The following is a 57443-nucleotide window of genomic DNA, read 5'->3' as shown; positions in this document are numbered from 1 at the left end:
AATTTTGTCATTCTGTTTGCAACACATCGAAATATCCATTTCCGACCCTACAAAGTATATATATTCTTGATCCGCGTAAAAATCTAAAGCGATCTAGCCATGTCCGTCCGTCTGTCTGTTGAAATCACGCCACAGTCTTTAAAAATAGAGATATTGAGCTGAAAATTTGCACAAATTCTTTTTTGTCCAGGTTAAGTTCGAAGATGGACTACATCGAACTATATCTTGATATGGCCCCCATATAGACCGATCCGCCGATTTAGGATCGTAGGCCAATAAAGCCACATTTATTAAGTGAAAATTTGAAATTTGGGACAGTGAGTTGTGTTAGGTCCTTCGACATCCATCTTCAATTTGGCCCAGATCGGTTCCGATTTGGATATAGCTGCCATATAGACCGATCTCTCGATTTATGGTCTTGCGCCAATAAAATCCACATTTATTATCCGATTTTGCCGAAACTTGGGACAGTTAGTTGTGTTAAGCCCTTCGACATCTTTCTGAAATTTGGCCCAGATCGGTCCAGATTTGGATATAGCTGTCATATAGACCGATCTCTCGATTTAAGATTTTGGGCCCATAAAAGCGCATTTATTGTCCGATATCGCCAAAATTTGGGACAGTGAGTTGTGTTAGGCCCCTCGACATCTACATGCAATATGGCACAGATCGGTTCAGATTTGGAAATAGCTTCCATATAGACCGATCTCTCGGTTTAAGGTCTTGGGCCCATAAACGGCGCATTTATTGCTCGATTTCGCCGAAATTTGGGACAGTGAGTTGTGTTTGGCTTTTTGATAGCCCTCTTCAATTTGGCTCAGATCGGTTCAGATTTGGATATAGCTGCCATATAGATCGATATCTCGGTTTAAGGTCTTGGGCCCATTAAAGGCGCATTTATTGTCCGATTTTGCAGAAATTTGGGACAGTGAGTTGTGTTAGGCCCTTCGATAGCCCTCTTCAATTTGGCTCAGATCGGTTCAGATTTGGATATAGCTACCATATAGACCGATCCGCCGATTTAAAGTCTTGGCCCCATAAAAAGCACATTCATAATCCGATTTCGCTGAAATTTGTGTCTTACGACATCCGTGTCGTATATGATTCAGATCGGTCTATATTTGGATATGGCTACCAAAAAGACCAATATTTCGTTCTAAAAAATTGAAAAATGACTGGTACTTATTAGACCTCTCAATATCCGTGTCAAATTTTGTACAAGTCGAACGATATTTCAATAAAGCTGCTACAGGGGCATAAATTATGCATTTTTCACCGGATCATGACGAAAGGTGGTTAACATATATACCCGAGGTTGGTGGGTATCCAAATTTAGGCCCGGCCGAACTTAACGCTTTTTTCCTTGTTAACTTTGTATAACTTCCTATTGTCAACTGAATTTAAGCTTAATTGCCATCCATTTTTTGCCCTCCATTTTTCAGAGATTTTTTGAAATACACATAACATTTGGAGTTTTATGAGTATGGTTCTTATACCCTCCACCATAGGATGAGGGTATACTTATTTCGACCGTTAATAACACCTCGAAATATTCATCTAAGACCCTATGAAGTATATATATTCTTGATTGTCATAATATTTAAAGACGATCTAGCCATGTCCGTCCGTCCGTCTGTCGAAAGCACGCTAACTTTCGGAGCAGTAAAGCTAGACGCTAGAAATTTTGCAAAAATATGTCTTATAAGTGTAGGTCGGTTGGTATTGTAAATAGGCCAAATCGGTCCATGTTTTGATATAGCTGACTTATAAACAGAACTTGGTTCTTGATTTCTTGAGCGTCTATAGGGCGCACTTCTTATCCGATTTTGCATGAGATGTTTTTTTATGACATGCAACAACTGTGCTAAGTATGGTCTAAATCAGTTCATAACCTGATGTAGCTGCCATATAAACCGATCTTCCGATAAGACTTCTTGAGCTCCTAGAGACCGCAATTAGTAATGACTTCCAACAACTGTGGTAAGCATGTTCTAAATCAGTTCATAGCCTGACGTAGCCATATAAACCGATCTCCCGATTAGATTTCTTGAGCTTCTAGAAGGCGCAATTCTTATCTGATTTGGTTGAAGTTTTGCACATATCGTTTTGGTATGACTTCTAACAACTGTGTTAAGTATGGTTTAAATCAGTGGATATCCTGGTCAGTGTTGCCGTTTTTTTTAGGTTCCTACCAAAATTGGTAGGTTTTTATTCTCTTGGTGGGGTGGATGTCGAGGGGCCAAATACTTTTACGACGGACCTCACTGCTTCAATTTTCGGGAAAAAGGGCGTATTTTTGATATTGACTGTAACTGGTACGAATGTTAAGGGATCGCTTCCATATTTCGTTGGAATAGAAAATGTGGCTTTTGTGCGTTCAATGCCTTCAACCAGAAAACAGTCCATACTCAGATGTTGAGGTGTCCTGCTACTCACTGTAACGGCGAAAATGAGTAGTGAACGTGCATTTCTGAGTTCAAACTATTAAATCGCGAGATCGCTGTATTTCCATCCGGCCCATTTGTTTATGGAAATCAAGGCAATAATACAACAATGATAATACAATACAATGATCTTAAGTTTTCCAATCGGGAGATCGGTATAAGGGATGCTATATCAAGATATAGGCGAATCTGATCGGATCTAGATTGTCTTACAACGATGTATTGGGTTGGCCAAAAAGTAATTGCGGATTTTTTAAAAGAAAGAATGCATTTTTAATGAGGCTTAGAATGAACTTCATCAAATTATTATTCATTTTTATTAACCAAATATACTTTTTTACTCTTTTTTTCTAAAGCAAGCTAAAAGTAACAGCTGATAACTGACAGAAGAAAGAATGCAATTACAGAGTCACAAGCTGTGAAAAAATTTGTCAACGCCGACTATATGAAAAATCCGCAATTACTTCTTGGGCAACCCAATAGTATGTGTACTTTGTAGGGTTGAGAATGTATAATTTGATGTGTAGCAAATGCAATTGCAAAATGGCAAACTTTTGGTGGTGGGTAAAAAACCATATACCGCATTTTTAGCTTGCAGAACATTTGATAGGTTTGGGTCGGGTTTGGTAGGATTTTTTTTAAGTTTTGGTAGGAAATAATTTTCTTGAGTGGCAACGCTGATCCTGATATAGCTCCCTTATGAACCGATCCTGATTTAACTTCTTGAGCTCCTAGAGGGCGAAATTCTTATCCGATTTGGCTGAAATTTAGCATGAAGAGTTTTGTTATGACTTCCAACGACTGTGTATGGTCTAAATCAGTTCATAACCTGATATAGCTGCCATATAAACCGATCTCCCGATTAGACTTCTTGAGCTCCTAGAGAACGCAATTCTTATTCAATTTGCCTGACATTTTGGAGGTGATATTTTTCAATGACTTTTACGGCATGACAAGTACGGTCCATATCGGTCGATAACTTCATATAGCTCATATATATTTGAAAAAGTAATTCAAAGAACTTAACAAATGCGATCCATGGTGGAGGGTATATAAGATTCGGCCCGGCCGAACTTATCACGCTTTTATTTTTTCTTTGATTAAAACGCAGGGGATGTCCCCTATATATGCAACGCATTGCTTTGGCGAATGGCATGAAGAGGGAGTATTATTTATTGGCATTCGTCTTAAATATCTGGATGTTATAATTGGTAGATATCGATTCCACATACGAACAGTACGAGCGAAAAAAGAATTATCCCTACAGTGCATGGTCCGTTCAGCTAGCCAATCAATAACAAACAGGTGTGAATTCCTGAAAAGTCTTGTATTTCTGACAAACATCCTTACGTACAGATATAAGTATACGTATATCAGTGGAATACACACCATAAAAGTATCGAAGAACAGTGCCACGCATCCTACATTCCGACGATGCTCAAGTGGAACAATAGAGTTGTATACCACAGTGTTCCCTATGAATACCATCGCTCTTCTTTAGACATGGTCGAGTAGCTCCAAGGATGCCTTGGGATGTGAGTTATATTCCATTTTCGGGCTGATGCAAGCAATATAGATATTGAGAAGATCAGATGGAGTGAAGTATCTGATGCACCGCTTAAGAAAGCCCAAGCACTTAGACGCTTCTTTCGACATTTCGAATACATGTTTGGCCAACGAACATCACATTGTATTTTCATGCCAAGAACATCAAGAGAGCCTGATTGCTGAAAATTTTGTCAATATAAAATTTCTATGAAAAATTCTGTCTAAATTTGATTTTCATAGAAAATTTCGTTGACATATGATTTTGCATCAAAATTCAGTTTTCATAGAAATTTTCGTCGAAATTTGGTTTAAAAAAAATTATCAAAAATTTAATTTTCATAAGAAATTTTGTCGAAATTTTATGTCTTGCAGAATATTTTGTCGAAATTTGGTTAAAAAAATTATCAAAAAATTAATTTTCATAAGAAATTTTGTCGAAATTTTATGTCTTGCAGAATATTTTGTCAAAGTTAATCTTTTGCAAAAATCTTTGTAAAATTTCAAGGAAAATTTTCGAGACAAAATATCAATAAAATCTTCTCTAAGGATAAATTTTTCGTTTCATAGCATTTTCATTAAAGACAAAATTACAAAGAATTGTTTTGTAAACAAAAAAAATGGCTACAGCATTTTCTCTGAAGGTATTCTTTCAATGACATTTTCGCTTAATGGTTGGTACTATGTTCGATTTTCGCGAAATTTTTTCGTGATTACTTTTTTTAGGTAAAAGATGTTGAAACAAAAATACAGATTTCAATTGGTAGGACATACTTTCATAATTTATGACACAATTGTAATAAAAGTATTACGATATCTTTGAGATTTTTGTGGTGTTTCTGTGAAAAACGAACTTGGTACCAGACATAAGACAAAATTTCAAACAATATAAAATATGATTAAAATTCTCTCCTTTTTTCGTACTTTCTCGAACATAATCTGGATCAAGATCATACTCAATTTTTTTTATTCAATGAAAAGCATAGCAAAGAACTTATAAAAGTTGGGCATGTGTGTGCTGTTATTCAAAATACTTTGACTGGCATGGTGGATCGCGATTTCTGATACACTATGTGTCTTCATCAACATCGTTGTCACATTGATTAAGGTGCCCTACATACCCAACGACTATTGAGTAAGGTGTAAGTTAAGTAAAGAAAAACGAACCATTGAAACCAATAAAACAAGCAAAAATTATGCTGGCAATGGTTTCAAGTGTTGCCACTAGAATTTGTTCGCCATTTTCCTCACTAAAAGCGGAGTACTACTTTTCCGTCTATTTTTCGCCAATGATTTTTTTATATGGAGCTTTCCACTATTCCGACTATTCCGACATAAACTAATCATTAATGCTAAGAACAACAAACACATCAACATTGCCAAACTCTTTTTGTTGTTGATTTTAGAGATCAAAATTCACTCATCTCTATTTTTTGATTATTTTTTAACGATAAGGGATTAAAAGCAAAAATCATCAGGCGTTAAAAGGCCAACATTTTTATAAAAAAAAATTTGAAAGTGACGTTAAATCGTCATCGAAGGCCTGAAAATATATCCATTTGTGATAATATGTATGTATCTGGCGTTATGCCCCAAATATTTTCTCGAACTCGTGGAATTAAAAGGGTTCTTGAGAATCTAGACGTAAATAAATCCCCGGGCCGAACTTCTGTGTGAACGTTGGAGTCGCTTAATCCACCAGTTTGGTGAGAGTAAGGTTGTGGCTCTGAATATCTACTATCAAAGCCTGTCGCATTTGGTGTTGGTAATGGCTTCGTTCGATTTATTTTGAGCTTTCTCAGAGATCGCACTATTCGAGTCGTTATAGATGGGTTCTCATCCAATGAGCATAAATTGACCGCAGGTGTACCCCAGGGCTCTGTTCTTTCTCCTTCTCTTTTTCTTATTTTCATCAACGATTTGTTGTGTAAGACATCGAATTCGATGTACCCATTTGCGGATGACAGTATTCTCTGTCATTCGTACTCATTCGACCATAGGCCGAGTCTTCGAGAGATTGAGGACAAGAGGCGGGTTATGGACGATACACTCTGCCTGAATTTGTCGGCCATTTCTGAGTGGGGTCGAATGAATCGAGTAGATTTTAATGCACGGAAGACTCAGTGCTGTTTGTTGTCACACAAACGTCTCGCTGACCCATTACGATCATCTTTGTCTATCAACAGTGTTGATATTGAGCAATCAGAAGTTCTGTGCATGAAAATACAAAGTGATGTCCGTTCGGCTAAACATGTATTTGATGTGTCGAAAGAACCATTCAAGTGTTTAAACTTCCTTAAACGATGTACGAACTACTTCATTCCGTCTGATCTTCTAACACGTACACCATTTTCATAAGGCCGAAAATGGAGTACAACTCACATGTATGGGCTGGAGCTTCAAAATCATCCCTGGAGCTACTGGACCGTGTACAGAGGAGAGCGATGACGTTGATTGGGGACAGTGGGTTATCCAACTCTATTGCCTCCCTTCATCATCGTTACAATGTGGGTTATTTTGCGCTGTTCAATCGGTACTTTCATGGTATGTTCGTCTGATATTCGTCTTCTTATTCCTGATATAAGGATGTATGTCAGTGATACAAGACATTCCAGGAACTCACACCCAGCGGACCGCACAATGCATTATAGAGAGAATTTTTATTTCGCCCGAACCGTTTCATATGTGGAATCGACTTCCGGCTAATGTTTTCCCACACACTTTGACATCCAAAGATTTAAGACAAATGTCAATAAGCACTACATCCTTTTCTCCCCCTCCAATTCCTAATTTCCTCTCGCCAACGCAATGCACTGCATTAATGGGGGACATCCCCTGCGTGTTGGCTGACAGAAAAAAAAAAATCCAATGCTTGCAATAAAAACTTGGATCAACGATTTCAAATTGACAGAAATGTCATCATATCAACATCAATATCTAAATGATGCTGAATTTTCCCAAAAGTTTATGAGAATCATTTCCTGTTTTTTTTTTTTTTTTTTAATAAAAATCAAATTTTAATCTTGCAATGCTGCTGCAAAATTTTGAAATTTTATCTTCTAGATCTTCATAGCACCTTCCATTCATGAGCCCACATTAAAACCATTAATAAGACCATTTTGTAGCCGAATAATGTCATGCGAAAAATTACAGAAAATAAAAGAAATACGAAATATAAGGAAGTAATATTTGCAAAACTTTTGATGCGAATTTCGTTTATTAAGCACAACTTTCAATGAATGTAATTCGATTTTTGTTAATCTTTCTGTAAATGAGCACCACAAAAGAAAAGAAATTAAATGAAACTAACACCAACGACATCGTTATCATGACACGGGTGTGCATTTTTTTGTGACACATTGGGGGAGAATTGAAAACTATGAGTTGATACCCATTGGCAAAATATAAAAAATAGTGCAACAATTACTAAAATGTTTGTTTCACTCAATACCAATATATTGTAATTAATTTTAATTATAAGAATTTTATATTCTTGTTGTGCGGGTGTAAATAAATGAATTACAAATTAAAGAAAAGAGGTGCAGACTTAAAACCTACGCCACTTACTTTCTATTACAGAGTTTTAAGAACTATTTTAATAGTATGAAGATTTGAAAGCCTTACGAGGACAATTTTCCTTTTGTTTGGGTGGTATAAGTTATAGCATTAGAAATTTGTATAAATTGAAATTTCTTTTCCTCAATATTCATTTTCACACTGTTAGGACGCGAACGTCGGCCCAAGGGTGAATATAATGTGTCTACCAATGCTGCCACATTCATAACCTACACATGAGTACCAACTTGATCCCACGTATTTGGACGTGTTCACCTCCTTGGTTAGTAGCGGAGCACTACCTTAAACTCCTTCTGATCTATGGAAGGAGTTATGCCCTACCTGCGATTTAGGTCCAAACCACAGCCACCACGTTAGTCCCCACAGGTTCCAGGGGCTGCTGATAGACGTGGTACCATATTAAAGTCTCCGGTCGGACTTCGTAGCCTTAAAAGACTACTACCAGTTGAACCCCAAACAGTTCCAGACTGGTCACCTGAGAGAAAGAAATCGCCCTAAGCCGACTTATAGCCAGCATACAAAAGTATGCACCAAAACAACATACATCCGATATACACAAACAGGACACGGCAGCCCTCATTGGTTACGCCACATATATCAGCTCCAACATGGGACTCAACAATCAACACGGCCACCCCACGGATGATCGATCACAACCACAAAGGCAACGGGAAACAACGAAGAGCAAAAATCGCAGCATCAACATGGGCAAGGCTGGTGCCAGGCCATGTCATGCGCTGCAACAAATCACTGGGTCGCGCCAGTACAGCAACACCTCGTTATCGATAACTACCATGTATTCATATCTCCACTAAGTCTTGTTCGTTTCCTAATAAAAATTGTACTTCCCGGTGACCAGCCTTGCAACAGTCGTCTCGTCTTCAAGGGCCCTTCTGAAATCCCACACCGCCTCGCTTTCTAATGTCTGCATACTACGATCATTGCCGCCAGTCCTGAGGTCTGCCATAGTCGCACAGATCAGTCGCGAACAAGTTCCTTTGATGCAAAAATCCTCTAAAGGAGACATGACCTGTCAGTATGAAGTCCAGACTTGGGCCGAAGCCAAAGTGCGGGCGGTCTCGTACGAACGTCGCATTATGAATGAATTCGTACGTTTCCCGGCCATTGTTCGTTCATCTGGTCTTCCACCTATCATCAAGACTCTCCAAAAGAAGCGCCTTGAGCCGTCTTACTTTCCCATCTGCCAGTTCAGAATCAGTGAGCCAATCCTCAGAAGCAGTGAGCCAATCCTCACACTTTTCAGAACAACCATTTAACTCAGCAGTAAATCAAGTGGGGGCGAGCCAACCAATACTCTTATAGTGCATCTGTCGAAACAGTCTTACACACAGCTAAGCAAGCCAGCATTGCCACCCTCTGACATGAGAGCATCTTCTTTAGTCCAAAGACAGCCGCAGCAATTCCGTGCCACACAGGTGCTACATAAGTTGCGCAAGCATCAAGTAGACAACCACATATGGACCGAACAGTGCGACAATTAAGACCCACTTCTCAGAACACGCTTAACCATTCCGACTACTCCAGCCATCTTCTCCTCTATCCAATCCAAATGGACCAGGAAACCCATTCTCTCTCAAACAGTCACTCTCAGATATTTTACGAGTGCTAAGTTTCTGATGCTAGCTCCGCCAGATGGAATCGTAGGTGGACGATTCCGCGACAAGATGCCCCCGAGCCACATTGTCACGGTCAACACCAACACGATTGTTCCATTCGCGCACAATGCCCATGGCCAGCTCACCGCGAGTTTCCAGCGCAAGTCTAGAATCTCCTTCAACCAGGACGAGCAGGTCATACGGCGGGGGATCCATCATAAGGTTCCATATATATGGAGCACAGATGGATCCCTGTGGACAGCCACGCTGAATATCCTTCCAAACTGTGTCATTAGCACCATCCACGCAAGCTTTTCTATCACAGAAGTCACTACTCCAGAGACAAAGTTCCCGACAACATATTTCACCTAAAATCGACAAATATGCCAGGGACATATTTGGCGCTTGACTCTCCCATGCAGTTCTGCACATAGATCCAGCCATCCACAGTGCTTTTTTCCTCCCAAAAGACGAACTGGTACGGAGAAGTACCCTCCTCGTAGCCCTCCCTAAATCTTGTCACCATTCCAGATGTTTTTACACATTTGTCCAGTCATACCAATTATACCAGGTGACCTCCCGCTTCTAAGCCGGCAGACACTGTTCACTATGTCGACCCTTTCCAAACTTGGAGGAGTCATGATCATCTCCACACTGGGAGCCTGTTCGTGTTCATCCGCATCAGGAAAGAACGTTCCCATTAACACCCTAGCACACTCGTTCCAAGAAGTCAACACATTGTTCCCCATTCTAAAACCGCCCAAGTCTGGGTCATCTCTGTGTTCAGTACAAATCTCTTAAAGTGATCTTCCTAGCTCCTAATAAACAGTCGCCTGTTCGTCTTCAACTGCTAAGGTAGTCGATTCGGCGTGAGACAAGAACCTCATCATTGGAACTTCTGGCTCTTTGGAATCGTCTTCCAAAGATTCTCGTCCCACGACTTCAATACAGTATGCACCTGTGGCGAAAATTTCATTTCCATAAGAAATGCATTGACATACCCTAAGTGACATTTTCGGTTTCGACACCGTTATCGAAAATTTCGCTTACAGGTACGCATCTCAAATGAAAATTTCTTTAGACAACAGGGAGTCATAATAGTTATTTGAGATTTTTTTCTGGCAACAATGACTGAAAATTTATATTTCGAAAGCTCCATGCAACACAAAATAAAGTAATTTCAGAATAATAACAATTTTTGTCGTTATCTCGTAGTCTAGAAAACCTTTTTCCAGTGTAGACAAAAATGTCTAGGCTGAAACTGAAAATTTCGTTTGAGGTGCGTACTGCGCTTTATTCGGAAACTGCAAACGCGGAATCATCGTGGGACCTATTCTGCATAAGGTGCGGCATGTAAGGGATATGTGGGGAAGATGATGATATTGTCGACAAGGTTCTACGTGATACTTTTGTCTACTCTTGATGTGAAGAACGCTTTTAAGAGTCTTAGGTGGAAACACGTGATAGACGCCCTACAAAGAAAGTTTAAAATACCAGGGAACATTTTAAGAATAATCAAGAGCTACACGAATGCAGACTAGAGTTGGCCATACACAAGATTGAACTAAATAGTTCTGCTATACAACTTAATGGAAGCCATTTATACGGGTTCGAAATCTGGACACAGAGAACAACAGCTATGTCAGGCACAGATCACAACAGCTGAATAGTGTTCAGTGAAACGGCTGATGCGGTGAAGATAACAGCAGAAATGGGCCCGCCAGACCTGCAACCCAAGGAACACTCTGCGTCGGTTTCTAGCGGGGTAGCAGATCTAAAGTAAGGTGTAAACTTAGAATGGATTCCAAAGAACCAACAGGTCGTAACATGTTGTCTGCTACTCAAACTTGGACTAGTTGTGTGGCTGCACCAATCTTGACTAGTTAACAGGCCACTGGCATGCAGAGGCTTTTGGTATGAGACTTGAGGACTTCCTATGGCAAAAACATGAGCACCTCGAAGTGGTGGAAGAACAAAAGGTGCCTTGCTCTGAAGTTTATGGAGAGGTTCAGCTCGATGGATTTCCGATGGAGCAGCAATTTATTTGGGGAAGAAGGAAGAGATTCCTTATCAAACAATGGCAACGCATCGATACCAAATAATCCTTCATATCCCGAATCTCTTCTTGGAAGACTTAGGTAATGCAATACCAATATTTAAATCACTGACTGAAATATTGTTGGACTGGATAAGGCTAATGAATTTAAACGGTGGCGATGGTTTAGTTTTTGCAAATAAATTTTCATCATTGTAACCGATTTGGTGGGTTTAAAGAATTATGGGTCAATGGAGGCTTCATTCATGGAGTAAGAATTCCTGAACTCAAACTTATTAATTATTTATGTATGTAAGTAGTAGCCAGATAACCAGCGGCGAAGAGGATGCCGAAGAACCAATCCATGACAATGGTATAGAATTTTTACCTCCTAGTCGAAGTAGCATTGACTCGACTAGTCCAATTAGCAGTGACTCGAATGAAGAACAACACGGCTGGATCCCATGGGTTACCCGCTGAGTAAACCTAGCCAAGACTACGGAACTGGAATAAGAAACAAAAAAAACAGATACCAATGAGTGCGGTCCGATTTAAGTTTAAGCTCAATAATATGGGACCTACTTTTTATAGCCGAGTCCGAACGGAGTTCCGCAGCGCGACACCTCTTTGGGGAAAAGTTTTTACATGGCATAGTACCTCACAAATATTGACAGGATTAGGAAGCAATAACCACCGCTGAAAATGCTTTTTCTGGTCTTCTCGCCAGGATTCGAACCCAGGCGCTCAGCGTTATGGAACGCGTATATATTAGGAAATATTTGGCCAAAATGGGGAAGTGCAGCACTCCGTTTTGACTCAACGAAGATGAAGAACACCTGGTTGACGCTGAACATACTTTCTTCCACTGCACACGATGTGAGAAACCTCGTGCGTCCCTTGGCTTCCAGATAGGGTCAATAACTGCAGAAAATGTTGTAGACAAAAACACATAAGTGACGAAGTATGTGCATGCAGCGAAACACATAAACATTGAAATGTTGTTATGTATACAAATGAGATAGGGGATGTTTATGGCAGCTACTAAGATTGTGGAATGGGCATATGAACTAATATGGAAGTAATCTTTGATATTCAGTGTTTGTTTTAAGTGATCCTCATTGTCTTTAAGAGTGCATGTGTTTCGTCTAATGCAGGTACCTAGTTGGTGGTGTTAAAACACCCTGCGTATGGAAATGGGCTAAATGCTGGGTGTTTTTCAGGGACGCTCCAATAGTAGACAGATAGGGACAGCAAACGACGCCATATTTTTGTTTGCCGCTCTTTTGACATTTCTCTTCAGTAAGGTTTGCCATGTTGGGATGATACACGAGCCAACAACGAGTCGAAATTATTAAAATTTACTACCGAAATTCAGAGTCAGTGGTCTCAACGGTTAGAGCGCTACGATGGGGCTCATTTCTTGCTGAATGGCTTCGTCAAAAAGAAAAATATGCGTTATTGGTTAGACTGCAATCCACACGTACTTCATGATTCATCATTGCATCCCGAAAAAAATAAGGTTGGTGCGGTTTATGGGCCGGCGTTGCCATTGGGGCGTACTTCTTCCGTGATGATCAAAACTGGCACGTTACTGTGAATGGGAATCGCTACCGTTCAATGATAATACAGTATTTTTGGCGTCAATTGGATGATATGGACTTGGAGGACATATGGTTCCAACAGGACGGCACCACAAACCACACAGCGAATATCACAATCAATTTATTGGAAACTATAATATATCGTGCGATTTGATGCCGTTAGACTATTTCCTGTGGAGCTACTTTAAGTTGTACGTACTTCACTTCAGTTTTAAGAAATAATAAATGAGTTCATTCTCAACCATTAACTGAGATGCGTTCTTCGAAACATCAAGGATAGATATTTTATCGATGTTTCCTCGAAATTCGATAGAAATTAACTGTGTAGTACTCCTATAGCACGAGTACTACACAGTTAATTTCTATCGAATTTCGAGGAAACATCGAAAAAATATCTATCCTTGATGTTTCGAGGAACGCATCTCAGTTAATGGTTGAGAATGAACTCATTTATTATTTCTTAAAATCCATTGATCAGTCCAATCGAAATTAAGGCATTATTCACTTCTTACAACTTGTGTTAGAAAATTTTTAACAATTTATTTAAATCGATGGCAATAGAAAATTGTACAAAAAATCGTTGCTTAATTTCTAGTTATATTCGTTAACAAAACATCAAGAAATCATCCTAGATCGCTAGTACTTATGTTTGTCACAACTACCATAAGTACCATGTTTCAGTTTTTTCCAGGTTGCTATACGTCCTGGTCGATAGCCACAATCTACGGTAACCTTTCCACGCATTACCGGATGTTCGGGCTCATAATCACCGACGTAGGAAGAACTGACTTCCTGGAACATTGGATTCTTGTATTGCTCAGCCACATAGCCCAATTGTTTGTAGGTCAAACGTGGTGGCTCCTCATCATCGTCTTCGGCTTTTTCATGATCCTCTTCCTCTTCGACATCGGGATATTCCTCCTCTGTTGGTTTGGTGAGGGGCACCTTCTTCTTGAGTGTTATCACTTCGCTTTTCAAAGCATACAGCTTTTCCTCATTCACCGAAGACATAAAAACCTTGGGCAGGCCATTGATGGGTTTTTGCATAAAGCCATAGGCCAATTTAGCCTCAGGGACTTCAATGGCTTTGCCAGCTTGTATGGCCAAGCTGACACTTATGGGATCAGCGGGAGGGGAATTATCTTTGGGTGCAGTGCCTACATAGCTGGTTCTGAAAGTTGAAGGGATTTAAAAAAAAGAGATTGAATAACGGTAGGTTTGTAGGAAAAAAATGCAAAACCTACTGTGGCACATATGAGCCGGAACTTCCAGAGCTGAATATGGCCTCATACGAGGGACTAGATTGGCAGCCACAAGGTTTCTTCTGAAAAATGGAGAAATTTTAAAGAAGGTTAATGGTTATAACTTGAAATTCTTAGGTTAAAATGCAATTTAGTAGAGAACCAAGTGTTTTTTCTTTTTTCTTCTGTCAGCCAAAACGCAGGGGATGTCCCCATGAATGCAGTGCATTGCGTTGGTGAGAGGAAATTAAGAATTGGAGGGTGGAAAAGGGTGTAGTGCTTTTTGACATTTGTTTTAAATCTTTGGATGTCAAAGTGGGTGGGAAAAAACATTAGCCGGAAATCGATTCCACATATGAAACGGTTCGGGCGAAATAAGAATTCTCTCTATAATGCATTGTGCGGCCCGCTGGCCAATCAATTACAAACGGGTGTGAGTTCCTGGAATGTCTAGTATCCCTGACATACATCCTTACATCAGGAATAAGAACACGAATATCAGACGAACACACACCATGAAAGTACCGATAGAACGGAGCCAAACAACCCACATTGCGACGATGATGAAGGGGGCAATTGAGTTGTATACCCCACTGTTCCCAATCAACGCCATCGTTCTCCTCTGTACACGGCCCAGTAGCTCCAGGGATGATTTTAAAGCTCCAGCCCATACATGTGAGTTTAATTCTACGAGTACTCCTTTGAGCTTTGACACAGATTGAACATGCCAAATTGGACTATATTTAGATGTTCCTTCCGAATATTGTATTCCGATCCAAGATCGTGAGCCTTAAGAAGGCTTATTTACTTATACATGATTTTACTGAATTTTGGAGCACTGAGTTGTATTTATCTGCCCATGAACATTCCACTAAGTGCAATGCAGTTTAAACTCAATGATATGGGGCCTCCTTTTTATAGGTGAGTCCGAACGCCATGCCGCAGTGTGACACCTCTTTGGAGAGAAGTTTTACATGGCATAGTACCTCACAAATGTTGCCAGCATTAAGAGGGGAAAACCACCGCTGAAAATTTGTTTTCTGATGGTTTCGCCAGGATTCGAACCCACGCATTTAGCGTCATAGGCGGACATGCTAACCTCTGCGCTACGGTGGCCTCCACGCAACTGTTATAGATTGGCAAATATTTCGCGGAGGTCACCGTAGCGCAGAAATTTCAAGGTTCAAGAGAGTCCGGGAACCTCCAAGTTTACTATCTTGGCCCTACGAATATTCAAGATCCGGTCGCCCACTTGTGGCCCGATTTGTAAACTGTTTTTTCCTTCTACCATACTCAAATATTGATATGTGACCCTGAAAAGTATATATTCCTAATTGTCTTTACATGCTGAGTCGATCTAGCCTTGTCCTACCCTCTGTCCGTTAGTGGAAATTGCGATTGCAGTCGATCGGGTGAAGCTTCATTAAATTTAGTCACGTACTTTTTATTGATGTAGGTCGTTGGGGATTGCAAATGGGTCACATCGGTTCAGATTTGGATATAGCCCCCATATAAACCGCTCCATCTATAAGACTGCTTTAGCCCCTAAAGGGCACAATTCTTACCCGATTTGGCATTTTGCACAATAACTTCTACAATGACCGCCAAGGGTCAGAATCGATCCAAAAGCTGCCAATAATATCACGAATATATAAAATATGGCCCTTTTTGAACTATATCAACATGAAATTAGGACGGATTTATACGACTCACTGTCAAAAAATTTGATCGGTTTATGCAAAAATGGCAAAATTATTCTAAGAAACATTGATAGATTCTGGTTTTTCAATGAGTGTCAGATTCAAGTTTTAGCTTGTGAATAGATGGATAGATTGGAGAGGCGAACGGATGCATGGATATCCAAGGTCGGATGAATGAATAGTAGGGCCAATAAATAGACAGCAGGGCGGATGGATGGACAGACTGGAGAGCATGGCTAGACGTGCGAATTAACAGATGGATGAATTGTAAGACGGACGTATAGATAGGTTTAACAGACGGTTGAAAAGACGTACGTATAGAAACAGGGACGTTTGGACAGACGGAGGGACGAATAGACAAATATATAGTCAGATGTGTGAGCGGAAAAACAGGTGGATTGACAGATGGACGAAAAAGGAACAAAGAGAGGGTGGACAGACGGATGGATAGACAGACATTATAATGAAAGTATGGTCAGACATGTGGATTGAAGGGAGAACAAAGGGAGGGTGGACAGACGTATGTATGAAGAAAAGTGTGGTATCATGGACGGTTGGAGAGAGATGGATGAACAGACGGGTGGATGGTCAGACAGATTAAGGGACAGTCGGATCAATAGACAGACATATGGGCGGATTGACAGACGGGTGAATTGTTAAACGGACATATAGATAGATGGTTGGGCAGACAGATGGACGTATGGTCAGGCAGACGAAAAAAGAAAATATGGACAGATGGAAAAATGAAGAGACGAAGGAACAGATTGTCGAGAAGATGGCCAGAAAGGTGAATGGACAGACAGGTGGTTGGGCAGACGGGTGAAAAAAAGGGACAAAGGGAGAGTTCACAGACGGATGGATAGACATAAGTTATAATGTAAAGATGGACAGACGGGTTGATGGACAGACGTGGGGATGAAGAAAAGTGTGGATTAATAGACATGTAGATGGATGGACCGAAAGAAAGAAAAACGAATGGTATCATGGACGGTTGGACAGACAGATGGATGAACAGACGAGTGGATGGTCAGACAGATAATGGGACAGTCTGATCTATAGACAGACAGACAAATGGGCGATGAAAAATATTTCCAAATTATAGGGTCAGAAATGTATACCTCTTTGTGTTGCACATGAAATGCCGATGTGACGGTGAAGGGTATAAAAAAGGCCTTAAATTACCATTTAGGAGACCATTTAGGGTCTCTAGCCTATAATAGGCGCATTTATTGCCCGATTTCACTTAATTTGGGCACAGTGAGTTGTATTGAGACATCTAACTCGAATATGGCCCTGATCGAAGCATATTGGGCCGATATAGAACGATCTGCCGATTTAGGGTTTTAAGCCCAAAAAAGGCACATATTACCGGATTTCCCTGAAATTTTAAATAGGCAGTGTCTCCAGACCTCCTGATATCCAAACTATGAATGGCTAATATCAGACCAAATTTAGATGCAGCTACCGTTTTAACTGAGTTTGTATTTGAATTAAATATTTTGGTCTCAAGAAGTCATATCGGGGTATCGGTACTTGGACAAGGCATGCCAAAACTTGTCACTGATGTTTTAAGTCATAATATGGGCTTTTGGGCCAAATTTTAGCCAAATCAGGTGAAAATGTTGACTTCTTAAGAAGTCAAATCCGGGGGTCGGTTTATATGGGGGCTATATATCTTTAGAGACTGATTCGTATCATGCTTGGCATGGATGTTGGAAGTCATAACTCAAGTCCTTGTTCCAAATTTCAGCCAAATTTGATGAAAATTTTGCCTTTTAAGGGCTCAAGCAGTCAAATCCGGGGGATCGCTTTATATGGGCGCTATATCTGTTTATAGATTGATTGGGATGGATGTTGGAAGTCATAACTCTAGTCCTTGTTCCGAATTTCAACCAAATCTGATGAAAATTGAGGCTCAAGAAGTCGAAACCGGAGATCGGTCTATATGGGAGCTGTATCTGTTTATAGACCGATCCGGATCATACTTGGCATGGATATTGAAAGTCATAACTCAAGTCTTTGTTCCAAATTTCAGCCAAATCGGTCGAAAATTGCGGCTTCCAAAGGCTCAAGAAGTCAAATCGGGGGATCGGTTTTTATGGGCGCCATATCTGTTTATGAACCGATTTAGGTCATACTTGGCTCAGCCAAATCGGATGAAATTTGAGGCTTCTGGGGGCTCAAGAAGTCATATCGGGGGATCGGTTTATATGGGGGCTATATCCAAATCTGAACCGAAATGGCACATTTGCAATCTTCAACGACCTACCTCAATAAGAAGTATCTGTACAAAATTTCAAGCTGCTAACTCTACGCGTTCGACTACTATTGTGATTTCGATACATAGACTCAGAATATCAAGGTGATCCAAAATATATATACTCTATGGGGTCGCAGGTCAATATTTCGAGGTATTACAAATCGGAATGGAGGGCCACCGTAGCGCAGAGATTAGCATGTTCGTCATAGGCGGATATTGATCCCCTCCTAATGCTGGCGACATTTGTGAGCTATTATGTCATGTAAAAACTTCTCGTCAAAGGAGGTGTCGCACTGCGGCCCGCCGTTTTGACTTGGCTATAGAAAGGAGGCCCCTTATTATTGAGTTTAAACTTGAACCGGACTGCACTCATTGATATGTGAGAAGTTTGCACCTGTTGCTTAATGAAATGTTTATGAGTAAATTTGCATTTTTACATTACGGCATGACTAGACTAGTATACCCCATCCTATGCTAGTGGGTATAACAAGTAAAAGCGGTCTCTGTCTGGCCGGGCCGAATCTTATATACCCTCTACCATGAAATCGCATTTGTCGAGTTCTTTGCGCAGTATCTCTTTTTAGGCAAACAAAGAATAATGAATAAGGACTGCTATGCTTTTGGAGCTATATCAAGTTATAGTCCGATTCGGACCATTAATGAATTTAGTGCTGAACATTGTAGAAGTCAAGGATTAGATAAGATAAGAATTACGCCTTGTCGAGGCTCAAGAAGCAAAATCGGGAGATCAGTTTATATGGGAGCTGTATCAAGCTATAGATCGATTCAGACCATATTGGACACATATGTTGAAGGTCATGGAAGAAGCCGTTGTACAAAATTTGTGACAAATCAGAGGAAAATTGAGCTCTCAAGAGGCTCAAGAAGTCAAGATCTCAGATCGGTTTTTATGGCAGCTATATCAGGTTATGTACCGATTTGCACCATACTTATCACAGTTGTTGGAAGTCGTAGCTAAACACCTCATGTAAAATTTCAGCCAAAAATGGATAAGAATTGCGCCCTCTCGCGGCTCAAGATCCAAGATCGCAGCTATACCAGGTTATGAACCGATTTGGACCATACACAGCACAAATGTTGAAAGTCATAACAAAATACTTCTTGCAAAATTTCAGCCGATAAAAATTGCGCCCTCTAAAGGCTGGAGAAGTTAAGATCCCAGATCGGTTTACATGGCAGCTATATCAGGTTATGAACCGATTTGAATCATATTTAGCACAGTTGTTGTAAGTGATACCAAAACACCACGTGCAAAACAACAGCCAAATCGGATTAGAATTGCGCCCTTTAAAAGCTCAAAAACTCAAAACCCAAGATCGCTTTATATGGCAGCTATATTAAAATATGGACCGATTCGGCCCATTTATAATCCCAATCTACCAACACTTATAACAAGTATTTGAGCAAAACTTCAAGCGGCTTTCTTTACTTCTTCAAAAGTGATTGTGCTTTCGACAGACAGACGGAAGGACCGACGGACGGGCTGACAGGGCTATATCGACTTAAAATGTCATAAAGATCAAGAATATATATACTTTATGGGATCTTAGACGCAATTTCGTTATGACGAAATTAGTATACCCCCATCCTATAGTGGAGAGTATAATAAATATATATCTAGGGGGATTTGGATATCCAAAGTAAGGCACGGCCAAACTTAATACTTTTTTTACTTGTTTTCTATAAAAGACAAACTAAAAGGGCAAGTTTTGAATCCCAGAGTCAAAACAAAATTTATGCTAAACCAAAGCACAAACAAACATTTCGGCTAGTTTGCTCCCATACAACCTATATCTGAAGAACGTGACATCATTCTGTTATTTCGGTACCATTTGAACTGCATTGGAGTGGGGAAAACACGAAATTAATGCCGGCCTCAAGCTATACGCAATATGTATGTACGCAAAATGTTTCATTATGGTTATAATGGTTATGCGTCTTTAATGCAAAAAGTGTAATAAAAGTTACTAAGAGCGTAATTAGCTTTACATTCCAGAAAGGTCTGATATACGGAATTGGTCTTTGGTTTCGTAAATTACTCATATAACCCATATTATATAGATTACCAAACCTTTAAATGACCAATTTCGGGCATTTCTGCATGTATGTGGGTGCCGCATTATTAAGGGTAAAGGTTAGGTAGTAGTGACAGTCCGCTACATAATCACTTGCCAAATTAGAAGCAAATCAAAGCCTATGACGGGAATTGAACCCACGACCCATGTACTCGCAATCCATGTTCGCTACCAATTAAGCTACCGGGTCACTCTTCAATAGCAAGGGGGAGGGTTAGATGAAAAAGGGTTCCATATATCAGCAGTCTTTTCTCAAAACAGACTTACTTTGACTATTTTAGTTTATTTTGATACCACAGTAGCGATACCACCACCCTTTTGATACTACAAATCAGGTCTCTGGTGGGAATCGAATCCACTACCCATACACCGGTAATCCCAGCAAGCTACCAACTCGGCTGAATTTTTCTTTTGTCTTCCAGCATGTTTTCGAACCGTGCAGAGTTTGTCTACAGAAAATGTTTGTATGTTGCTAAGGGTCCTTAACATTTTGGGTTGATGCAAGATTTATGTGTATTTACCCGGTAAATTGGGTAAATACATGTATATTTACCCATTCATACCCAAAAACGGGGTATTAAAATTTTGCAGATACCTTGGGTATAAAAACATTTTTCAAAAAAATTTTTGATGATTTCGTATTCTTTGTATATAAACCTGACCTTCTGATCTCATAAAATCGGATTTTAGTTTTATATAGCCGATCTCCAGACTTAAAATCTTGAGGCAATAAATTCGTTATTTTTCATCCGATATCGTTGAAATTTGGCTCAGAGAGTTCTGTAGTAGACCCCTATTCATTTCTGTGCAGTGCGGTTCTGATCGGACTATATTTGGATATAGCTGCCTTTAGACCGGCCATCCGATCTCCCGATATAGGGTATTGAGGCCATAAAGATATATTTATTATCCGAATTCGATGAAATTTGTCACAGTGTGTTCTGGTAGATCCCTACCCATTTCTGTCAAATGTGGTACAGATCGGACCATAATTGGATATAGCTGCCATAGATACCGATATCCCCATATTGTGTAAAGAACCTATAAAAAGACTATTTTTCATTCTATTTCGAAGAAATTTGGCACAGCGAGTTCCGGTACCCCTCTAAACCTTTTTGTTTAGAGGGGTATAATCCAGATCGGACATTATTTGGATATTTACACGGTAGAAATCCATCTCTAAACATTCAATATCCGCCACACAATCCACTCCATTGAATGTTGCCAACATAATTGTAGAACATTTGGAATTTGTTTTGTTCATATTTCAGATCTACTGCCAAAAAGTCCTTCCATTATTCTATCAAAACCTTAAAAATATCTTCAATAGACTTCTCGAACCATATTCGTTTCTGGACCCATGCGCTGCCCCACCTTCCAAACCCTTTGATTCACTGTTTTAAGTTTAACCTTTGTCTACTCACTTTTAAAACCTTGGGCAATACAGCAGGTTGAATCAATTTCTTGGTGCAATAACATTTATCTCCAATGGGTTCAACATCAAGCGCTGGCTTATCTTCGGTATATCTGTGTTTAGGTCTTACAATCTTTCGTTCCTTGCAAGTTGCACAGTAGTCCACACCCTTTTCAGCGCAGACACATCCCGCATCTATCTAAATGGATTAAAGGGAATGGACAGCATGTTAAGTAACGCTCGTTGTCTTGTCCACTCTTACCTCCACAAATGTACCTTAGATGGCATCAAGGTGACTAATATCCATATGAGAAGGGTTCCATATATCAGCCATTTATGGGCCACCATTGCAATTGTTTAGTGTTATAATTCTCTCTATGGGCGAAAGTGTTGAAATAAATTGTCCAAGTATCACTGGTCTAGGTCTCTGGGTGTTTTCTTTGAGGTTGGTTTAATATCCGCTTTTGTTTCACACTTACCAAAGTTCGTAGGGTTTCTGCCAAATAAAACAAAACTCCATGCTTGGCCATGGCCTTCTATATAAAACATTTGCCATTTGTTGGTTGGTTGTGGTTGTTTCAGCCATTTATCATCCAGAGAGTTCGTGCACTTGGTCATACAATGCACGATTGCACCATTAGATAGTGCTTTCCGGTGTCTTGCCAGCAGTTCTTTCAGTTTTTCTTCACGAGCAGCAGTGTTCGCCATAGTCGTCGTCTAGTGCTCCGTGTTTCTGGAGAACTTTTGAAAATAATTTCAAGAATTTCGTAGAAACCTAAGATGATTAGTTTGGAGGCTAGCCAGCCAACGAGCGAGTGAATGAGCAACAGAGCAACGGTAAAGTTCTTGGATGAAAAGCTCATAACATCCCCGAACTTTTAGTCACCATATTTTGGGAACCTTGTTGGTCGGGCAATAGTAGCTGTGTAGTGACAGCTGGCCTAAGAGACATTTGACACAATTGATAGAAGGCTTTTTTAGGGTGTTTACTAGTATTTTACGCTAAAAAGTTGTACTATAGAGCAGATTAGGGTGGCTTAAAATTGAATGTGTGACATAAACCATAAGAGGTTTGAGTCAACCGGATGTTCTCAATTGAAACCATTTCAATCAGATGGAAAGCATTGCTCCACACTACTATTGTGGTATAGGGTATTAAATGTTAATGCATTTGTTTGTAACACCCGTTTGTAGACCCATTGATAAGTATACAGATCGATTGCAATAGCATGGTAATTTTTTAACCGATTTTCTCGATATTTTGCACTAAGGACTATCTTTTGACTCTTAAGATAGTTGTTGGATTTCATTGGAGTTGGTCCAAATACCTCAAGTATAGCTTTCGTTAATATGTTTCCCGACTTTCACTTCTAGAGCATTTACAGCCCGATTTATCAACGAATCTTCTCAAAAGTTTGCACAATGTCCTCTTCTATGACTTCCACTTTGTGAATGGAGTTTGGTCATATCGGTGCAGATTTACATATAGCTCCCATATAATATGGTCCTTCGACGTGACATCATAAGACCTCAGAAGCCCAGTTTGTACCCGATTGAGCTGAAATTTTGGTTCGAATCGGTGTATTAATCGATATAGCTTCCATATAAACCGATCTCCCGATTTGATCCCATGAGTCCATGGAAATTGCAATTTTTATATGATTTGGCGGAAATTTTGGACGTAGTATTCTGGTAAGATATTTAACGATCGCGCCAAGCATTGCACATATCTGTGTATAACTTGATATAGCTCCCATATAAACGATCTCCAAAATGTTGACGTCTTGAGCTCCTACAAAGCGCGGTTGTTATCCGATTGGAGTGAGAGTTTGCACCTAGAAGCCGCAACTTTTATCCGATTTGGCTGAAATTTTATAGGTAGTGTAAGGCTACGAATTCCAATATCCACGTTAAGCGGATCTTCCGATTGGCCTTATACGGCCCCTAGAAGCTTTAATTTTTGCAGAAATCCGGTACGAAAAGTTGTTAAAAAGTTTAAAAAAAAAATTCCAATATAAATGCTTCTAAAAATAGAAGTATGAAATTCCATCAAAATCGGACAAGGGAAGACTTACGGCCGGACGGGCAAGGCTAGATAGTCTTAGATGATTAGATTAGATCTTAAACGATGGTTATTAAAATATGTACCTACCTGAACCCGGCCCGCTCAGCTGTACCTTCTTTTACAGTATGAAGAACAAAAGTTGGCGCACTAAGCTTTGTCTCCGAAAGCGGATATTACATTCGTACTTTACTCCTAAATACCTTTCCATATTGCTATGGTGGGTAAGTATGTCCAGTTTTGTGGGTATATTGTGGGAGGGGTGCGTCCCCCTCCTCAGATCCTTAGTACTGAAAGTGGATATCAGATTTGAACTCTTCTCTCAAATACCTTTCACTTGAATCCCATATTGCGGTGATCCGTCTTTGTATCTGCTTGGGTGGGCTTTGGGGTGGTGAGGACCTCCCAGATATCCCACCCTAAATTTACATGACAAATTCGTGTTTTCAGTTTACAATAAGAATTCACCCATAAATTCGTTTAAATCGCCCCACCCATCGCCGAGAACTGACTATACTCTTTGGCATACTCTTTCCAACATTTCGGCCGGTATCTCAGGAATAAATGCTTCAATGTTGTCTATCAATGCGTCAATTGAAGCGGGCTTCTCTGTATAGACATGAGCTTTAACATAGCCCCACAAACAATAGTCTAAAGGCGTTAAATCGCATGATCTTGGCAGCCAATTTACCAGTCCCGAACGTGATATAAAATGCTCACCGAACTCGCCTCTCAATAAGGCCATTGTTACACGTGATGTGTGGCATATGTCACAGTCTTGTTGAAACCACATGTCAGGCATTTTGGGCAAAAAAAAAATGGATATCATTTCAAGGTAGCGCTCACCATTCACCGTGAAAATGATACGCATCATGTATAAAGAAGTACGGTCCAATGATGCCACCAGCCCATAAACTTGCAATGCTTCTGGCTGATCTTCATTCCAAAATCGACAATTCTGCTAATATGCGTACCCATTGAGCCAAAAATTAGCTTTGTCGATGGAATGGAAGAAGCGCGAACAGACCACGCATTTTGATAATAAAATTCAATAATTTGCAAGCGTTGTTCGTTTGTAGGACGATTCATGGTTAAATTAAAGACCAATCTGAAGATGTTTGACAGTGAAACAAAACACGAAACGTGCGTGAGCTATTTAAACCAGTGTTGCCAGAAAGAATATAGCTAAAAAATCACTCTTTATAAATATTTGTTGAGTTTAACATAAAAAGGCAAATAAATATTAAGATCAGTTTTTCAAATTGGGCAACAAGATAAAAAAAAGTATTGTCGTTGCATTTTGGTTCATTGTCTTTGAAATAAACAACAATTATTAGCAAATATGTCTCTCACTTTAATTTTCTAATGTAACAATTCGCAAACAACGCAATTTACCAATATAATGCTAGTGGCAAAACATATGATGGAAGGGTTGCCTATATGTATTTTTAATACAAAAACCGCTTTTTCGAGGATTGCTACAATATTTTGTGAAGATTTTCCACAGTGAACCATCTTAATACCTACCTTTAAGTAAGAAAGGGTATAGTTTGTGTAACTTAAATTGGATCTTCGGGATGTTCTTAAGGACCTTTAGGCTTAATAAACTTTAGTAATTAGTTTGGTAACCCTATAAAACAAGTACTTGTCTCGCACTAGGGGAGAGGTTTGCAACTATAGGATAACCTTATAGAGGCTCAAGAAGTAAAATAGGGAGAACGGTTTGTATGGGTTATGGACCGATTCAGACTATATGTGGAACGTAGATTAAAAGTCATAGGAGCTGTCGTTGTGCAAAATTTCATCCAAACCAGGCGAGAAGCGCGCATTCTAGGCTCAAGAAGTGCAATCGAGAAGTCAGCTATATCGTTTTGATATTCTTCATTTTTAAGGAATCTGTTTTTCCGAATACATATATGCTAATTGCTTATTAGTGACTTATGATTCTAATAACAATCAGGTGTTTTTTGTTTACCAATTGCTACATAATTTAAGGTGTGTTCGCGTACTTATCCATTAAAATTTGCCAATAAAAATTTGCGGGAGAATAAGAAATGTTGCCATATCTTCTAAATTACCTTTAAAGTGTACAAAAAAAAAATTATTAACAGGAGGTTTATCCCTTCGATAAATTAATATTCCGGTTAGTTAACACGAACTTTATTATTTCTACGAGAAACGCGACCTTAGAATGTTCAAATGACCATAAATATATTTGTAGTAGCCGAACCGGGCACGCTCCGCTGCGCCTTCTCCTCCACGTGATATCTAAAAATTATATAGCCTATGTTTCCTTCCAGACAAACGTACACAATCTATGAAAATTTTAAGAAAATCGGGTCAGCCAAGTGTCATACAGTCATAATGGGGCGGACCCTCCCCCTTACTCCAAAAACGCCACCCATTTCCGAAAGTAGTCCGATGAGCACAATAAGGGTATCAAATAAAAGGTACTGGAGACCAGAAAACGAATTTGGCATTGAAATTTGGGTCCAAGTACCCAGCGGCCCCCCTAAACCCAAAACTTCTCTAAACAGATATATTCCAAGTTCATGTCAATATGGGACTCAAATGAAAAATATTAGGCAGTCGATTACAAATATGACATAAAACATTAGGTCCAAGTAATGGGAGGTCGCCTACCCGCAAATACCCCCAAATGATTGATTCGAAATCTAATCCCGAATACCTTTCATTGAGCCCCATATTGAAATGAACGTCCAATATGTCTGTTGGGGGGAGTTTAGGGGTTAGGACTCAAATTTTAATACCATATTCGTATTCTACTCTTTAAAACCATTCATTAGATACCTATATTGTCCCGATGGGTCCACTTTTGATTTTGGGTTGTGTTTTTGGGTTAAGGGGGAGGGTCCGTCTCATTTCCTATGTTTCCTTCCAGACCAACCTACACAATATGCGAAAATTTCGAGAACATCGTTTCTGCCGTTTTTCAGTTTATACGGAACAAACAAACCGAGTCCCATACATCCGTGATTGTCTAATGTGCCTATTTTGGGCGTTTTTGTGGGGGTAGGGTGACCCTCTATACTACGACATGAATTTGTATGCCAAATTCGTTATCTACTCCCGCATACTTTTCATTTGATACCCATATTGTCCTTATCGGTCCAATTTTGATTTTGGGTGGTGTTTTTGGGGTAACGGTGGAGGGTCCGCCCCCTTGCGTTATCAATAAATTATGAAGCCTATTCCTACTTCCTGACCATATTCGTAATCTACTCCCGAATTCCTTTCATTTGAATCCCATATTGTCATGATCGTCAAATAAACCTATATTAAGGGGTTTTGGGGCTGGGACCCCCAGGTACTTGGACCCAACTTTTATTGTGAAATTCGTACTCTACTCTTGAATACCTTTCATTTGAGTCCCATATTGTCCCGATCGGTCCACTTTTATTTTTGGGTAGTACTTTTGGGGTAAGGGGGAGGGTCCGCCCCCTTCCGATATCAAAAAATTATTATATGACCTATGTTTCCTTCCAGACCAATCTACACAATCTGTGAAAATTTCAAGGTAATCGGTTCAGCCGTTTTTGAGTCTATGAGTCTTAAACAATAACTCCTCCAAATATGATACAGGAGAATTCGGTTGTATAAAAGTCATCAACCTAATATATACCTTGTAGGATCGGAATGGATATTTCAATGTGTTGTAAACGGAATGACTAAATGAATGTATCCATATTTTATAGTGGTGGGTATAAGACCACCAAACCAACAGAATTTTAGTTTTATTCTTTTTGATAAACACAAGGTAAAGAATATTTTTAAATATTTTTGAGGGAACATTTTTCCACGAAACGCGGTGTATCTTTACTTACCTCTGTGGGTTATACCAATTAATCCAAAAGTGGTATTTACACCTTTATATATCCAATTGATGTTTAACTGCGATATTCAATAACAACAAAGTTAGTTTTTTTCGATTCATATTAAGTTTCAATGAACTATTTTTAAAACCCCGAAAAAAACACCATACCTATCATTGTTGGTATGACCGAATTTTTCACATTACAATGCACTTTCCCAAGAACTTTACGCCAGACGACTCATAGTTGACGGACTTTAGAAAGTAACAGCGAATTCAGCAACATGTTTAGTATTATTTTTTTTTTTTGCAATTAATGTTCATTGACTTCATAATAGTATTTTTTTTTGTTTATGTCACACATTTTTCTTTTATTTTACGAGAATTCCCAAATTGGGTCATATATGATTTTTTGTTTGTAATCCCGTTGTCTTATTTTTTTCAATCCACATAATCGGAAATAGCCATTAAGAAAAAACTCTTTTAGCTGGAGATGTCAGCAAACGCTAATAAATCTCGCCCAGCTCAGCTAAAGCGTGTTAATAAACTGCCGCGATTGCTTTTAAATTAATTTGAAGAGTGCTGTCTCTTGCAAAAAAAGAACAAAAAATTATTTGCCCGTATTTATCTCAGTTTTTAATCACTTCAGAATTTTTAGTTATTCACACAGTGGCGGTCACTACCCAGACGACATATTTACCCATATATTTCTTGCATATAATTCTTTCAAGCCATTTTGCTAAGAGAGGCATGAAATTGGCTGAATTAGGTCAAGAACAAAAACAAGATCAATGGAAATATTTTGATTCAGCAAAAGTTTGTTTTTTAGGTGAAAGAAAGGTTATAAAATGAAATAGAGACAACATCATTATTTAGGGTGGTATATGGTTATTTCTATACCCTCCACCATACGATGGGGGTATATTAATTTTGTCATTCTGTTTGTAACACCTCGAAATATGCGTCTAAGACTCCATAAAGTATATATATTCTTGATCGTCATGACATTTTAAGTCGAACTAGCCATACCCGTCCGTCTGTCCATCAGTCCGTCCGTCCGTCTGTCTGTCGAAAGCACGCTAACTTTTGAAGGAGTAAAGCTAGCCTCTTGAAATTTTGCACACATACTTCTTATTAGTGTAGGTCGGTTGGGATTGTAAATGGGCCAAATCGGTCTTGGGTCTTGACTTCTTGAGCTTCTAGAGGGCGCAATTCTCGTCCGATTTGACTGAAATTTTACACGTAGTGTTTTGATATCACTTCCAACAACTGTGCTAAGCATGGTTCAAATCGGTTCATAACCTGATATAGCTGCCATATAAGCCGATCTTGGGTCTTGACTTCTTGAACTTTTAGAAGGGGCAATTCCTATCCGATCTGGCTGTAATATTGCACGTGGTGTTTTGGTATCACTTCCAACCTTTGTGCGAAGTATGGTCCAAATCGGTCTATAACCTGGTATAGGTGCCATATAAACCAATCTTGGATCTTGACAACTTCAGCCGCTAGAGGGCGCATGTGACTTCCAAAAACGGTGATGAGTTTGGCGCAAAACGGTACATAACCTGATATAGCTGCCATATAAACCGATCTGGGTCCTTGACTTCTTGAGCCTCTAGAGAGAGCAATTCTCATCCGATATAGCACATATTTTGTAAAACGGCCTCTCCCATGACCCTCAACATACGTGTGCAATGACAAATTTATTTATAAATTTTTTCCAATTTTTTTTTTTTTATAAAAATTAAATTGTGACAAAATTTTCTATAAAAATTCAATTTTGACTAAATTTTCTACAAAAATCATATTTAAATGAAATTTTGTTTAAAAATGTATTATAATAAAATCATATGTTGATGGAATTTTTTATAAAAAATCTAATTTTGTCTATTTGCGCTTTCTTTTTTCGGTCTTAAAATCTTATTGAGAATCGATTGCAGCATAATTATCCGGCTCTAGACCATTTTGTTTAATCCCATTCTATTCAAAGAATAGCATTGCAAAAAACATTTAAAAGTATACAAAAGTTTGGTGTTGTATACTTTGCCATCCGGATTTCTGGTTCGCCATGAACCTGCACTGGCAGCATCAACGATTAGTTGAACTCAGTGCGAAGAGCAGATGAGTTTTGCAGAAGATTTTTGTGTTTGTTGCTAACAGCATTGATGTATAAGTTGAATTTGAACAAGATAAGTACGTTTTTACTTTCCTTTGCAGCAAGTACTCTCTGTTCAAATGTAAATGTGTGCTTTACAACCTACACTATTTTATTTAGTATAAAGAGCATCATTAATCCATTTGACAAAATCCGGTGAAGAAGGTTAATGGCGAACCAGAAATCGAAATTTTTAATTGTGACTTTTAAAAGTTTTTTGCTATGCTACTTTGAATAGAAAGGATCCTGCATTGGAATCTATAAAATCTAACTTTGACGAAATTTTATATAAAAATCACATTTCGATGGCATTTTCTATTAAGATCAAATTTAGACGAAATTTGTTTATGAAAATCAAACTTCGAGGAAATTCTTAATAAGAAAAAACTTTCATTTGTCTTTGCGCTTCATTTTTCATCCGATTTTGCTGAAATTTGAAACAGTGAGCATTTTAAGGCTCCCCGACAACTGACCTAAATATGGTTCAGATAGGACTATATTTAGATAAAGCTACCATATAGACCGATCTCCCGACAAAGGGTCTGAAGATCATAATCGCTTTATTTATTACCCGATTTCGCTGAAGTTTGCAACAGTGGGTTATTTTAAGTCTCCCGACATCTGACCTAAATATGGATTAGTTCGGACTATATTTAGATATAACTGCCATATATAGTAGATCGATCTCCGATAAAGGGTCTGCAGGCCATATAAGCTTTAATTATTACCCGATTTCGCTCAAATTTAAAACAATGGGTTATTTTAAACCTCCCAACATCGGACCCAAATATGGTACAGATGCGACTATATTTAGATATAGCTGTCATATAGACCGATTTGCCGATAAGGAGTCTGAAGCCAATTAAAGCTTTATTTATTACCCGATTTCGCAGAAATTTGAAACAGTGAGTATGTTAAGACCTCTCAACATCCGACCTAAATATGGTTCTGATCGGACTTTATTTTGATATAGCTGCCATATAGACCGATCTACCGATAAGGGGACTGAAGCCCATAAAAGCTTTATTTATTACCCGATTTCGATGAAATTTGAAACAGTGAGTTTTTCTGAGCCTCACGATATCCGACCTTAATATGGTTCAGATTGGTTTATAATTGGATATATCTGCCAGAAAGTCCAATATTTTGTTCCACAAAATTGAATAGTAACATAAATATTCGACTACTCAATGTCCGTGCCGAATTTGGGTGCATAAGTTATCCAATTCTCACCGGATTGTGACAAAAGGGGGTTAACATATATACCCGAGGTGGTGGGTATCCAAAGTTCGGACCGGCCGAACTTAATGCCTTTTTACTTGTTTTTTTTTTTTTTATTTTGGTCACAAAATTATTTCAATTGTTGTTGGATTTAATTTAAGCTAAGAGCAATGGGTTTTTTGATTTGTTTCGAATACAAAAACAAGTAAAAGCATGTGGAGTTTGGCCGGGCCGAATCTTGGGAACCCACCACCATGGTTTTTGCTAAAAATTTATACAAAATAAATTTAGTTGAAGGGCATACTTTTATTCTATTCTTTTATATCAAAAAAACAAAAATTAAAGCTTTTGGGAATCGAACAAAGATAATCGAGAGAACGGTTTAGATTGTGGCTTCCAGTGGCTCAAGAAGTCAAATCGGGAGATCGGTTTATATGGGATCTATATCATGTAATAGACCGATTTGGACCGTACTCGACGCAGTTGTTAGGAATCATAACAGAACACTATATGCAAAATTTCAGCCAAATTGGACAAACATTGCGGCTTCTAGGGGTTTAAGAAGTCAAATCGGAAGATCGGTTTATATGGGAGCGATATCATGTAATAGACCGATTTGGACCGTACTCGGCGCAGTTGTAAGAAATCATAACAGAACACTATATGCAAAATTTCAGCCAAATTGGAGAAACATTGCGGCTTTTAGGGGTTTAAGAAGTCAAATCGGGAGATCGGTTTATATGGGAGCTATATCCATATCTGAACCGATATGGGCCATTTGCAATCTTCAATAACCTACATCAATTAGAAGTATCTGTGGAAAATTTCAAGCAGCTAGCGTTACGCGTTCGACCGCTATTGTGATTTCGACAGACGGACGGTCGGACATGGCTAGATCGAATCAGAATGTCGAGACGATCCAGAATATGTATACTGGGGTCTCAGATCAATATTTAGGAATGACTAGATTTAAACTATTGGTTTTAAGATAGCGGGGTGGTTTGATATTAAAATGCACCAATTTTGCATTAAAAACTTTTCTTAATTCCTACCCTTTATGAAAATACAAAGAAATGATTATATCTTGATGGAAAAGGTTTAAGAAAATGTGTAGGAAATAGAACTATCATATTTAGAAAATTTGTAAAATTTTTTACAAAAAGTCGAAACGTCTACTTTTTGCAATAGTCGACTTTTTGATAAAGTAGAAAAGTCGACCTTTTCGAAAAGTTTAAAAGTCGACTTTTCGTCCCGCCAGCATTAGGAGGGAGTAACCACCGCTGAATATGTTTTCTGACGTTCTAGCCAGGATTTGAACCCAGACGTTCAGTGTCATGCAAAACTCGTGGCCTCAACGAAATTTTCTTTACAAATAAAATTTCGATGAAATATCTTTAAAAATAAAATTTCGATGAAATGTTCTTTAAAAATAAAATTTCGATGAAATTTTCTTTAAAAATAAAATTTCGAAATAAAATTTCGAAATAAAATTTCGATAAAATTTTCTTTAAAAATAAAATTTCGATGAAATTTTCTTTAAAAATAAAATTTCGATGAAATTTTCTTTAAAAATAAAATTTCGATGAAATGTTCTTTAAAAATAAAATTTTGATGAAATTTTCTTTAAAAATAAAATTTCGATGAAATTTTCTTTAAAAATAAAATTTCGATGAAATTTTCTTTAAAAATAAAATTTCGATGAAATTTTCTTTAAAAATAAAATTTCGATAAAATTTTCTTTAAAAACAAAATTTCGATAAAGTTTCTTTTAAAAATAAAATTTCGATGAAATTTTCTTTAAAAATAAAATTTCGATGAAATTTTCTTTAAAAATAAAATTTGGATAAAATTTTCTTTAAAAATAAAATTCCGATGAAATTTTCTTTAAAAATAAAATTCCGATGACATTTTTTTTAAATAAAAATTCGAAAATAAATAAAAATAAAATTTTGAAGAAATTTTCATGAAAAATTAAATTTCGATGACATTTTTTTTTAAATAAAATTTCGGAGAAATTTTCCTTGTAAATAATATTTCGATGAAATTTTCTTTAAAAATAAAATTTTGATGAATTTCGACAAAATTTTCTACATTTATAAAACTGATCAAATTTTCGTTGAAATTTGTCTATTACCGAAACTTCGAACTGTCCATTACCAAATTCACTACTCACCAACACCTTACATTAAAAAAAGAACCACTCTCTGTTTTCGTTTTCTTGATTATCATTCTGCTCCTCGCAGAATAGTTTGAGCAAAATCCATAGATTAAGTAGTTTATTAATTCTAAATTCATCATCAATAACAAAGTCAGCACCGTTCAAATCATTATCTCGTTGTAGGCCCAATAACACAATTCCAAAGTCGAGTTTAAATGAAAGCTGCAGTGTATAAATATTATCAGTCGCCTTTGAGGGCTTTGCATACTGATAATATTTATACAGTACTCCTCATAAAACATAGGTGTCGTAGTAGTCCACATCGTGACCCGATATAAAGGAGATTTCCTCCAAGATATTGATGAGCTTGAGGGTGGCCTGTTTGGGTCCCACGCGCGGCAGCTTCAACAGCTTGTCAGCATCCTCATCATCAGCCACCACGTCGGCCACATCTATGACATTGTTGTTGGCATCGTATTGAGGCTCATGGGTTTTCAAGATGCCAGGGGCATAGCTCATGACCGTCACATCATTAAGACTTTCCTCAGCAGCCAAAGAACGGAAATACATATCGCGCCCTTTTTTGCAAGAACAGCTTAGCGAGTTGTAGACCAAAGGTAGGACCAAGAGATTTGAGTTGATGTTCACCACCAGTTTTTCGATGCCCTTCAAGGCCTTGCAATGGATGAATTCTTGATTGAGATCCACTGGAGCATTTAGGGTTTGAGTGACAAAATCTTGCCATTTCTCCAAATCCTGGGGCTCCATTAGCATGTGGGTGGCAGCGGTGCCCTCATTATGGACTATCAATGCCAATTCAAACTGCTTAGCGCCTCCTTGCTCGATGTTGTGGAGGCCGAGTACAGTGGCAAGCAAATTGTGGAATAAAGTGGAGTGGGCATTCTGCCACTCCATTAAATTACAGCAAACAACGTGGATCTTCTTATCCAAGGCCTCGATTTCTTTGCGTATCTCCTGCAGATCTTCTTCCATGGTATCGATTAGCAAAACTTGGGATTCGGGTTGAAAACGAGCGCACATTTCCAGGGCCAGATGCTTGCCCAAAGGATTAGACACTCCACTCAAGACAAAGAAACACTTTTTACTCAAATCCATTCTTTTAGTAGCCATGATGGGAGTGACTTATATATTTTTAAAAAAATTCCACCAAGTTGGTTGTTTAAAGGAGACCTTTTCTACGAAGCGTTATTCCACTTTCAACTGTGTAACTGTACTGATTTAAATGCCATAGCATTGATTACCAAGAAAACTATTTTCCCCCATAACAATGATTGTGGAAAAATTTGCCTCCTTTGTTTTGTGACTTAATCAGACAATCTAGCCTCGATTATGCATTAAGCTTCTATAGAATTCCCTCCCAGATGTGTCATAGTATGGAAATAACCTGTCTGTGTCTATCTCAGGAATAAAATACTCAAATCGTAATGAGATAAGCCAAGCAGAGGTTAGTTTTGAAACACTTTCGAGATAATTATGGCATCGGTCATTTCCAGCACAGTGTTTTGAGTCGTTAAGGGTGGCATTATGAAAATATGTTCCAAAGATTCGTTCGTTTGTAGCATAAATGAAGTAACAGCTATCAAAAGGATCATCTTGGCAAAAAACTTGACCAGATTGCAAACTTTAAAGGCCAAAACAGAATGAGCAAGTAGAGGAGCGTTGTATTAAAAAATGCAACTCTGCAAACAAATCCCATAAAAGCAACGCGCAAAAGTTGCTCACAGCCCCCTCTTTGTGATCATCTATCATTCATTGTCTCTCGGGCTTGGTCCTGGAATCTTAGCTTACATGTCGCTAGAGACATACCTACAAATTACAGTTTCCCTGGAATGTGTAAAGTAGTTCCTAGTCTCGCAAGCACGTCCGTTTTACAGTTCCCTGGAATATCTCTGTGGCCCGGCAACCAGAACAGGTGACTTTTGAATGGTGACAATGGTCGTTATGACATTATATCTTAGCCATTCCACCAATTCCTTATTTGGAAGGATCTTCGTTTGATACACACTGCAGGTGTCGGGTAACCTTTTCGATATGACCTGTTCTAGATCTTTAGAGTACACCCCAAAGCCCACCAGGTCTTCTGGTTTGGAACCATCCGTATAGAAATCTATGTAACGTCTATTACCAGGAATATCGTAATTCCAATCGGTAATATCATTTCAAAACTATGTGGCATAATCTAGACTTGAAGAGGCTAGAACAAACTTCTCAGTCATTTTGTCCGTCATGACTGGTCACTGTCTAATCAGAAAACAGGCTGATAGACTGAAGCTTGCCAGCAACGACTTTTGCAGAAGCTGTGAGGACATCATAGAAGAAGGGACAATAGAACACCTTATGTGTGTGTGTGTGTGTGTGTCCCGCACTAGCAGCCAGAAGGAGTTCCACTTTAGTTTCTCATTTCTTTGAGAACCTGTCTGGTTTAGCGGATGTAAACATTCGCAAGTTGTTGGGCTTTTTAAAGCGATCTGTATGGTTCAACAGTAGGAACTAGAAGGCATCTTCCTTCTTCTGTTCCTGTGGTATTATAATGGACGAAAACGTCTAAGTGAGTCTGATGGTAGATTGCCACATCAACCTTACCTAACGACCAAAAATTAAAGAATTTTCAACTTTGACGAGCGAAATCGAGCGCCATTCTGTGTTGCCATACGTGAAGTAGTGTTTTTAGGCATCTATGTTAAAATTTGTTTAACTTTTGCGCTATGCTTTTTTGACATTTGTTTGTAGAGTTGCATTTTTCAACGCAACGCTCCTCAAGATGCTCATTCTGCTTTGACCTTTAAGTTTTACTTTTTCCTTTTTCAAGTTTTTTGCCTGTTTGGGCTAAGATCATTAAATTTTACAAATTTTGTTTGTTTCTCTTTCGAGACGACCTCAATGAGCGGAGATTGCAAATGAAAAAGGAGAGCCCAAGTTAGCAACACCAATCACTATGGGACGCATTTTGTCTTTGGTTACAAGACTTTTCAACCATATTAGGTGTGATGGCTTCAAGGGCCGTGCGTTGGTATGTTGTATTTGAATCGTATTAATTGCGAAAACGCATCTATGATACAATTACAAGATTAGCCACGCTCGACAACCCTTCTTTATTAGCTGTACTTTTCCCAATGCATGTATTTTTGGGTAATGGCGCAATTATTATAGGATTTGGCTGAAATTTTGCATGAACTGTTTTGGTTGGACTATCAACAACTGTACTTAGTATGGTCTAAATCGGTTCATAGCCTGATCTGGTTCGGACCTTGACTTCATGAGCGTCTAGAGGGTGCAATAATTAACCGATTTGGCTGAAATTTTCCATGAAGTGATTTGTTTTGACTTCCAACAACTATGCCAAGTATGGTTTAAATCGGTTCACAACCATAAAAACCGATCTCACGAATATACTAGAGGCGGCAATTCTGAAATTTTGCACAATGAATTCCACTTTGGTCTCCAACAGCCAATCGGTTTATAACTTGGTATAGCTCAAATAGCATAGCAATTCTTATCCATTATCCTTTGTTTGCCTATAAAGCGATCAGATTTGGCCCGTTCGAACTTAGCATGCTTTTACTCGTTATGTTTTAATCTGGTCTGTTTACTCCTTGTTTCTGCCGCGGCATAGTCTATTAGTCTAAATCGATTATCGTACATTATTTTATTGAGGCTAAATTTTCGGACTGTTGGACCAAAGATATTTTTTCTCCCTATCTTTGCATTAAAATCTCCCAGAACGATTTTAATATCAAGGGCGGGGCATCAGTCGTAGTCTCTTTTTAGGTGCTCGTAGAATATACCTTTGATTTGCTCGTCCTTGTTTCCGTCGGAGCACGAGCACTAATAAGGCATGCCTTTGGTGTCGCCTCTCCCGACTCATCGCATTTTCTGTAAGGCGGTAATATCTGCCTTGTACTCTTACAATACATCCGCCAATGCATATACAGCACCTTCTCTATAAAGAGTCCGGACATTCCAGGTGCAGATGCACAGATAATGTCCTTATTTCGTTTTGTATAGTTTTACGTTTGCGGGTTACTGGTCCAGCGTTATGTGGAATCGCACATGATATATGTAGGTCCCATTAAAACAATTTCTCCAACTTGACTTCTGGAGCCACTAGAAGCTGAAATTTGGAATCAACACCAAATATAGCTTCAAAAGTTGCAATAGCACGCATAAAAACAGATACTCCGTTTTTACTTCCTTAACCCCTAAAGCTATTGAATTTAAGTTGTATTTCTCTTAAGACTATCTTTCCGTCCATCTCATTTCTTAGGCTCATAAGCCCCCATTACTGTAGATATTTAAACTTTGATAGATCTTTTTTATAAATAATTTCAGATGCTTTTTCGAAATACTGTAATTCGAGCACTGATTAGTAATTACGCTTTTAATCGTCTTTGTTTCTGTTTCATAAGTTAAAGATTTGGCGTGACAATCATTTTCTGTTACTATGGCCGCCATTCCACAAATGCTCAGACTTTATGATGTGACATACGTCCTAAAAGTTTTATTTGAAGTCGGCAACCACGTGGTTACGAAAGGTTCATTGTCACGAAATATATGATTTGTTTTAATATCTTGTAATTAAAAATAAATCATAAATTGAATATTAATAAATTTATAAACCCACTACCATAGAATGGGGTTATACTAATCTACACTGAAAGAATTTTTGTGAAGATTAGCAACCTTAATTAAAAGACGATAAATTTTCCAACTTTTTAAGAAAATAATCTCTTTGGTGAAAAATATATTCCTTCATAATTTTTGTTTGTTTCTCTTTCGAGACGAGCTCAATGATCGGAGATTTTCTTTGCAAAATAGAAAAGGAAAGCCAGAGATCGCAACACACACCAACCACTATGGGACGGTCTTCGTCTTTGGTTAGAAGACTTTTCAACCATATTAAGTGTGACAGCGTTTACTTATTGCGAAAACGCTTTATTATATACGACATTAACTACGCTCGACAAGCCTGTCTATTAGCTGTACTTTTCCCAATACATGTGTTTTCGTGTAATGACAAATTTTTTGTCTGCAACAATTACACTACTCCCATGGTACGCACATGATTCTGGGAATCTGTTGGAAGTTGTATTGATGGTTTCGAATTCTAGACAACGGAAACAGCTCTCGCTGTTGCTCCGTGAGCCAATTGCCGGGCATTGCCGATTTTTTATTTTATTTTCTGAATTTTGTAATTTTAAAGTCCTATAAGAGCCCATTCAATAAAATTACAATAATTTTTTTTTATTTTAAATGGTAATTTAATAAATCCTTAACTTTGCGTCTAGCTATTAAAGACAAAAATATAAAATGAAGATCAAAATACTGTACAAGGTTGGGAAATTGACCTTAAAACAAGACAACAGTGAACAAATTTTCCAAAAAATAACGTTGTGTTCAGTTACGACTTTTAACTAAGCTTCTCGTGACAGATATGAACACCACACAGATCGGACCTCAAAGTTCCAGCCTGTGTGGTGTTCACAACTATCCCATGCCGGCATTGATGTAGGTCGTTGGAGAATGCAAATGGGCCATTTCAGTTCAGATTTGTATATAGCTTCCATATAAAGTGGTCCTTCGATTTGACTTCTTGAGTATGATATAGTATGATCCAAATCGGTTTATAAGCTGATATATGTAGCTCCCTTATAAACCGAGCTCCCTACTTGCACTTTTCGCCGGTCTACAGTTCATAGCTTGTTCATTAGTGAAATACGTTCATACCTACGTACCAAGATATATACAAGACCGAGCTTCTCCTGACATATTCGTGCGGCTTCTCCTTTTTTCGGAGTACATTATATAAGCCAACCCTGTGTCGTGATTTGACCAGTTTGCTCGTGGCGGATATGTCATTCCCGGTGATATTCGCCCGCCTTTTCAATACTGATAAATTCTATGTATCAACCAGCGCTATATTATGAGATTGGAGTCATTAGGGAAATTTAAACGTTCCCTCTCCCACTTTGATCTCATTGCTAAAGAATTCACGACCACCGTACTGTCTACATAAATCCTGAGTTTCAAGGCTGGTAGACCCCTTTCAGTATTTCAATTGAGGCCACCTTAAAGACGCAGATGTTTGCCTAAAATCCCACCAAATTTCTTTCTCGTCTCCATTGTGGAGTCATCCTTGAATATGTATATTATATCTTTTATTTACAACTACATGGTCCTACATTTGGATATCAAATTCGTATTCTACTCCCAAATACCTTTATTTCAGTAAAAAACTGCTGTTTGTGGGTATTTTAGGAAAGGGGTAAACCCCCAGAAAATGGGTCCCGAAAGTGGATATCAATTGTTGTTTTACCTTTCATTTAAACTCCACATTGACATGATCGGTAAATATGCCCGATTTAGGGAATGCGAAGTTTAAATGAGATTAGAAAACGAATTTGATATCCAATTTTGAGGGCAATGGCATTATGAGGTTCAAATAACTGATATATAGATATATGAGAATAGAGCACTTTGCATATATATTTTCCGGGCTTAGTGTTTGGGGACCACCCCAACCCCAAAACACACCTAAATCAGACATATTTACCCGCCATGGCAAAATGGGACTCAAATGAAAGGCATTTACGAACTCAAATGAAAGGCATTTACGAATTTGATATCCAAATGTGGGACCAAGTTTCTGGGGGTCCACCCCTTCCCCAAAACACCCCCCAAACATGACTTTTTTTTACTGACCATGGCATTATGGGGCTCAAATAAAAGCTATTTGAGTGTATAATACGAATCTGATATCCAAGTGTTTGGGGAGTCGCCCCTCCTCAAAAACATACCCCAAAGAGGACATATTTTAGGACCATGTCAATATGGGGCTCAAATCAAAAATCTTTGGGAGTTAAGCACGAATATGATATCAATATTCCACCCAAATAGAAAGTATTTGCTGACCATTGCAATATGGGTCTCAAATAAGAGGTATTTTAGAGTAGGACACGAATCTGGCCGCATCATCCCCAAACCGTTCATGTTTGCCGACTATGGAAATATGGGGCTCAAATGAAAGGTATTTGGGAGTAGATCACGAATCTCATATCAACATTCTGGACCAACTGTCTAGGGGACATCCCAACACTATCAAAACCCCCAAATAGGACGTAATTGCTCACCAAGAGAATTTGGGTGTTCAAGACAGTGGAGCTCGATATTGATAGTTTTTGGGGCCCAAACCGGACATTTTTGCTGACTTTTGCAATAAGTGGCTTAAATAAAAGATATTTGAGATTAGAAAACGAATTTGATATCTAATTTCGAGGCCAATGCCAACTAAATGATATATAGATACATAAGAATAGAGCACGTTGCTGATATTTTTCAGGGCTTAGTGTTTGGGGGACCACCCCACTCCCCAAAACACCCCTAAATCGGGCATAATTACCGACCATGTCAATGGGGGCCCCATATTACCATCGCAATATCGCTAAAATAAAGGTATTTGGGAGTTGAATACGAATATCCAACTGTGGGACCATGTATTTGGGGCACCGCTCTTTCACCAAAAACCCCCCAAAGGTAAAAATTTGCCGACCATGCCAATATGTGGCTCAAATGAAAGGTATTTGAGATTGGAAAACTAATTTGATAACCAATTTTGGGGCTAAGTGTTTGGGGGACGCCTCATCCTACAAACTCTACTTAAACCAATGGCAATTTGGGGTTTAAATAATTGGTATTTGAGATAAGAGCACGATACTGATATTTTTTTCAGGGCCAAGTGTCAAGGGGACCACCTCACCCCCGTAACCACTCCTAAATCGTATATCATAAGAATATCGGGCGGAAATAAAGTTTTTTAGAAAGGCATTAAACCCTCCGAGCGAATTCGTGGTCCAATAAAGATCAAATGAAATTCAGATAAATGCACTTAATTGTTAGTCAAGCAATATGCATATACTTCTTTCGTAGCATGGCATTTCACTAAAAGCCCTTTTTTTGTTGAAAATAAATATTCAAAGGATAATTTTGTTCCATATAAAGTAAAAGAAAGCGCAGCCCAGCGGGCCCAGTTCAGCTAGTATTACAATAAAATATGCCCAGTGTGAACATAGGGCATCAACAAGCTATCTCCAACGAACTCAATCGCTGGCCAAAGCCTTGGCTTGATTCCACGATATATAGGTTTATTCCAACTCTCTTTTCGCACAGCGAATCCATGCGTTTTTCGGGCGTCCCCTCCATTTGTGTCCTTGCGGGTTCCACTCTAGGACATGACTCAACCAAGTCCATTTTCTCTTCCGTATTTCTACATCGACAAGGGAAGTGTTTGTTCTTGTTTCGGCTCACAGGGGGAATAGGAGGGTCGGAGCTTGCGTTCTCGATTGCTGGTCCTTCGGAACCGAAGAGACCGCGCATCATTCTAATGGCTGTTCAGTGTTGTTAATTTCGCTCCGTCCTCATCTTTTATCATTGCCGTTGGCCTTATATTGTTGCCGCCCTTTTGTTTCATTGACTCGTAAACACCACTCATGTTTCCAATATTAGCTGGATTTTCGGCTTGCTCTGCCAGCATATTAAAATATTTTCGCTTATCTCTGTGAACTAGGACCTGACCAGCAAGGCGGAGGCGCGATATTCAAACCTGGTCGCGATTTTAGTTACACTTGATTTTGCCCGTAGCAGAGCTTTGAGTAGACGTTTCCGGTATTTTATTTCCTCTATAGTTTCGTTGCTTATCCATGGGATCATTATGTAGACCCATGTATGGGTGTTATTTTGCAGCTTCTTCGTTAATTTTGCCTTGTATTCTCGCGCTGTTTCGGAATATTTGAGGTTTAAGAGGTTGAACTTTGTACTTTTTGTTTGCGTCCTATTCACTACGGCTAGGGGTAGATGTTGGGTGGCCACTAAGAGCATGTAGTCACTATCGATGTCGGCTTCTCGTCTAGTTTTCACATCCATTAGGGAACCCGGTCGATTTGATTACGGGTGTTTCTATCTGGTGATTTTCAAGTATATTTGTATATATTTTTATGCTTCCAATAAAGAGCCGGTTTCTTGCGCAGAAATCAACCAATCCGTCGCCATTGTCATTCGTGGTATCGCCAAGTCTTTGCATTCCCATGATTGATTGTAGATTATTGTTGTTGTTGCCCACCTTGGCATTAAAATCTCCCATAACAAGTTGAATGTCTCCTTTAAGTAGAGAGCGTGTCATTGAGTCGAATAGGGGAATAGAATTGATCCTTTGTTTCGGCGTCAACGGGTTCGGTTGGCGCGTAGCATTGCACAATAGATATTGTGCGGAATTTTCAATTTAATTTTGCCGTCATGATGCGTTCAGATATAACATTGTATGATAGAAGAGCTCGCTCTGCTTTCGGCGACAGTAAAAAACCGACACCATTTATTCGGTAGATTTCATTGCCTGCAAAAAATGAAATAGTTGCCACCTTGAAAATCCCCAGTTCCGGATTTCGGCCATCGTACTTCATTTAAACCGGGGATGTCTAGGTTGTAGTTTGACATCTCGTTCTGGACTTGGTAAAGTCTTGATGCTTCTGAGAGAGCTTTGACATTCCATGTTCCAATCATAAAACGTGTTCTGAATCCATAGGTCGTCATCGGGGGGTTGTCAGTTCCATTATTTCTTGTTGAAGTTTCTGTAATCATTATTTTTTTAGATAGATGGCGGATTGGACCATCGCACCGGTACCTAGTGCTGGGGCTACCAGCGACCCTTTCGGCCGGGTTTCCTTGATGGTAAATTTTCTGAAAATCTGCGAGCGCCAACGTTGGGCTTTTCTTTTAGCTCTCCACTGCCGACACTATTGCACGGACCCATCGTATTCGTATCCGTTCAAGTGAGATACCCCCTGCTTGTGCTAGCTTTTTGGTTCGCCCCGCATATTTAATATCTGGGGTACCCGTTACCGTAGTGCAAAAGTTAGCATGTCCGCCAATGACGCTGAACGCCTGGGTTCGAATCCTGGCGAGACCATCAGAAAAAAATTTTCAGCTGTAGTTTTCGGCTCCTAATGCTGGCAACATTTGTGAGGTACTATGCCATGTAAAACTACTCTCCAAAGAGGTGTCCCACTGCGGCACGCCGTTCGGATTCGGCTATAAAAAGGAGGCCCCTTATCATTGAGTTTAAACTTGAATCGGACTGCACTCATTGATATGTGAGAAGTTTGCCCCTGTTCCTTAGTGGAATGTTCATGGGCAAAATTTTCAATTGGCATCATATCTGATGAGCTGTTCCCAATCCATCAACTGGGTAGGCGTCCAATGGGAGAAGTATAATGGAAACTCCCACGGACTAACCAAACTTTACTTAATTCTATTAAAAGATGAAAGCCACTGTGGAAAATTAGCAATTTAATACTGGGAAAATATATTCATCATGCCTTTTCCGGTTTTCGAAAACGAAAAATTTTTTTTGCCTTACTTCTTGCAAACCAAACCTAAAGTTAAACTACAATCAAAGTTCTATTCATTCAAAGAACCTCAAATGATTTCAAACCTTAAAAGTAGATGGTTTCGAAAATATGCCAAAATCAATTTTTTGGATTTTGCGAATTCGAAAACTAGAACAGCCCTGAATAAAAATAACTTAAAATGCTTATAAAAGCTTAACTATGCAACAGAACTAAATAGCTCAAGCCAGAAATTATATGGGGTTTTTCTGGTTTTAAATAAAGCACTTATTAGTTATATTGTGTTGCCCAAAAAGTAATTGCGTATTTTTCATATAGTCGGCGTTGATAAATTTTTTCAAAGCTTGTGACACTGTAATTGCATTCTTTCTTCTGTCAGTTATCAGCTGTAACTTTTAGCTTGCTTTAGAAAAAAAGTGTAAACAAAGTATATTTGATCAAAGTTCATTCTAGGTTTTATAAAAAATGCATTTACTTTTTTTAAAAAATCCGCAATTACTTTTTGGGCAAGCCAATATACGAGGTTTCTCATTTTAATTTTAGGGCAAGCAATAAAATATCATTCGAATTAACCAAACAATTTCTAATGTGAAGGTGATCCAGGTATAGAACGTAAAAAGTTTCTTTTGAATTTTCTATAACCGTTATTAATTAAGAGATTAATGTTATCGATAACACTTGTTGCTTACATATCCTGCCACTTTGTTTCATTGACCTAATTCAATGTTTTTACATAAAATCTTGACGATGTGGCAACCCGGGCAAAGCGATGAAACTGATAAAAACCATTTCGCTGTCTAGCCAGACAGTTGTTTAAGCATTGTGTTTGAATTGAGTGAGAAAAGTTACAGAAAAATTGTTTTCGCAATTCATTATGGATCTGAATAAGAAAACCTATTTTCTCATAACTGGCGCCTCGCGAGGCATAGGCAAATCCATGGCTTTAGAGATAGCATCGAAACTCAAAGCTGGCTCGGTAATCTTACTAATGGCTCGCAATTTGGAGGCTTTACAAAAGACCAAATCTGAGATTGAATCGAAACGTAGTGACGTCACAGTGCAAGTGATCTCCATTGATTTGTCAACAGCAAAAGCAGTACAATTTCAGAAAATAATAAGCGGCTCACTGGTTCAAAGTCAACAGGAGGTAAGCAGTTTTGATCGGGCCTTCATTATACACAATGCCGGTACTTTGGGAGATGTTACCAGAAAGGCCCAGGAAATGGGCGAAACCGAATTATGGACTCAATACTACCATACAAATGTCTTTGCCACCATAGCATTGAATGTGGAATTCTTTAAGGTTTTCCCAACGGTTCCCAAATTGGTGGTCAACATATCATCGTTGTGTAGCATTGAACCTTTTATCTCCATGAGCTTGTATTGCTCGGGCAAGGCAGCACGGGAAATGTATTTCAAAGTTTTGGCTGTAGAAGAAAAGGATAATGACACCTTAGTGCTGAATTATGCTCCTGGCGCCATAGATACAGACATGACCATGATCATACAGGAGGATAGTTTCAACCTGGATCTACAGGATGCCTTTAAAACGCAAAGAGATAATCGAACCATGCTGACCACACAACAGACTGCGGAGAAGTTTATTAAGGTTTTGGAGGAGGTTTCATTTGAGACCGGAGCCCACATTGATTACTACGATTACGATTGTTTTGATATTGTGCCCTGATGCGTTGATACATTCAACAGCGGGGATTGACAAAATATTTATTGAATAAAACCGGTTAAAATTTACAATTGTGTGTTACAGTCATGCATTATATTGGCATAGTAATAAGTACAGGTTAATTAAAACACGAATATTTAAATGTGATTATTTTGTGCTGATATGTCTTTTTTTTTATTTGCTAATGTGGCAGTAAACAAATTAAGTCATTTTCATGACTCCCATTATTTGTAGGTGTATTTAAGGCGATTTACAACTACAAAAATAAAGTAGAACTTGAAAATGGTGTCTTAGTACTTATTTATTTGGTTGGCACAGAAAGTGTTTTCGATTAGCCTAACTCAGAATTGATTTCCAAGTGCCTCTATCTTCTGCGCTTATTCTCTAATTTTTCACATCTTGTTTGGAAATGTTTTTCTCCACTATATATAGAACAATAATTAACCATGGAAAACGAGTTTAGTTCGCCGTGCCGAATCTTGGGAACCCACCACCATGGATTCAGTAAAAAATGCACATAAAAGGACCGGATCATTTCATTAATGTTTTTGGGGCAGAAGCTGCTGAGACCGCTTCGTACTCAATTAATAGAGTACCTTGTCGTGGAGACGAAAGATGTCCTGAAGAAATATGGTCTGGCCGAAACCCAAGTTTAAAACATTTGAAACTTTTCGGATGTCCAGCGGATAGTCCACGTATCGAAACAAAGAAGATCTAAGCTCTGAAAGCAAAGCTTACCGTTTATTATAAGTCTTGACGTAGTATTTCTGGAGCATTCCAGAGTCAATATGGAAAAAACGTCGTCTACTTGGTGGAACCCCGAATTAATTCAAATTCTAGATGAAATTGTGCCAGAACAAAATTCGAATTCTGAGTCAACTACAGAGGCACAACCAGATGAGAGGATCACTAACGATGAAACTGATTCAACTGAAGAATTTTTGGATGCAGACTGGCCATCGAGCAGTGATATTGTCGACGGAAGTGATGTTTTTTGGAACCTAGGCAATTTCAAATAAATCAAGTGCCAGCATCTGATAATATTCGACAGTCAGAAAGAATTGCAAACAGAAATCATTCATTAACTGCATGTTCTGCGATGGAATATGTTTCGTCAGACCCTCAGAATTTGAAAGAAGCGATGTCGTCTGATGATGTGGAAAATTGGAAGGCTGCCATGCGCGAAGAAATTAATTATCTGGTAGTTAATAATACGTGGAATTTGGTTGATCTGCCAATAGGAAAATGGGTTTTTAAGACGAAGAATGACTCAGATGGCAATCCGTTGCGATGGAAGGGTAGATTAGTCGCGAAAGGTTTTACGCAGACCGAAGGAATAGACTTTATGGAAACATTCTCTCCTCTTGTACGCCATGAGTCGATAAGATATTTGACTGCATTGGCAGTCAAGCATGATATGATGGTTCACCAGATGGATGCAGTGAGCGCTTACTTAAACGGTTATTTAAAGTAAACCACATATATGGAACAACCAGAAGATTTTAGTGATGGTTCCAAGAAAGTTTGCTAGCTCAACAAGACAATCTACGGTTGAAAAACAATCTGCGAGAGTATGGAATGAAACCATAAATAAAGTTGTAATTGATATGGGTTTTGTGCGAGGGAATGTTGATCAATGTGTTTACTCAAAGGTATCAGAAGGCAAGAAAATTTATATTGCGATATAAGATAATGTTCTCATATTTCCCAATGACGTAAATGAGATTTAGTCAGTGAAAAACGTTCTTTCAAACTTCTCCCATATCTTTCATTTTAAAATTGAAAGATATGAAGGAAGTTTCAAATGTGCTTGGCATGGGAATATCCCGGAGCGAAGATGAAATTAAAATTGATCAATCGAAATATTTGTCCGACGTACTAATATGTTTGGGAATAAATAATGGTAATCCTTCATCAACACCCATGAACTACAATAAGGAATTAACGAAAACTATGTTCCCAAAAAACCGAAGTCGTGAAGGAGAAAATATTGAAAATTCCATATATGGAAGCAATTGGCAGCTTATTGTTTTTCGCGCAGGTATCACATCCCGACATATACTACGCTGTGACTGTTCTGAGCCGCTACAGTAAAAATCCAGGTAGAGCACACTGGGAAGCAGCAAAGCGGATAATGAGATATCTGAAAGGAACCATGGAAAAAGGTCTGATATATAAGAAAAACGAAGATGTAGATATAACCGGATACTGCGATGCAGATTGGGCAGGAAATCTGGATGAACGCCATTCTACAACGGGCTACGTTTTTATTTTTCAATCTGCAGCAATTTCTTGGGCCACAAAAGGGCAAAAAACTGTGGCACTATCTTCAACTGAAGCAGAGTTTATGGCTATCACACAAGCAATACAAGAGTCAGTTTGGCTAAAACGTTTCGAACGAGAACTTAATCCAAAGTGTAATGGCAACATGATTTTGTACTGCGATAATAAAGGCACTATACAAGTGGCTCCAAACAATATATATCCATCAAGGACAAATCATGTGGACATCAAAGAAAAAGTTGACAATGGCGAAATTTCCTTGAAGTATATTTCAACAAAAGAAATGATTGCTGATGTTTTCACTAAGCCAGTTACACCACAAAAATCAAGCAAAAATTTAAATCTTCTAAGGGCCGCAGGAGGCTAATCGGGAGATTGGCATATATGGGAGATATTTCAGAGTATAGACTGTTTTTGACAATACTTACAATGGATGTTGGAAGTTATATCAGAACACTATGTGCCAAATTTCAGTCAAATTGGACAACAATTGCGGTTTCCAGAGCGCAAGAAGTCAAATCGGGTGGTCGGTTTATATTGGAGCTTTATCAGGATTTGGACCGTACTACGGTTGTTGGAAGCTATATATATTCTCCCCACATGCCACAGCAATTTGCGTTAAAGTCAAAAGCAGAAACAAGGTCCTCAAGTCACTTGCCGGAAGCACTTGGGGTGCTGACAAAGAAATCTTGTTGACCACGTACAAGGCAATTGGCCGGTCTGCCAGCGCCAGTGTGGTCTTATCAGCTCTGTGACACGCAGTGGAATAATGTTTAGATCTGTCAGAGCGCCGTCTTTCGAACTGCTACGGGCTGTCTCCTCAGTTCTCATGTGGACCAACTCCCTCAGGAGACAAAGATCCTACCAGTGCAAAGACATAACTAAATGCTGTCTTAGCAATACCTTTTGGGATGCTATCGCAGAGGCTATCCAAATCATCATCTTATGGATAGGTATCCACCGCCCAGAAGCGTTAAAGTAGATCTATATGGTCTAGAGAGTGAGATCTAGACAGCATTCATGCAGGCGCGGTAGCAGATGCGGTAAATAGCTACCGGAGGAGTGTAGTTCTTGGAGAACATTCCAGACAACATTCATGCAGACACGGTAGCAGATGCGGTAAACAGCTACCGGGTGAATTTAATCCTTGAAGAACGACCGCCTCCCGTTGCATCTGAAGAAATTGGCCTCCCCCGGCAAACCAGAGTAGTTCTGGTTCAATTACGTTCCGGCAGTTACAGCCGCCTCAACTCCTACAGAGCAAAGATTAATGCCGACGTGCAAGATGTATGTCCCAATTGTGACAAGGGCCACACGACACACGTCACCTGTTTAACTGCCCAGCCAGACCCACTCGACTCAGACCCAGATCCCTATGGACGCACACCATCTTAGTCGCTGAGTTCCTGGATCTTGACACTCAACAGAACCAAGCAGACGAAAGATAGAACACAACAACAACTATGTTTAAAATTTCAGCCAAATCGGACAACAATTGCTGTTTCTAAGTACTCAAGAAGTTAAAACAATGGACCATTGTATATGGGATATATATCCAAATCTGAACCGATATGACGCATTTTCAATTCCCAACGATCTATAAAAATAAGAAGTCTAGGTGCAAAATTTCAAGCGGATAGCTTTGTACGACCGCTTTCTTAACCCCCTTTTGGGTCGGATGTTGAGAAGCTACGCACTGTTCCAAATTCCAGCGAAATCGGATTAAAAAGTAAATCTTTTATGGGCTTCAGTCCCCTTATCGGCAGATCGGTCTATATGGCAGCAATATCTACACATCTAAATATAGTCCGATCTGAACCATATTTAGGTCAGATGTCAGCAGGCTTAAAATAACCCACTGTCGGATAATAAATAAAGGGCTTCAGACGCTTTACCGGGAGATCGGTCTATGTAGCAGCTATATCCAAATATTCAAGAATATTCAATTCAAGAAATTAACCAGCGTGCATCAAAAAAACGCATCTGTGTTAAATTTCAGCTCAATATCTAAATTTTGAAGGCTCTAGAGTGATAGACACACGGACATCGTTAAATCGTCTTAGAATTTTACGACGATCCGAAATATATATACTTTATATGATCGGAAAATTGATATTTCGATGTGTTGCAAACGAAATGACTAAATGAATATACCCCCACCCTACGGAGGTGGGTATAATAATGAGTACCACTAAAATTGTTTTTAAATAAAAATTTTTTAAATATGACCTCACGCCAAACAAAGAAATCATAGAAATGATTTTAATAGAAAATTTCGTTAAAATTTGATTTTCACAGAAAAGTTCGTTTAATTAATTGATATTTTTTAAAGATTTCTTCAAAATATAATTTTCATAGGCCATTTTCCAAAATTTTTTTTTCATCAAAAATTTATTATTCTTTTTTTGGAATATTCCGTCGAAATTTGATTTTCGTAAAAAAATTCTTCGAAATTAGTTTTTAAGACAATATCTGAACTTTTCGCGATTTAAAAAAAAGTCAACTTAATTTTCGAAAAAATTTTTCTTCTAATTTTTATGAAAAAGTCGCAAATTTTGTCGTTGAAGATTAGTCGATATTGTCAACATCAACTTTTGTAAAAATGCTGCCTATACTGGTGTTTCTGTTTTTAATTTTGACGAAAAGTTGATGTCATCTTTATAAAAGAAAATATATTTTTTTATTATAAAAAAATCCCTGACTCAGTTTAACATAACCATAATACCATTATCTGCCATATTTAGCAATTTTACTGAATTTTCTTTATTGCTGTAAACTTTAATTTGTGTCTAATTTTAAAATCGTTGGCAATATCTCTATTTCAATTGCCAAAGTTTAAAAATGCAATCAGCGGTTATTTTTGTTATCGATAACTGTCATCGATATGATCATCGACTGTCAAAATATAAACCTATAATCCCATATTTTAAATTTTTTAGTGGTGTTACTCCGATATGGCATCACCACTACGAAAAAAACCACTAAAAGTGAAAGGTGAGACTTGTCAACAAGTTGCAGTAAATTAGAAAATCCCAGTCCCCTCGGACATTCAATTAGACATGGGTTTAGATTTAAACAAGAAAACCCACTTCCTGATCACAGGTGCTTCCCGAGGCATAGGAAAATGCATGGCCATTGAGGTCTCTTTGAAGTTAAAGGCCGGTTCTGTTATTGTTTTGTTGGCTCGCAATTTGGAGGCCTTGCAAAAAACCCAATCCGAAATTCTCTCTAAACGCTCCGACGTCACAGTGCAAGTTTTCTCTGTGGATTTGTCAACAGCAAAGGCTGAAGACATCAACAAGTTGTTAAACGACTCGCTAGAACAAAGTCAAACCAAGGCAAGTGACTTTGAAAGGGCCTTCATTATACACAATGCCGGCACAGTGGGTGATGTATCCAAACGAGCAAAGGATATATCGGATACTGATATGTGGACTCAATACTATCACACAAATGTCTTCTCCACCATATCCTTGAATGTGGAGTACTTCAAAATGTTCTCTCAAGTGCCCAAATTGGTGGTAAATGTAAGTTCCAAATGTGGCATTGAACCATTTGCCTCTATGAGTTTCTATTGTTCTGGCAAGGCGGCGCGAGAAATGTATTTCAATGTTTTGGCCGTGGAAGAGAAGGGTAATGAAACGTTGGTACTCAATTATGCTCCTGGTGCTATTGACACAGACATGACAGTCTATGTGCAAAAGGATACAGTGAATAGTGAATTGCATGAGGCTTTTAGAAAGCAGCGTGAAACCAAAACAATGCTTACCACAGATCAGACAACTGCCAAGTTTTTGTCTGTGTTGGAGGAAGGCACATTCCAATCAGGTGCTCATATTGATTATTGGGATTAGGTGGCTGGTAAATTGGTGCTGCTGCTATATGGTGCTTTCATTGATTTTTAAGTTTATTTTTTAAAGACAAGCAGCTGCAAACTTTGCATATTAAATGGCTACATTCCAGTACATCAAATTATATACCCAGTATTTTATAATTCGTTTTTTTCTTTTGTACTTAAATATTTATTTCATATTCAATATATAAATAAAACATTTCATAGATGCGGTATGTACACTTCTGTTAATTATCCACATTTAGTCATCTTTTAAGCTACCGAATAGGTTATGCATTAGGCAACTCCATTATTATCAGAGTCAGCTGCCAACGCAGAGAAAAGTTTTGCAAGCTTGAATTACTTGTAAATGTCATTTGCACTTTATACGCAGATGATGGTCCCGGCACGGGATAACTACGAACAGCACATAGCCTGGAACTTTGAGCTCCGATCTGTGAGGTAAGCATATGTATCACGAGAAGCTCAGATGAGATCTATCGGACGAGCCCTCAGGTTGGGGATAGTGGGATGCTTCGTATACGGAGTAGCTGCAACTGCAGCCGAGGACAATCAACGGTATCGAGTGGAAAGTCTCAGCGAGAGGTCGGGCAGCACCGGCTCTTGCCTACGGCTTTGATGTATTTAAGTAACCAATGGCCAACACGTTACCGCAGCGATCGGTCCTATGGACCGGAACGAGTTTACTCATCTTTAGGAGATTGACGAGGGTAGCTACTTCAACATGCAATGTGGATACAACAATGGAGATGATGGGCATTGAATAATTTTTTTGATGCTTTCGCCAAGTTATTTGTGATTTTTTTATCAATGACTGTTTGCGCATTCTTTTTGGTCTTAAAATCGTATTGAGATTTCATTGCAGGATATTGTCCGGCTATAAACCATATTGTTCCATGCTCTTAAATGTAAGGCAAACTGTGTGATGTTGCTAAAAGGCATGTTATTCATGGTGAATCAGAAATCGGGACACGGGTAGCCATTCAAACGCTTTTTAGCAACATCATGCAGTTTGCCTTACTTTTAAGAGTTCTTTGCTATGTTATTCTTTGAATCGAAAACATTGAACCAAATGGTTTACATCTAGACAATATCCTGCAAAGGAATATAAATTTTGGGCAAAATTTTCCATGAAAATCCAAATTCGACTTAATATTCTAAAAAAACAAATGTTGACGAAATTTTCTATAAAAAATTAATTTGGAGAAAATTTTCTACGAAAATTTATTTTTGCTAAAATATTTCTAAAAAATCAAATTTCTTAATTTTTGAAGTTTTTTGTCCGTTAGGGCTAAGATCATTAAATTTTACAATTTTTGTTTATTTTCTCTTTCGAGACGAGCTCAATGATCGAAGATTGCAAATGGAAAAGGAAATCCAAAGATAGCAATACACATAAACCACTATGCGACGCGTTTCGTCTTTAGTTAGAAGACTTTTTCAACCATATTAGGCGTAATGGTTTCAAGGGCCCCGCGTTGGTATGTTGTATTTGAATCGTATTAATTGCGAAAACGCATCTCTGATACAATTACCACATTAACCACGCTCGACAACCCTGTCTATTAGCTGTACTTTTTCCCAATGCATGTGTTTTTGTGTAATGACAGACTTTTTTTCAACAACAACATCAACAACAAATGTCGATAAAAATTTTCCTTAAAAATCAACTTTCAACAAAATTTTCAATGAGATCAATTTTTGAAGAGATTTTCCATGAGAATAAAAATTCTTCTATTAAATTTAACATTTGACGAATTTTACCATAAAATTCAAAATTCGACGATATTATCTGTGAACATCGAATTTGGACAAAGTTCTCTATGAAAATCAAATTTCAATGAAATTTTGTACGAAAATTAAATTTCAACGAATAAAAATCAAAATTTTCGATAAACATTGATTTTTAATGAAAATTTTTAAAATTTAAATTTCGACGAAATTTTCTATGAAAATCAAACTTTGACAATATATTCTATGAAAGTCAAGAATTAACAAAATTTTTTTATGAAAATCAAATTTCGACGAAACTTTCTTTAAAATTCAATATTTGACGAAATACTCTATGCAAATTTAATTTTAGCGAAATTTTCTACAAAAAATTAATTTTGGACTACATTTTCTAAAATTTATTAAATATCGACATAATTACTATGAATTAAAATTTTGGCGAGCTTTCCTAGAAATTCAAATTTTGACGAAATTTTCTATAATTTCATTTCTAAAAAATTTCCTGAAATCAAGTTTCGACGAATTTCTCTATAAAAATTAAATTACGACAAAATTTTCTTAAATTGTAGGAGAAAATCAAATTTGGAAAAAATTTTCTTAAAAATCGAATTTTGAGGAAATTTTCTATGAAAATCAATTTCGAAAAAAAATTCTTGAAATCAAATTTTGAAGTAATTTTCTATGACAATCAAATTTTCACGAAATTTAATTTTGAAAATCGAACTTCGACTCAATTTTATATAAAAAATCCATTTTGATGAAATTTTCTATGAAATTAATTTTCATATTGAAAACTTTTCTATGAAAACTAAAAAACAAATTTTAAACGCAATTTTTCATAAAAAAAAAAATTTTGCTGAAATTTTCTATGAAAATAAAATTTTGACAAAATTTTGTGAAAATCAAATGTCGCCAAATTTTCTATAAAAATCGAAATTTGAAAAAATTTTCCTGAAGGAAGAAATTTGGTGAAATTCTATGGCAAGTCACATTCTAATACAATTTTCTATGAAAATAAAAATGTCGGCAAAATTTTCTATGAATGTAAATTTATTTTCGACAAAAATTTGTTGAATACCAATTTTCAGGTAATTTTTTATGAAAATCCAATTCTGACGCAATTTTTATTTTTTAGTTTAGTACTTTAGTACTGCGTTCCATGTATACTATACATATGCATACGAATACCATTTACTATCTTTTCAATACAAAAGAAGAAAAAAACCAAAACTCAAAAGAAGTCAGCTGCTCTCGCCCTTTTCACTGGTATCTGTAGCAAATCATCTGTCAATGTTCCACCCGTTTCGCCGATATTTGTCGCCATGTCTTGCGATGCTGCCTTTGGCATTGTGCTGCGTGGGGAAGGTTTCACCACTGACTTCTTAACTCCTACATCCGGTGTTGTTTTCACCATCATCTTGCTGCCTGCCTTGAGTGGTGTTTTCGTTTTAGGCGTTCTCAAGGGTGATGGCGTCAACATGCTGGGTGTGGAACGTATACCCAATTTCATAGTTGCCAAATTTCTGGCTGCCGGCGACATTGAGGCCAGACGTTCCATATTCGATCGTATGAAGGGGGAAGATATGTTATTGCGTGCCGTTTCCTTGGCCCTTTGCTTTTGGGCACGCATTTTTTCACCCACTTTTTCGGCCAAAGCCAGGGCTATAGTTTCACGTCTTGAATTTTCATTGATTTTAAAGGAAGGACCCACATTGGGGCGCACTGGAGTATCTGAACCATCCAAACGAAAAGGGGTGCCTTCGATTTCACCCCAAGTCATGAGGGGAGAAAATGCTTCGCCTGGTCTAGGGGAAGGTGTCTTTAATAAATCAAAACGATTTATATGTGGCCCTGATGAGGCATTAGTATCCATTGTGTTGGGACCACTTTGGTTGATATCATCGCCCGTTGATATTTGGGAATTAGTTTTCTGTATGGCCTTTTCCTCTTCTTTGAAAGGATTATTTTGCATTCGTGTGGCATTGTGATGTATAACCTGCTTACGATTTGCCATCTCAATTTTTTCCTTTTCAGTCAGTTCCACTCCCTCCGGTGTATACATTATGGAATTTTTATTTGTATAATTCCATGTTTCTATAACACGCAAGGGATCTGGTTGTTCAAATTGTTTTTCAATTCCAGGCAGGGTTAAAGCTCGTTGTAACTTTTCGGCAGATATTCTTTCTTCGTTATAGAGTACGGAAAATTTCTGTCTTAGTTTGGCATCGGCGGTGTCTACAATTTTCTGAAAACTATCATTATCCTCGCTGGTATAGGCCTGTAGAAAAGAATCCAAAGAATGTTTATCGGCTATTGATGAGCAGGACTTTTGGGATGAAGTCGAGCAGACAGAACGTGCACCTGGTGTGTCTGCTGCACTGTTTGTTCTAGGCGTTTGTTCCCCAAAACTAGCGGGTGTCTCAAAAGTGGCAGGAGTCATTGCTATAAACATAAAACTTATTAACCATGTGATAGCTATAAAACTTAATACTTACATCGACTCCTTTCGCTGTGTTGCTTGCCACTGTATTTCGCCCTTATGGATTCCATGCGTGCATAGTCTTTTTGTTCCATGGCATCTAAGTAATCATTTTGTGCTTTTAATTTCTCCAAATCCGGAAAGAAATCTCTTTGTATAATTTTAGATATCTCCTCTATGTATTTCTCTTCTGTGAGTATTTTAGGTTTGGGTTTTCGTTTAATGACTCCCATGTCGGATGGTCGCTTAAACGTTTCCACAGCCTGAGGAGTTTTCCTAAAGTTTATCAGGGCCTGACTGCCCGGTGTCGTCGAAGGTGAAGGTGTACTTTTCGTTGGTGTCATGTTGTTTTATGGTTTACTTGACTTTGTACATTATTTAATGGCAAAATTAATAAGAAAACAAGTAATTCTAACTTTAACACAATTTTCGTATTTCTCTGTGAAATCTTACAGCTGTGCAAAACATATGTATTTGACATAAACAGTGATGCCAAGTTCGAAATCTACACTGATAAAAACATCTGCCCTAGTGAAAGCACAAGGAGGATAAAGACGGTCAGTTAGAACCTTCAGTAACATAAATTCATATGACATGTTTATATCAACAGACAGGGAAATTTACAAGGTATGTAAGATCCATTTTATTTTCCTAACAAAATGCGAAATATCCATGGTACTATCGATACTGTCGATATATATTTTTTGTCTCAATATGGATTGATTTTTTTCCATTCGATATTATTGGTAAAGTTAAATTATTTTGGAAAAATTCAACAAAAATAACCAATCCGGCACTGAATTTATCATTTAAGATACTTTGCGCCCATAGAGGCCGGAACTGTCATCCGTTTAGGCTAAAATTTAGTTCAATGATTTTTCTCATGACTTCCAACTGGCTTTATTAAATTTGGATCTATGTGGTCTGTGCATAGATATTGCTTTTACATAAATCGATATCCTGATATTTACTTCTCATTTTCGTTTGAAATATAGGTGATGGCAAATTAACGATAGTGTCGATACTATCAATATTTATTATTAGAAATACCGGAAATATGGAATGTTGCGATTATCGGTAGTTTTCCATCGGTAATGCTCAGTTTACATGGCACATCATGATGCATGGTCATTGTAATAGTATTGTTGAAAATATGGATGTATGCGTCACATGCACATATAACCATCAGTCGTGGCTGAAAAATCAAAATCATTTGATTTTTTCGATGACAGGCGTCTACCGTTTACGCAGAAATGTGTAATTATTACATGAAAGATTTTAAAAAACATGTTCTGTCCAAAATAGGTATGGGAAATTAAATAAAATAAAAGAAAAAATCGATGTACCAATTTTGGCAAGGTGGATTTAAAAGGTGGTCTCACGCAAATAGCTGTTAACAGCCGGCCAGGTTTGCCGGTATTTCGATGACAGATTTTTGTTTGCATTCTCTTTATTGTCAACTTCTTTCTAGCATATTCTCTGCTCATGTACGCACACGTATTCATACATGCACACAAATTTCTTTGTGGGTGTTGGCAAAATGTTGATCAGCTTGATGACAAAGATGGCGGATTGCACCGAGTGATTTGTGATTGTTGTACAAATGAGACCACCTTTAATTGTTTCGCCTTGCATTCTTGGCAAAAGCTTTGATTAACACGTACATACGATGAGTACGATCATGATGTGCCATCTAAAAGAGCCATAATGAGTAGTGGCATGTGAAGGAAAATGGTCGATACCAAAATGGTCGATTTATTCAGACTGTAATAATTCAACATATCGATAACAAACTGTTATTGTGCAAATATAAATCAAATATTAATTCAAGGTAAGTTCAATAAACCTTCTGTGAAACTGCAGTGTATATATGAATACTAAATTTCCCATGAATATTCCGCTAAGGAACATGGGATTCTTCTCTCATATCAATGAGTGCAGTACGATTAAAGTTTAAGCTCAATGATAACCGGCCTCCTTTTTTATGCCGAGTCCGAACGGCGGGCTGCATAGCGACACCACTTAGTAGAGACGTTTTAACA

General features: G+C 38.2%; 5 protein-coding genes across 5 annotated transcripts; 2 read left to right on the top strand and 3 right to left on the bottom strand.

The window, feature by feature from the left end:
• Positions 1 to 13451: 13451 nt before the first annotated feature.
• On the bottom strand, positions 13452 to 22061 carry LOC106087808 (uncharacterized). The gene is made up of 5 exons (XM_013252979.2): positions 22008 to 22061; positions 21805 to 21903; positions 21539 to 21727; positions 14062 to 14141; positions 13452 to 13988 (listed from the first exon to the last, which is right to left on the bottom strand). Exons 2-5 carry the CDS (start codon positions 21874 to 21876, stop codon positions 13454 to 13456), a joined length of 876 nt encoding a protein of 291 aa, XP_013108433.1. The 5' UTR covers positions 21877 to 21903; positions 22008 to 22061; the 3' UTR covers positions 13452 to 13453.
• A 10944-nt stretch (positions 22062 to 33005) lies between these two features.
• LOC106087825 (sepiapterin reductase) lies at positions 33006 to 34206 on the bottom strand. Its single transcript, XM_013253001.2, has one exon. It carries the CDS (start codon positions 34085 to 34087, stop codon positions 33248 to 33250), a length of 840 nt encoding a protein of 279 aa, XP_013108455.2. The 5' UTR covers positions 34088 to 34206; the 3' UTR covers positions 33006 to 33247.
• A 9947-nt stretch (positions 34207 to 44153) lies between these two features.
• On the top strand, positions 44154 to 45341 carry LOC106087827 (sepiapterin reductase). Its single transcript, XM_013253004.2, has one exon. The coding sequence runs from the start codon at positions 44246 to 44248 to the stop codon at positions 45056 to 45058; it is 813 nt and encodes a 270-aa protein (XP_013108458.2). The 5' UTR covers positions 44154 to 44245; the 3' UTR covers positions 45059 to 45341.
• Positions 45342 to 50347: 5006 nt separating this feature from the next.
• LOC106087829 (sepiapterin reductase) lies at positions 50348 to 51406 on the top strand. The gene has a single exon (XM_059368376.1). It carries the CDS (start codon positions 50398 to 50400, stop codon positions 51190 to 51192), a length of 795 nt encoding a protein of 264 aa, XP_059224359.1. The 5' UTR covers positions 50348 to 50397; the 3' UTR covers positions 51193 to 51406.
• A 2548-nt stretch (positions 51407 to 53954) lies between these two features.
• Positions 53955 to 55877, bottom strand: LOC106087824 (splicing factor ESS-2 homolog). Its single transcript, XM_013253000.2, has 2 exons — positions 55418 to 55877; positions 53955 to 55364 (listed from the first exon to the last, which is right to left on the bottom strand). Exons 1-2 carry the CDS (start codon positions 55743 to 55745, stop codon positions 54154 to 54156), a joined length of 1539 nt encoding a protein of 512 aa, XP_013108454.1. The 5' UTR covers positions 55746 to 55877; the 3' UTR covers positions 53955 to 54153.
• Between the last annotated feature and the right edge of the window lie 1566 nt (positions 55878 to 57443).

This window comes from Stomoxys calcitrans, chromosome 4 (assembly GCF_963082655.1).
Source record: "Stomoxys calcitrans chromosome 4, idStoCalc2.1, whole genome shotgun sequence".
NCBI lineage: Eukaryota > Metazoa > Arthropoda > Insecta > Diptera > Muscidae > Stomoxys > Stomoxys calcitrans.
This window is presented reverse-complemented; position numbering and strand designations above follow the sequence as displayed.

What these genes read in the sequence shown, in the direction of transcription:
- LOC106087808 (XM_013252979.2), bottom strand. Translation starts at nt 21,876, where the DNA reads ATGGTGGCCCATAAATGGCTGATATATGGAACCCTTCTCATATGGATA. An exon ending in TCACCTTGATGCCATCTAAG is followed by an intron (nt 21,728 to 21,804) that starts GTACATTTGTGG and finishes TAATCCATTTAG; the next exon opens with ATAGATGCGGGATGTGTCTG. An exon ending in TATTGCCCAAGGTTTTAAAA is followed by an intron (nt 14,142 to 21,538) that starts GTGAGTAGACAA and finishes TCCATTTTTCAG; the next exon opens with AAGAAACCTTGTGGCTGCCA.
- LOC106087825 (XM_013253001.2), bottom strand. Translation starts at nt 34,087, where the DNA reads ATGGCTACTAAAAGAATGGATTTGAGTAAAAAGTGTTTCTTTGTCTTG.
- LOC106087827 (XM_013253004.2), top strand. Translation starts at nt 44,246, where the DNA reads ATGGATCTGAATAAGAAAACCTATTTTCTCATAACTGGCGCCTCGCGA.
- LOC106087829 (XM_059368376.1), top strand. Translation starts at nt 50,398, where the DNA reads ATGGGTTTAGATTTAAACAAGAAAACCCACTTCCTGATCACAGGTGCT.
- LOC106087824 (XM_013253000.2), bottom strand. Translation starts at nt 55,745, where the DNA reads ATGACACCAACGAAAAGTACACCTTCACCTTCGACGACACCGGGCAGT. An exon ending in ACACAGCGAAAGGAGTCGAT is followed by an intron (nt 55,365 to 55,417) that starts GTAAGTATTAAG and finishes TTATGTTTATAG; the next exon opens with CAATGACTCCTGCCACTTTT.